General features: G+C 38.0%; 1 protein-coding gene and 1 long non-coding RNA gene across 2 annotated transcripts; both read left to right on the forward strand.

Moving 5' to 3' along the window:
• The first annotated feature begins 16,671 nt into the window (after window positions 1–16,671).
• LOC140108249 (uncharacterized) lies at window positions 16,672–23,597 on the forward strand. The gene is made up of 3 exons (XR_011851042.1): window positions 16,672–16,730; window positions 18,998–19,057; window positions 23,437–23,597. It is a non-coding gene; the product is annotated as an uncharacterized lncRNA (long non-coding RNA).
• A 38,192-nt stretch (window positions 23,598–61,789) lies between these two features.
• On the forward strand, window positions 61,790–65,339 carry HAND2 (heart and neural crest derivatives expressed 2). Its single transcript, XM_072131713.1, has 2 exons — window positions 61,790–62,749; window positions 64,675–65,339. Exons 1-2 carry the CDS (start codon window positions 62,216–62,218, stop codon window positions 64,771–64,773), a joined length of 633 nt encoding a protein of 210 aa, XP_071987814.1. The 5' UTR covers window positions 61,790–62,215; the 3' UTR covers window positions 64,774–65,339.
• The last annotated feature ends 6,750 nt before the right edge of the window (window positions 65,340–72,089 follow it).

A 72,089-nucleotide genomic window follows, 5' to 3' on the forward strand; every position in this document is an offset into this window, starting at 1 on the left:
AGAGAAAGCTTCCTAGCGAGTATTCCTGCGTTCCAGTGTATTCCTGTGTGTTCCCGTTCCTGAGTCCTGTGTTGCCGTGTTACCTGCGTTCCTCCCTGTTGCTGTGTGCCTGTGTTCCCGTTCCCACCTGCCTGGACCTCCTGTTGCTGACCCCGGACTTGAACCTGACGTTGCATCTCTGCCGCCTGCCCTGACCCTGTGCCTGGACCCGACTACGAGTTGTCATCCGCTAAGGTACCTCGACCTCGGCTGCCACCGTGGGCTAGTCACACCTGGGAACGACCTAGTGGTATCCTGCCGCAGCAAGTCCAACCCGCTTTGCGGCGGGCTCTGGTGAAAACCAGGTGCCGCTAGGCTCCGGTTCCGGGTGTTGGCTAGTTACATCTCCTGCGGTGGTCCAGAGGATCCACTGATCCTAACAATACAATTACCTCCAACCATATACCTGCTGAAACACATTGATACTAAGTAGCAGGAAGTGTTGGCCTGTAGGACAGGTAAGTATAGCTTTATTTGTTATACAGATTGCCCCAGTTACTGAAGGCCTGAAAATATGAACCTCCAAGATTTATGAAAAATAGTTAGTTGAATTTATTCATAACCTGCCTTGTTCAATGAAAATCAGGAACTTTTCATAAAATGTGCTGAAAGTTTCCTCTGTTTGCAGTCAAGCATGTCTGAACCGACTGCTCCATTATGGTCTATGGCTATAAATCATTCTTGCTGAATGATTCTTTTTCATTTCTGAGTAGGTTCCTTTTTTCAGTAAACTTAGTCACTTAGTGTTTGCACATGAAAGAAAGTCCCCAAATCTTAATCCACTAAAGATCCTAACATTATAAAAAAAAGTTTTAACCACTTACAATTTTGTTCCGTTTTTCTGATGCTTTTGCTCCTATCACTTCATTTGCTACTCAGTGTAAGGGCTCATACAGACGGCCATCTGTGGGGATGTATATGCAGCCGCAAATTTGTTGCCGTATATACGGCCCCATAGACGGCAATGGCGGCCCGGCGCTGGTACGGGCAAGCTCTATCTTTTCCCGAGTCTGCGGCCGTGTGCCACTATTTCCTATGCAGGGGGGAGAGGTAACCTCCTCCTCCGCTCCAGCATACAGCTGATGGGCATATCACCGTGTGAATGTACCCTAAGATTCAGCTCTGTGGGTGGCTCTGGTGGAGATGTCACATGGTACAGAGCAGGAAGTTCCTGATTCCTCTATGCTGTGCTTGTGCACTAGAGGTCCCTGTCCCCTGTTGCTTTGATTCCCAAAAATGCTTGAATATCAAATATGTTTGCATTGTTGCATATGTTGCCGGTTGCCCCATTCTGTTGCCAATGGTTAGCGTTTATTTGTAGTAGTATTATTATTGTTATTAGTATTTATTATAGAATTGCCTGCACATTGAAAAAAAAACATTTTAAGGCTCAGTTCACACTACGGTTATGATTTCCGTTTCTAGTATCTGCCTAGAAAAGTAAAAAACTGAAATAGAACGGATCAGTTTTAAATCCCATTGAATTCAATGTAAATTTTTACATCATCGGTTGTCATCAGTTGTACAGTGATCCGTTATGCTTCAGTTTTTTCACAGATAAAAAGACGGAGCATGCAGTACTTTTTTTCAGTTTTAAAAAAAACTGATTCAAAACGGATGGTGCCAAACTGACCACAACGGATGACATTAAGGTTTTTTTACATTGAAGTCAATGGGACAGGTAGTAAGTGTCTGAAGAAATAGACAGATATAGACAGAAATAGTTAATCTATAGATATAAAGATAGAAAAAGAGATGATGGATAGATTATACTCTAGATAAATGAGAGGTAGAGAAAGAAAAAAGGATAGGTAGGCAAATAAAAATAAGAGATCAATAGGACGACAGGTAATTAGAAATGAGAGATTGATAAGTAGATAGGGAGATAAATAGATAGATAGATATGAAAGCAATCAGTACTCCAAGGAAAAAGTGGTCCTCTTTTATTGCATATGTTTAAAATACAGCATTCAGCCCAATGTGAGCCTTTTTCAAGCTTGGCCGAAATGTTGCTATATTTTAAACATATGGAATAAAAGAGGACCACTTTTTCACCCAGTTCTTGGATTCCTTTGAGTGCTGCTTGCTTTCATGTCTATGTGTTGGAAGACCTGAGGCCTGGTCTTTTTGATCTTGCACCCACCTTTACTAGATAGATAGATAGTTAGTGTCAGTTAGTATCTGTTTTTTTATTTAAAGAATTAGTTTTTTAATTACACTTTACTTTGACTTTCAATACATCGATCTATAGTTATATAACTATAGATCGATGTATTGAAAGTCCACGGTGAACTGCGTATTGTATTGAAAGTCCAAGTAAAGTGTAATTAAAAAACTAATTCTTTAAATAAAAAAACAGATACTAACTGACACTAACTGAAAGACAAGTGTCCATTTTATTAACAAGGAAACCTTAAGGTATCAGTTAAATAAACGGACACTGGGGGTCATTTACTAAGGGCCCAATTCGTGTTTTCCCGACGTGTTACCCGAATATTTCCGATTTGCGGCGATTCTCCCTGAAATGCCCCGGGATTTACCAACTGAAGAAGGATCCGTTCCGGATCCGAAACGCGTCTTGGTCTTAAAATATTTTTATTTATTTATCGAATAAACCACTTTTGAACGTAGTCTTTGTCCATAAAGATCAAAGGGATAGCCTACCAGGTTTCAAGCAACGGAAACCCTCGACTGCATACTTCTTCACCGGAACCTCCGCTGAATCTATACCCTGAAGGCTGCACCCGTTCCACCCGATACGTGACGATATGTGTTGTGCCATTAGCACAACATAAGAAGGTGAGTGCACATTTGGCTTTAGCACTAAACCACTATCTCTGAGAAGACTCTACACATCGAGCGCCCCCGCTCTCTCCTTTCCCCTTTTCTTCCTCTGCCCCGGGATTTTGGCACACGCAATCGGATTGTGGCGCATCGGCGCTGGCATGCACGCGACGGAAATCAGGGGGCGTGGCCGAACGAAAACCCGGCGGATTCGGAAAAAACGCCACCTGGTGGACGGCGGAGGAACTACCTTAATAAATCCCGGCCGGACCCGAATCCAGCGCAGAGAACGCGCCGCTGGATCGCGAATGAACCGGGTAAGTAAATCTGCCCCACTATGTCATCAGTTACTGTCAGTTTATCAGTTATTTCAAACGGATATTCCGACGTACGTGTGAACTTAGCCTATCCTGAACATCACCTTTCCATACACGTTACCACAGGCAAACAATTTTCTTATGTGTCAGGTGACACAAGTGTCAAGTATATTCCTTATCTACATGGCTACCCTTTATGCTCAAGGGACATAGCCCTCAAAAGAAATTTATGGAAGCAGAAAACAGGAAAGCCCTATAGAGCAGCCAGCAGTCACAGGGATCACAATAGCCAGCAGTCACAGGGATGCCCCCCACAGAGTATCCAGCAGTCACAGGGATGTCCCCCACAGAGTATCCAGCAGTCACAGGGATGTCCCCCACAGAGTATCCAGCAGTCACATGGATGCCCCCCCCCCCCCATATAGTATACACCAGTCACAGGGATGCCTCCCACAGAGTATCCAGCAGTCACAGGCATGCCACCCAGAGAGTATCCAGCAGTCACAGGGATGCCCCCCACAGAGTATCCAGCAGTCCCTGGGATATCCCCCCCCACACACAGAGTATCAAGCAGTCACATGGATGCCCTCCATAGAGTATCCAGCAGTCACATGGATGTCGTCCACACAGTATCCAGCAGTCACAGGGATGTCCCTCACAGAGTATTCAGTAGTCACAGGGATGCCCCCCACAGAGTATCCAGCAGTCACAGGGAAGGCCCCCACACACACACAGAGTATCCAGCAGTCACAGGGAAGGCCCCCACACACACACAGAGTATCGAGCAGTCACATGGATGTCCCCCACAGAGTATCCAGCATTCACAGGAATGCCTCCCCCCCCCCACAGAGTATCCAACATTCACAGGAATGCCCCCCACAAAGTACCCAGCAGTCACAGGGATGCCCCCCACAAAGTATCCAGCTGTCACAAGGAAGCCCCCCACAAAGTATCCAGCTGTCACAGGGATGCACCCCACAAAGTATCCAGCAGTCACAGGGATGCCATCCACAAAGTATTCAGCAGTCACAGGGATGCCCCCCACAGAGTATCCAGCAGTCACAGGGATGTTCCCCATAGAGCAGTGATGGCGAACCTATGGCACTGGTGCCAGAGATGGCACTCGGAGGCCTCTCTGTGGGCACTCGGGCTGTCTCCCAGCCACAGAGTTTACCAGACATGGCACTTTCCTGCAGTCTCAGGCAGTCCAAGTAGTGCCCTGATATATTAAAGTGACCCATCCTGTGCTGCCTGGTCCTGTCCGAAGAGTGAGAAGGTGTGGACAGGGTCGGATTGGAGCTCAAAGATTCTGGTAGCAATACGTTTGTTACTGCCTAAATTGCTGTGTTGGTACTTTGGGAAAAGCTAGTGTGTTTTGGGTCTCATTTTGGGCACTCGATCTCTAAAAGGTTCGCCATCACTGCCATAGAGTATTCAGCAGTCACAGGGATGTTCCCCATAGAGTATTCAGCAGTCACAGGGATGTCCCCCATAGAGTATCCAGCAGTCACAGGGATGCCTCCCACAAAGTATCCAGCAGTCACAGCAATGTTCCCCATAGAGTATTCAGCAATCACAGCGATGTTCCCCATAGAGTATTCAGCAGTTACAGCGATGTTCCCCATAGAGTATTCAGCAGTCACAGGGATGCCCCCCACAAAGTATCGAAAAATCACAGGGATGCCCCCACAGAGTATCCAGCAGTCACAGCAATGTTCCCCATAGAGTATTCAGCAGTCACAGCGATGTTCCCCATAGAGTATTCAGCAGTCACAGGGATGCCCCCCACAAAGTATCGAAAAATCAGAGGGATGCCCCCACAGAGTATCCAGCAGTCACAGGAATGCCTGCTCTAAAGTATTCTGACTACCACAAACCTACACAACAGTTCTAGTACAATTATATTTACTCCTTTGATTAAAGCCAAGAAGATATTTATTTTTCCTTGTTTTATTGGTATATCAATTATAATAAATGTCTTACAGTCACTTTTCTTAATGGGGTTTGGACGTCAGCCCTCACCAATCAGAGATTCATGGCCTTTCCAAAAACTTTAATGAACAGAAATATATCTATTGATATTATTACTCATCTATTAATTATCAGCCTCTTATCTCTCTACTATTTACACCTAGTGAGAGGTCATTTTGATGAGGTTTGACAAAACGTGTAAACCTCTACTGCCCTAATTTGCTTTCTCAACTGTCCAATTACATCTCAGTTTCAGATATAAATGGCTACAATTGTATCCGAATTCTACCCATGACATCTGTAACCTATGTGTTGGTTACATATAGAGTATTGCATACCTCACTCTGTCAATAAACATTGTTCAGTCATCTCACGGAAACAACCCCTAATGGAAAAGGAAGAACATTTATCAAACAAACCTATGTTAAGAAGAAAAAGGGAAGAAAGAAAGGAATTATAACAGATGAAACTCGCTTAGGTTTTAGGATGGGGGATTAAATGTACAGAAAATGTTGGACTACTGCCATGACCCCCATTATATATCCGAGTCTTTCTCTCCCTCACATTGCACTTACTGTAATTGTAATACATTTAGTAAATTGAAAGAAAAAATGATGTGTAATTTGTTTGCCTTAGATGTAATGCTATGTCAGTCAATGATAGGCAGAACGTATAGTAGGACAATTAGAACTGCCCTACCCACTTAAGCAAATGGACAGCATTCATCATGGTCAAAACAAAAGAGAAAGACGGAAAAGAAAGAGCATTATGGGCAATGAATCCTACACTTCATTCCAGTGCTTTGCCAAATATAGGAAAGCAAGCACCCGCTGACACGTCTAGCAGCGAAGACATTTTAGATTGCATTAAATATTGCAGTGAAAAATGATTTGGCAACATTCCAACAATAAGGAGTGTTAATGTTGGCACTTCCAGTGTGTACTTTAATGGTAAATTGTTGTAGCGTTTATTTGACATGGAATACCCATAGAATTGATGAGCATAAACGGAAGACGTTTTTATTGTGCCATGTTACCTTTTTCAGCTATACTTACTGAGCTTTTAAATCTGTAAAGTTTACACAAACAGCCACCTGCGCTCAATCGGTGAGGGATTTTCTTATAGATCGCTGGTCATAGGACAAATGTTCTGTAAACAGACGCAAGTTGTTTTGAGTATTTTGGGACATAGAAGAAGGAACTTAGATGACCAGCAATGTTCTAGTCATCCACGTTGAAAGTAACAAGAGGCACAAAGAATATGAACGGTAACTCCAACTATGGCTAAACAAACTTTTTTTAGGTAAGACAGTAGAGTAACTTTTTAGTTTACTTATTTTGATCTAAAAATAAAGGGCCACATTTATCGCTTGTTTTTTCTGTTGTTTTTGCGCCTTTTCATTCAGGCGCACCGTTTTTGCGCCATTTTTGCGATTAAACGCCAAACTAGCCGCGCAGCAAAAATAAGCAGCTTTCCCTCATCTATCTTACCAATCCGGATGTTTTGCTGCGCCTAATGATATTCATCACTTGCAACGTTTTCATTTAGGCGCAAAAACGGGCGCAAAAACACTCCAGCCTGAAGGTGGCATTATCTGAGAAGAAAGCACTGAGACCCTTTGCAGAAGAGCTCATTTCTAGCAGCAAAGCTCAGCCAGACACTGGAACATATAATAGATACATTAGATACATTGCAGACAGGAGCTGCAGACTCTATTTACAGGTCATCACCTTCTATTTACAAAATATTCTGCAAACTCCTGAGCTCACAGTAAGAGAGAAGAGAACTTTGCACAAGTTTGCAGAAGTTTGCAGATAAGTGTCCCCCATGTAATTCTGCACAGTGTCTGAGGGGGATATTGTGCAGAATTACAGGGGTGCAGCAGGAGACCAGCACTGGGGGATCCCCTCCAGGAGAAGCCACTGCTGAGGAGGTCACTGGGTGCTGGGTGTCACACACCTGGGTGCTGCTGTGAGTGTTATCTTCATTCTGGGATGTGGGAGAAGCAGAGAGGAGCTTGTAGCAGGATGACATGTAAGTGCCCGAATCTAACATTGCGCCTAAACTGCGCCAAAATTGCGCCTAAACTGTGTTAAAGTAAAGTGATTAATAAGAGGCAGAAAATATACTTATCACAGATGGTTATAGCTTGTGATAATTCTGGCAAAACAGTGCGCCAGAATTTAGGCGCAACTACTACACTTAGGCGCACAAAAGTGATAAATGTGGCCCAAAGAGTTTTGAAGCTACAACATTGACAGTAATTCACTTAAGTTTAGTTGCTGGTCAATCAAAACATTTTGGTTGAAAATGAAAGTAAAGTATATAGAATAATGTGCCTCCGTTGCTATCTTAAATAAAACAACTCCCTTGTCTGACTTTCTAGAAGTCTGGGCGTATCATGTGGGATAATAGCCAAACAAGTAAGTATTTTGCAAAATGAATCGACACTCAACTGTACAGTGGACACCACATTTTCAATGTCACTGCTATTGTTAGTAAAGTTATTGGAAGTGGCTTGGCAAGATGATATACTATAGATGTACTGATAACATAAACAGAGCTGGGTGCAATGTCCTGATGTGACTTTCGTGGCCATGTCATGTCCCTAGTCAGACATAGAAGTAGGAGGAGCTGCCTGGGACTTGAACAGGACTTTGCTTCAGTCCCAGCTTCCATGTTGCATGAGTACTTCTGATCTTTACTCCTTGTGCCTGGCAGGAAGTGTAGGGGTCAGTGACATCCTGTAGTCTGAGGAGGCACAGATTGGCTGAAGAAGATCCCATGACCCTCTGGCACTTATGGCTGGACGCAGGTGCCTGAGACTAGGATTGCAGGAACCAAGGGCTTGAGCAGGGTAATAAAACTTAAAGTTTTAGGGTCAATAGATTGACCCTTCCTTTATATATAAATCGGTATAACACTGCCTACACTATGATATTACTATGTAGAATACCGTCTACTTTTCTTCCCCCCCCTGTCCAGGTACATTTGCTACCTATTGTTTAAAATAAAAATTATTTGAAAACATTCATTTTTTATTTGCCATCACTGGCTCGGTCCCAAGACTCGAATGAAATTTTGTTTCTATGTGTTTATCAGATCCCTGATGAATTTATAAATGAAACATGTCTGATCTAATCTAATGTGAGGAGAGGTAGCAGTAGTTAGTGTAATTGAGAGATAGTATAGATAGAGTCTAGTGCTTTTCTATGAAGACTATACACCAGCTTTAAATATGCTTCTCATACTACTGTTCAATTCACATATAATAATAATAATCTTTGTTTATATAGCCCCATCAAATTCCGTAGCGCTTTACAAATCATAGGGAACATATACAAATGTAATATTACATTACAAAGAACAAACAGTCATATGACAAAAGAGCTTCCATCCTCATACAGTGTTGATCGGCAGTGGGTTTCCGAATCGCCAAATGCTTCAAAAACTTTTTAGCGGTGGACTGTTACACTTAGTGAATTACCCAGCTCTTAAAAGTATCTTTAATAAAGTTATGCTCAAAAGTTTGCATACCCCTGCAGAATTTTGGCTATTATTATTTTATTTTTTTTCCACTCATTTAACTCTTTTTTGACTTATGGCTAGGTTGGGTGAAACCATTTATTGTCAAACTACTGTGTTTTTATGTTATCATTTTGATTGAGTGTAAAATTGATGTTAATTTGTCACATTATTGGCAGCGTGTAGATGCTTTCTGTCAGGTTCGCTGGGGAGAATGCTGGGACTTCTGGTGGTGCTAGTAGCGTTCTCCGACCTCTGGCGGGTATCCGCGCAAACTCCACCTCTCGTCCACTACCAGCGGTCTCTGGCGTGCGCGCCGGGCAGCGGCTGCTAAGACCTCGCGCTGTCTAGGAGTTGTGTTCTGAACTGCTGGGACTTATTGTACCCCTGCATGGTGCCTGCTATTGTGCTTGGTTATTCTGCACCATGAGGGGTTAATTCCCAGAAGTTGTCCAGCTCCTATCAGGTTCTGGAGGTGGGGTTCTGGCTGCATAAATTGCAGCCTCACTAGTCACCTGTGCCAGTGTTTGAATTCCCTTCATCACTCGCTCGCTGCATTAGGTTTGACTTGCTCTGTGTCTGAATTGTTGTGATCTCGGCCAGTTTTTTGACATTGACTCTTTGCTTACTGATTTTGCTCTTGACGTACCCTCTCGCTGTGACTCCGGCTAGTTTACCATTCTTTTGTGTGTTATTTTTGTCAGTCTGTTCGTGTTTTCCCTTCCCACACTTATCCAGTGTATTTCGAGTCTTCAAGTAGTTGCCCCACAGTTTAGCATGGGGGGGCTATAGGAAGGGACAGAGTTTGGGGCCAGCTCAGGGCACACTATCCCCTGTCTTCTGTGTTACCCAACCCTAACACTTTCAGATCAAGTAGAAAATAGAACTTTGTGTATGGTGAATGTTACAATAGGGAGGTCAAATAATAGAGGAAGTATTATGGGTTCTTTGTTTTGTCTTTTATCTTAAAATCTAAAAGAACAGAGCGATTCCTGGATTTGATGGTGAATGATTATAAATTATTACTCACATAACAGAATTGCATGAGTAATCATTTATAATTATTCACTGTAAAATCCAGGAATTGGACTGTTCTTTAAGATAACAGGCAAAACAAAGAACCCATAATATTCACTGAAAAAAAGCCAAGAAAGACAAAATTCTGCATGGGTATGTAAACTTTTGGGCGCAACTGTATTTTATCACTAGTGTTGAGAGGACTTGAACCACAAAGTTCAGGTTCGTACCAAAGTTTTTGTGTTCGTGTGCCCCGAGGCCCAACCCCAAACTTCATTTGAAAATCTGGTTGGGCTCTGAGTTTATGGCCCTGATCAGTACTGGTCCCAATAGTGGGCATTAACTCTTTAAATGCCATTGGTAGAATCACCAGCAGCACTTAAATAGTTGCAGCCGTGTGTGACAGCACTTACATTTTGGATCATCAATCCCCAACATAGATTGCTTGTGTTACTCTTTTTTGTTTTTCAATTCACTGGGTCCATTCATCACTACTAATCACATATCCCTTCCTTGAATATGAACCAATAAAATAGCCCTAAGAATTTTTCCAGATTTCCTGGAAAACCAATTTAAGCTATTACTGGAGGTAACTGTGATAATTCTTTTATATCTCAAAGTAAATAGATCCATAGCTTCGATTTACACTAAAGAAGTACTTCTTTAAGTACTTCCGCAGAGGTAACAGTGGATATCAACACATTGAAAGTTGTGTTAAACTTCAATCCAACAGAATATAAAGTTACAACGATCCATTTGTCCTTTGATGATAGCTCAGTACTAAGACTCAATCCTACAACAGCTTAAGAGATCAAGCATGTTACCATAAATTAATAATGGAAATCTCTCTTAGAAGTAACCTGGGGAAATGTGCTTAACATGTGAAAAATGGGCCCCTGGTGATAGAAAATGGGAATATTAAGTGAGATACTAGATCCATGTACAACTCCTCAATTTTAGTAACACAAAGCAATGTAGCAAAAGACAAAGTGTCAAGTGGAAAAAAAAAAACTAAAATAGATCTGACATCATTTATGACACAACCATCACAAGCTCAGTCCATAACAATCTGAATAAACAATCTTGTCTTTTCCAGTACAAGGTAAATCTGCTTTGATAAATGTCTTCACCTTCTCCAGCTGAATCATGTCAGAAGATTGCTTTTTTAGGGAAATGACTCTTGATTGAGTGTAAAAATTCTGTTAATATGTCACATTATTGGCAGCTTGAAGATGTTTTCAGATCCAGTAGAGAATGGAACATTGCGTATGGTGTATGTAACAATAGGGAGGTCAAATAATAGAGGAAGTATTATGGGATCTTTGTCTTGCCTTTTATCTTAAAGAACAGTCTGAATCCTGGATCTGACGGTGAATATTATAAATTATTACTCACACAATTCTGTTATGATAGACCAGTTCCGTATCATTTGAAGTTCAAAGCAGGTACATTTTTAGGTTGCTGTACAGCATATTGCTGAGGGCTTTACAAAGCTGACAGACACTGCGATCAGTTACAGAAAATTGTTCACCGAAAATCTACAATAATTAAAAAATGTTATTTGTTTCTGGATTGAATATTAAATGGTGACACATTCCGTTTAAAGAATCCAAGCTTTATGATAGTGCCATATAATATCTTCTCCCCTCTCTAAATATTGAAAATAAAGGGTTGTTAGGGATCAGAGGCCTAGAACTGCTACAGGTTAGCTCCTGGAAACTTTGACTCATGTCCTCCTGTCCCAGATTCACATGAAGGACTTCTCTTTAGAATAAAGGGTCCAGAGTCCCCATACAAAAAGGGTCACTTTTCAATCAACACACAAAAGGCACCTCCTCCAATAGGTGGAGCCTAAATGTTAATGTTTCTCTTCTCTGTTGTACAGGAACTATCTTCCTCCATGACTCTATTTTCTCTTCTGGAAAGCCTGACCCTTATCCATTCTTTCTTATCTAACTGCTGCCTTCTCCAAACCCAGATCCACTTTGACTATTCTTTATCTTACATCTAGTTCTTTGTATCAGCATCCCCTGACCCACCAGGACAAGCTGTCACCCTCTCTCGGCGAGGTAGTGGTTTTATGTCCTCATTCAAGTGAAGTCTGGGATGGTTGATTACATATTTGAGTTTTGCCTTAAATCAAACTGGACAGATGGCACAGTGGTTACAAACCTACTATGTGTTTTATCTTTGTTTGCTTTGTTTCATGGTCAATTAAAACAATACAATGTTAAACTAGTCTATGTAGAGATGCATGCACTGTCCTTTCAAGATAAGAGATGAAATGGACTGCATTAGTTCCAGGAGGGAAGCCCCTATTTAGAATTTTCTTCCACAGAGTTTTTATTAACTTAAAGGAAATCTACCATCAAAATCAAGCATACTAAACCAGGGACACTTACTCATAGATCTAGGCACTGTGACTGTGGTCATATTTGTTATCTATGAAGAGCCACCGGGATGTTACCAGAGCTGCTCCATGCAATAGCTTCACAAACTGTCTCATTCTCCCCCCTGCCAACTCAGCACTTTCCCCCTATCCTCTGCCTGACAGTGGGAAGGCCTGTGAATCTGCAACCCAGAAGGACTCTAGTAACCCAATAGGAGCCCTTCAGGTTCTTTACCATTATTTTAAAAGTTAGTTTTTTAAGGAAGGTGCCATGGATAAAAAATTATGAGAAGATTACCACAATCACTGAGCTTGGATCTATGAATAAGTGCTTCTGTTATTTTAGGATGGATTTTCATGGTCGATTACTTTTTACTAGTAATTAACTCAACTAAGTTGGTAAAACTGACTTGATCTGGTTATTTATATTATATGTAACTTATTTTCTATATATAACACAATTAATTATTGAAATACAAGCATAGGTGATCATGTTGGATTAGTGCTACACAATCTATTATCAAAATTCTGAAGGAGGATACTTTCAGCACAGTTTCCTGCAACGATCCTAGACTAAAAATTCCAACAAAAATGGAGAGCGATGGACATATAGGGGCACATTTACTTACCCAACAAAGTTCACCTAAAGTGCATTGTCCGTCGTCTACGGACTGTGCCGCGATTCACAAAGATCGTGCACCTGATTTCCTGCATCTGTTGCTTCCCCGCTCAGGTCCGACGGAGTTCCCCTTCTTCTTCCCGGTGTATGTAAGTGCATTGGTTGTGACACAATTTGAATATTAAATCCCGCACTCAGTCCGAATCAGTCGGATTGTCCGACGGCCCACCCCCCCAATTTTGGTTGCATGAAAGCCAGAGCAATTGCGCCACAATCCATGCATGTGACACAATCCCCTTCTAAATGCCTGTCACAGCGGCTCTAAAATCCAACGATAGTGCGATCCGCGGGTCCCTTAGTAAATAGCCTCATAGTATTATATCATGTTATCATGAGATGGATTTGTATTCAGCATCAATTCTATTATTCTGTCCTTTCAACACAAGAGTAAACTGAGATTAATGCCACAAATGTGAACTAGCCTTAAAGGAACAGTACAATCTGCTAGCAGCATGTTATAGAGCAGGGTGAGTTAAATAGATGATATACAGTTTTACATCATTCCTGTTTAACAGATTTACATCATTCCTTGTCACTTATTTATAGGAAATGTTTTCTCATTCTGACCTTATAAATAATGGGGCAAGACCTTCTCAGTGATTGTGAGTTATCTGTATCCACTCAGCCAAACCAGTTCCCTACACTGTACTGGGGAGACCCAATCAGGTTGAAAAAGTGTGGTCTACAGCTGGGAATCTGTTCCTTCTGGAATAGATATATACTGGTTGATTTTAATCTTGCATCATGTCATTAGGCTTCCTGAAGGCCATGCTTGATGTCAAGGGAGCTGCCTTACAAGGTAGCTAAAAGAGGCATGGGTTTCCTTATGCCATCCTGGAAAACATTGCATATTTGTGCAAAGTCCCAGTCACAGTACCGTGCAAAATTTTAGGTTGGTGTACAGAAAATGCTGCAGAGGATGATTGCTTTAAAAATAGAAGTGTAAGAGGAATTGTTAAAAATCTTCAACAGGCAATCCAATCCATACATGTACCCCATGTAAAACTATCTTCAATGTAAAGGAAAGCAAATGGACACATATAGCAGTGCTTGTGCACCAGTTTTCTGGCTTAAAAATAGGCTCTCAGCATGCGTCCAGGAATTGCACCTATTCCCCTACTTTCACCACTTCCACGCCAATTGAGTGTGGAGAGATGTGAAAGGGGGCTGCCCAGGGTATCAGTGGTCCAGCTCAGGGTGTTCTTGGCATCAGACCTGGGGTAGAAGTGCTCCAATGGAGCAACGCTGCTACCCAGCGAATTTATCAGGAGGCCGGAGCCTCCTGATAAATCCGTTTGATGCAAGGGTACGGGGCATTACGGGGCATCATCACAGCTGGCACACTTATGGGCCGCAGAGTCCTGAAGGTGATGAAATTGTCAAGTGTGTCTGGGATTACATGAACAGACACAAGCCTGCATCCACAGAAGCTCTGAGATCAATTCTCCAAGATGTATGGAACAACTTCCCTGCAAATGTCCTCCAAAAACAGTGGTTAGTTCTCCAAGATGTATGGAGCAACCTACCTACCAAGGTCATTTAAAAACAAGCAAATTTGCAAGTGCATCTAGAACAAATGACTCAGTTTGAAAGGTAAAGCATAGTGGCCTCAAGTATTTTATTTACATTTCTTTTGTTCATTGGCCTTGTTCGTACTTCGACGGAATTTTACTTTACTGCCTAAGACTATTGTAAAATACTATCCAGTGAAACTTTTAACTACACTCATAACAATAGAAGGATAAGGGTAATAGATATAGAACAGGGTAAACTAATAACATTTAAGTTATGCTGAATTGTTTCCTACAAAACTATCAATCTGTTCAGCTTCTTCTGGTCTATACCTTCTGCCTGGAGCTTGGACGCATTTGCAATGTGACAGATTTACTTTTACTTTTATGTGAACCATATGCCATAGGTTTTGGATCTGGCCAACAAAGACACCAATGCTGCCATAGGGCACTTTCACATTGGTGTTGGTTCTCAGCTTCAGTTGTGCATCCATTGAGTTTGTTTTCCACGGATTACAGATCAATGAAAATTCAAGCCAATGTGAAAACAACCATAGAAATCAATGGCTGTGTAAATCCATGAACACTTATGGGATTGGGGTACAGGACAATTGTGTATAAGGGTCACACATTAAAAAAGTTTCCCTCACCTTCCTCCTTGTCTCTCCTTTTTTGCCCATATCTATCGATATATGATCTATTTTATATTTCTGCATCTATAAATCTACCATCTTTCATATTTATCTTCTATCATCAATCTACCTATCATCTGTCTCTCCTATACAAGTCTCCTACAGTCCCATATTACACATTCCTTACCATACTACTGTTTGTAATCTACAAAGTGTTATTATTGTGCTGGACTAAAGGAGCATCTTACTTACTGTAAATGTTCATAAAATAGTTTTATATTGGGGCCACACTTTAAATTTTTCCCAGGGCCTCATGCCGGTCTGGCACCAGCAGCGCGTTTTCCTGGGCAAGTGCCAGGGCCCAGAGCTTCTGGGGACCCACATACTGAATCGTTGGGGCTTTATATATAATAACTAGAGATGAGCGAGTATACTCGTCCGAGTATACTGCTCGGTCGAGTATTAGCATACTCGGACCGGCTCGTTACTCGGACAAGTATCTCGCCGGCTCGAAATCGAGCATTAAATTAATAAAATAAAGTGAAGAAAAGTATTTTTATTGCAAAATAAAATATTCCACATGTTTCCAGATGTTTTAATTGTTAGAATACATTGAAAAAACACTATTCTTCACTTTGCAGGTGTTCTCGCTTGCCTCCCGCTAGGTTCGGAGATGTTCGGAACATCTGGAATGTGAAGAATATTGTTCTTTCAATGTGTTCTGCACTTAAATGGTCCTGTGTTCACTGTTTTCACTGTTTTTATTCTATTCTTCACATTGCAGGTGTTCGCGCGTGTCTTCCGATAATGTCGGAGATGTGCGCGCACATCAGCAATGTGAAGAATGGAATAAAAACATTAAAAACTGTGAAAACACGAACATTTAAGTGCAGAACACATTCAAATAACACTATTCTTCACATTGCTGATGTGCGCACACATCTTCGACATTATCGGAAGACACGCGCTAACATCTGCAAAGTGAAGAATAGTTAAAACAGTGAACACAGGACCATTTAAGTGCAGAACACATTGAAAGAACACATTGAAAGAACACTATTATTCACATTCCAGGTGTTCCGAACATCTCCGAACTTAGCGGGAGACACGCGCGAACACCTGGAAAGTGAAGAATAGTGTTTTTTCAATGTATTCTAATAATTAAAACATCTGGAAACATGTGTAATATTTTATTATGCACTGTTCTTTTATTGTTCTATTTTATTTAAAAAAATGCTCGGGTCTCCCATTGACTTTAATGGGGCTCGTTATTCGGTACGAGCACTCGAGCATCGGGAAAAGTTCGTACCAAATAACGAGCACCCGAGCATTTTAGTGCTCGCTCATCTCTAATAATAACCATGATGGGGCTGTATGAGGTAATAACCTAGGGAATATTTTTTGGAACAGAAGACTATTTTAGCTTCAGAATTTTTCACGTTGCCACGTGAGTTCACTGCAATGAGGCTTACTGAGGCTATGTCGCCCAGGGGCCTACTGATACCTGGGGTCGACCCTTGCCCCACTTGTCTAAAACTAGCCCTGGCTCTTACCATTCATCTTGGACACCTATTACTGCGGTAGTGGCTTTTCTATTAGTAACTGGGAACTTGTAGGAGAACTTGAGGTTTCCAGACCCGAGTATGATCCTGAGGGTCATTTACAAGATGTGTGCTTTTAATGGCAATTTGTATTCTAATGACATTTTTTGAATTGCATATTTTGATCTTTTTGCACAACCCTTTGCCTTGGTGGTTACATTAACATTGTACTGTGTGTTATCCCTGTACTATCATCTCACAGGTGGGGGAAGCGTGGCCTATAGGTCTGTGTGGGGGATGGAATAAAGTGAAGAAATGCATCGTGGTGAGTGCTGCCTTCTTTGTACAATCATTTGAAGCCAAATATTTACTAAATATTTAAAAGTATTAAATACAAATGTATATATTTTAATAAGACTTCGGTAATATTAGAACCTGAATAGAAATAATGAATCATTGCATGTCTATGACATTAGATGTAGGTTATATCTTAACTTGCCTAAGATTCATATTGTAACAAGATCCAATCAATTTCTCCTACAGGGAATGGAAACTTGTCATCTTTGTGAGAATATTCACCTCATCACCGACTTTTAGACATGCCTAAATTCTTATTGCTATTGCCACAAAATAACCTTCATGACAGGTCCAGGCTTTCAGACTGTAAAACAAGTGCAGAGTCACTTCTCCGACACTTTCTACAATCTGTATGAACACAAACACCTGTGTGATTCTTTTAGCAGATGTTAATCCCCAACTTCTAACAATGGGTTTATTGCATGCCTCCATTTTTGGTTCCAGAAGACAGTTATCCAGCCAATTACCAATTATACTTGCTACATTTTATCATGAAAAAATCCAAAAGAAGTATTGGCGAAAAAGAAAAGATGATTGTGCTGACTTATAACATTCACTGGAGATCAACATTACAGAATAATAGACAATCAGTTTATTTTTCCAAAAATAATGTAATTTCCATGGATCAACATTTGATGGATTTATGTAAGGGGCATAGAACAGTGTTCTACAAAATTTTCTAGCTATATCAACATAAAACCTTTATTTTGAAAAAAAAACTTGATAATTATTATTAGAGAACAGAGAAAGATTATAATTACATTTTTTGAAGGTTACAACATTAACCAATCAGTAGGAAGTGCACAGGCCTTTGCTTTGACTGACTTCAGCACATATGCATCCACAGAACATCACTTTTCTCTCACACTGCTATGGTGGGATTCTCAACCACTTCTCTTCCAGTCTCTTCATGGTTCTGTGACTATTGTGGGTTTCTTGGCCCTACCTTTGTCACTATGGATTTTCAATAAGTTTTCCATTGGGTTGAGATCAGGACCCAATGTTGGCCATTTCATTTCTTCAATATGACATCGTGCATGAAAATTGTTGTCTGATTGGGTGAAGAACGCAAAGAAAGAACCATGTGTAGTTACACTTGCATTCACTCTGCCATGTAGATATGTGAGAGGTCCAACTCCTGCTGCAGAAAACATTCCCCAAACAATGGCACCTCCTCCACCACCTTTCACTGACTTCTTTACACACCTAAAGTACAACTGTAAATTGCAACAGTTGCAATGTGAAGTATATAGGTAGCACTATAAATAAACTGAAGACCCGAATTGATGAGCATTTGTCCGATATAGAAAATAAGAATACAGGAGTTTCAGAAGCAGCATGTCATTTTATTGAATTTCACGAATGGAATACTTCCACCTTCTGCTTCTCTGGGATAGCAAGGTTGTTTAACCCCATGAGGGGAGCCAATTGTAAAAACTAGTAAGAAAAAAGGAATCCCTCTGGATTTTGGGACTGAAAAATAAATTTCCACATCGTATTGATTTATTTTTAAAAATTAATGTATTAAAATGTGTATAGGTGTTATTGTTCAAAACTGGTAAAAATAGAAAATAGAATTTAGTGATTGGTTCTGACTTGTTTTAAATTGGGTGGATTTAAGAAATTTTATTACAATGTGCTGGATTCAAAAACATTTTTGAAGCATATAAAAACTCGGCACTAAGCAAAAATAGGCTATTCTCTGTTTTACTCTAATTACCTATCTGCATGCATTGGGCTGCTAGCAGAGGTTTTACCTTGTCCCCTGAAGCTTGTGTCCTTTTGTCATGCTTCCTGCTAACCGCTAGAACCCAATTTTTATCAGTTACTTTACAGTTAATAATATATACTACTGTTGTATTCTTTAGTTTGTACTTGTCTGAGTCCCTGATCCCATCTAATATTTTATCATGCAGAAGGCAAAGGCATCATCAGATATATTTATATACAGATACTATGTTATTCATTTAAATTAATTGGTATAAAAATACATATTTTCGTGCCATACTCCTATACGTCCAGTAGGCAGCATCTTACACAATATGCTTCCTTCACTTTTAGGCTGCCTGGTGAATAAAATATTCAACTTTCAAATTACAAAATTAAGGGGTTGGGAATTTTAATAGTAAACTTCTTGTAGTAGTAAAAAGCAATGATACTTATCATACAGTTATGTATAGAACAGTTTATATAGAATCAATCACCTAATAATAACGCGACTTATAATCTCTGCAGGTCTCCGTGTTGGTTTTTGTCTCGGATCGTCAGAAGATTGGGAATCGGTCTGGATAATAGGTAATTACTACTGTACATGCGTTTGTTAGTATTGGCTAAACAAGAAGGAAACATGTCCCTTCTATGCGTAGAGCCCAGCGTGCAGTCAGGCCTTCTGTGCACGGCAGTCTATGTTCGCTCTAGATTAGTAAACAGCCTGAAATAACATATTTGCCAGGATCACATAAATCATGCTATAAACTGTTTGTTGCTGAAACTGTCCAGATTGATGAAGTGACCTATCCTCCACAAGTAAATCATTTCTGCAGAAAGCAACACTTCAGAGCATGTGTAGTTCCCCACACTACTTTCCAACATGACTTGTTCTTCATCAGAAGCTGTTTACCCTTTGCTGTCCAGACAAAGCAAACTTTGAAGATTCATTGGAGCTGGGAGCACCGAGAGGGGATGACACCTTGTAAGTTATGTCCCTCTGCTTCCAATACATCCCACTTTTCCTTACTCGGAGCATTTCCATTGATGTGTAGTACACACTTATCCATTGTTTATGCCCCTTTACCATTTTGTGTTTCAATTTTTTGCTCCCCCTACTTTCAAAAACCATAACTTCTTTATTTTCCATGTACAGAGCTGTATGAGGGCTTGTTTTCTATGTAACCTATTGTACTTTCCAGTGTCACTATGTAATATCTCATGTAACGAACAAATGCAGTAAAAGTTGCCGAAAAAATGCATGTGAAACATTTCTTAATACTTTTTAAAAAAATACCAACTGTCAGTCTATTATTAGGTTAAGGGCCCAGAGTGCAAATTGCAGGATACTGAAATTTTTATAACATATAGAAAAAAAGAAAAGCAAAATGTGGTCAACAAAATTAGTTATTTTCTGGTTATGCATTAGGGGAAATGTGTTGCAGTGCAGGTCATTCCATTTGTAACATTGTCTCTGCTTTTATGTCTGTGCACTCCAAATGACACCTCCCCTTTATACTTCAGGTCAGTACAATTACGAGGATACCACATTTATATATAAGGTTGATTATGTATTAATACTTTTTTTTTTACTTATCTTATGTCAGAAAAATTTATTAATTTTGTTTTTTTCAAATTTTTTTATGGGATATGCTGATATTTTTATTGCTAGCATTTTGGGGATTTGTAGGACCGTATGAGCAATTTTGTGACATGTTTTATGTGTTGCAAAATGGCAAAAAAAAGTGGCAATTCGGACATTTTGAGGTTATTTTTCCATTACAGGTTTCACTGTTTTGAATAATTATTTTTATATTTTGACAGATCGGGCAGTTTGGAAAGTGAGGATACCTAACATGTTTATGTTTGTTTGTCTATTTTTATTTCTGTTATAGCGAAAGGGTGTGATTTTAGGGGATTTTTGTCAACTTTTTTATTTTTACTTTGAGCCCTCTTCATACATCCTTCACAACAACATTGTGGCGTATAGATCCGTGATACATAGACATGTGTCGTTAAGATGTTATATGTTAAAACTAGATAAAGAAATGCTTTTTTCTTTCCTTTTCTGTTTTATTTATCTGTGGATGTTTTAGTTTTCTGCCCTTGATCACAGAGGCAGCCATCTTGCCTCTGCTTTAATAACAGGATTTAGTGAGCAGCTTTAGTCACATAAACTGTGAAATACTGGAGCAGACTCCATAAGGTCTATGGAAGAGCTTTGTTAATTGGTCTTCCACTTACTAAACTCTCTCCTCTACAATCCATTCTCAATACAAGTATTTCTCTAAACTGTGCCAGTCACTGCACTGGCTGCCTGTATCCCTCTGAATACAGTTTAAATTAATCACCCTCATCCACAAAGCTCTTCATAAGGCTGCTCTACTCAATATCTACTCTCTTATCTCACTCTATTGTCCAATCCACGCTCTTTGATCCACCAGTGATCTTAGATTAATCTCTTCCTTAATTCAAACCTCCCACTCACGACTCCAGGACTTCTCCTGGGCTGCACCAAATCTCTGGAATGCCCTTCCCGGTCTATTAGTCTAACAACCCACCCACAAGGCTTCAAACATGCTCTTAAAACCCATTTATTTAGACCAGCCTATGATACTCGCTAACTGTATGCAACTTTAACTCTTTATTGACCAATTCTGGGTACTCCCCCTGTCTGTTATCCAGAAAATGCTTCTCTGCAGTCCCACTGACCTTGGACTTTGTATATAAGATGGCGGCTGAGGGCTGGTTCAAGCAGCAGCATTTTTATTTATAAATTATTTTTAATCCATTCCCTTATATAAATGGCTGGACCATTATACAAGCCATTATACCTCTTTTCTCACCCCCTCATACTCATAGACTGTAAGCTCTTGTGTCACCCCTCATCCTCATAGACTGTAAGCTCTTGTGTCACCCCCTCATCCTCATAGACTGTAAGCTCTTGTGTCACCCCCTCATCCTCATAGACTGTAAGCTCTTGTGTCACCCCCTCATCCTCATAGACTGTAAGTTCTTGTGTCACCTCCTCATCCTCATAGACTGTAAGCTCTTGTGTCACCCCCTCATCCTCATAGACTGTAAGCTCTTGTGTCACCCCCTCATCCTCATAGACTGTAAGCTCTTGTATCACCCTCTCATCCTCATAGACTGTAAGCTCTTGTGTCACCCCCTCATCCTCATAGACTGTAAGCTCTTGTGTCACCCCCTCATCCTCATAGACTGTAAGCTTTTGTGTCACCCCCTCATCTTCATAGACTGTAAGCTCTTGTGTCACCTCCTTATCCTGATAGACTGTAAGCTCTTTTCTCAGATCCCTCATCCTCATAGACTGTAAGCTCTTGTGTCACCCCCTCATCCTCATAGACTGTAAGCTCTTGCGACCAGGGCCCTCACTCCTATTGTTTCATATGACTGTTATTACTCTGTAATGTATTGTTTTATTTGTAAATGTTCCCCAGAATCTGTAAAGCTCTATGGAATTTGATAGCACTATATAATGATTATTACTATTATTATTATTATTATTTGTAGATGGGTTCTATGTAGGGAGGAAGGATAGATAAGATGTAGGATCTGGGGTTGTTAACTTTTGTTATAATCCTGTATGTGAGGTAAATGAAGTGACTGCTGCAAAGGAGAACCCTTCAGAATTAGCAATAGTCAGTCTATTATTAGGCTTAGAGTTAAAATTGCAGGTTACTGAATTTTTTTAAATATATAGAAAAAAATTAAAGAAAAATTTGGTTACCAAGAGTCAGACAAGACTAGTCTTCTGCTGTGCAAGACGGTGGAGTCTTACTTTGCACTATCTACTAGTGTTTGGGCCAAAATGTGTAAAGTGATTAAAGTTGTTTACATTTCTATTCCTAGGTTTCCATTGGGCAGCACTAAATATTTTTGTATGGACACTACTGATCATGTCATCATCACTTAGTGATTATGCCAGCAGGTACCACCATAGGAGTTGAATAATGATTCATTTTTGTTTTATACTTGATTTTTTCAAGGTGCATAATTCCATTATATAAGAACATTAACTTATTACCACACACTGAATAGGTGCTTGATTTTGATGGTACATACTAAAATCAACATTGATTACAAATAAAACTAGATTAAAAATCTAAACACATTAGATAAGCCAAGCATGGTATCATAGTAAAAAAGGTTAGAAAAAGACTTCAGTCCATCAACTCCAACCTATTCATTATATTGCATTGATCCAGAAGAAGACAAAAACCTTGCAAGGCTGATGCCAATTGGCCCAAAGCAGGGAAAAATATCTTCCAGACTCCTAATATGGTTGTCAGAATAACTCACTGGATCAACAGAAACTACTAACAAAGTTCTATTCCCATAAAATGGGATGTTATTGCTATATGAAAATAGTATACAGGCAGTCCCCGAGTTACTTACAAGATAGGTTCTGTAGGTTTGTTCCAAAAAAGACACATAAAACAATTATTACTATTACATATCCAAAATAGTATGTCCGGAGCACAAAACATAATACAGCACATATTGCAAATATTCACTTACTATAGCATGGAAAACAACCAATCCAGTAATAGAACATTATTTCTTCATGTTCCCCATTTATACCACATATTTTTTAATCAATCATATTTACATTTATAACATCATTTTGCTGTATATCCTAAATACTCTTAAATAATAACCTAAAACCTACCCACTCTGCCGGGGGGGGGGGGGGGACACTAGAGTTTTGTTGTTCAGTTTTTAATCTGACCCTGCCCGCCACCCATCTCCCATGTTTTCTCCCAAACGACGGGGAGCCTATTTTCCTCATAGCTCTTAATTTCAACCAGGGCTGTCCATTGCCTGAAAGTTGGTGAATCAGACTTCATCCAAGACCTTGCAATCAGTACTTTTGCAACCAATGATAGCTTACAGATCATTATCTTTTGAAATTTTGATATCTTATACATTTCTTCATTCGTAAGGTCATTTATCACTAGAACCACGAGAGAGCACGGCAAAGCAACACCCAGGATATCAACCATCGCGGCATGTACCTTGAACAAAAAATTTCAAGAGCTGGACACCCCCAACTCAGTCGGCTTGCCCCCTGGCACACTTGGGACAGGCAGAACTCCATCCCATTCCCCAGTGAAGGTGTATAATAAAGTCTGTGAACATAATTAAATCGTATCAATCTGAGATTCATATTTAAAGAAGACCACACAATGTTACGATATACTTCTGACCAGTGAATTGTAACATTAAAAGAAGCATCTCTTTCCATGTGTTTCTCCACATTAAATACCACATTCCGTGAATTTTCAACATTAAAAATTTTAAATATTTTAGAGATAGTGAGTTTCCCCTCACACTTAAATAAAAGCTTATCAAAAATAGTATTGTAATAAACAATAAAACAAGTTTTGTCTTGAGTTTTAACATAAGCATTCTGTATTTGCATATAGTGAAAAACAAACCTATTCCCCATGGGATATCTACTTTGAAGTTCCTGAAAGGGAATCAATGTCCCGTTATCAAATAAGTGTTGTACCTTTGTGATACCCATTGTCTCCCATATCTGTGTATCTATCATTCTAAAAAATTACTCAAAATTAATATGATATATTATATATACATATATATAGAAAAATTAAAACAATGCATCTGCACCTTTTAAGAAAAAACAGTATTTTCCTTCTGGTCTAATGTAGTTACCTTATTTTTTAATAGTATGGGCATTTTCACATACTTAAACACACAAAAAAAGAAGATATGTATATATGCAAAAATATAAACTTTATTATTAGTCAAAGTTAAAATCATTTAAAAATGTCCCAGCAAAGGGGAAACCACAAACCTCCCTCAGAATTGCCTAAACATTTTTTTTTTATTTTAAACTATTGTATGTTACTAAATATATCTCAAATATATATATATATATATATATATATATATATATATATATATATATATATATATATATATATATTTCTTGCCATATGTTAACCAATTCTAACAGGAAAAATAAAATAAAATAGAATGTAAAAAAAGATTAGCTGCCTGCTCAAGGTTTATTACGATGTGAATATGGAAATACACCTATATTTGTTCTGTAGTTTGGTTCTTGAGTTGAATAGGAACTGCTCTTTCTTTTGCGGTGCGAGTATTCGTCACATTCACGGCATGGTAATGCACATGCTCAAAAGAAAGCAACAAACCTGCCTGATATAGGCCAATGGGGCCGGGAGTTAGCCACAGTTTGCTCAGCTAGCTCATGTCCAAAATGCATGGTCATGTGCATGAGGCATAAATCCAGTAAAAACGTTTTTTGTCCCTGTTACAATTAGATTTTCAAAATTTTGGGGTGTCATGGGATCAAGGAGTAATAATAAAGTTCTACAGCTCTACAGTTGATCATTGCAGCCAGATGGTAAAGTCTAGTAAATTAACAGCATCCACCGAGCTTCACCAGAGTGGGCAGAGAGATCCGTCTGTAACTAGAAGTCATCTGTAATTTGGGTGTTCTTAAGTCAGGACTGTCTGTATTTCTATTTGCTCAACATGGATTTCTAATAGTTTTATTATACAAGGAAGAGGGAGCATACAAACACAAAAAATATTACCAAAGCTAAAATAATTAAAACCATTTTAAGTCTTCTGAATTTTAATATGATATTAAATACTGTGCAATGTCTTGAAAAATATGAAAGGATGAATTTCCCAGTATAAAAGATTTACTATTTGCTATGCTTTAAATAAATTCCTCCAACACCTCTGGGCCATAGTTTTACTGCAGTATACACAAAAGGGCATAAATCTTGTTGCAAAAAAATCTATAAATACAACTTGCCCTTCAACATTTTATGGAATTGTTTTGTAGGAAAATGAATGATGGGCAAGATAGTTATAATGATTTACCTTTGTCTTCTGGTAATTGTAGATGATAATAAGTCTTTGGGTTATTGTACGCTATGGCAGGACATACACTTGGCATTCAAAAATGACTAGATGGTAACATCTAATCTGTCCTGGAAGTCAAGTTAAATTTATGAATTGTCTTCAAAGAAATACACGAGAGTGGACTATAGTTCCATTGTAGCACACAAGTAATTATCTACACTTATTTCAATTTTACAATGATCTATCCAAGGAACATAAAACCTTTTATGGGAAAAAGTGGATAGTGTTTATTTTTAGTGTTTATTCTTTATTTTTACTGTGGGTCATGTGCAATATCAACTACTAGTAGTTGATCAAATTTGTTCTGTAAAAAGTTTTACGAAAAGCCAACCCACACACATGGCCCTTTGGAGAATATTCCATTTTGTTATCAGTTATTGCTATCCATGAGTGAATACCCACTAAGCAGAGTGTTTTTTTCAAAATACAGTCTTAGAATTGGGTCCAGGGAGTAAATCTGGATATTACAACTGTTTGTTGTGGCCAATGTGCACTAGGAAACACCATTATTATTTGTACATTGATCTATACATTGGTTGCAAACTGTTTATTGAACAATTGAGGCTTAAATACAATCAGTATATTTTACATATAAATATGGAAAGCTATAAAAATGTAACTTCTTATAATAGGAGCCCATCAAGAAATATTAAAAACCCAACATAAACTGTATTTATTGCCTATTTCTCATAGTTCAAAGTTAGGGTATGCATGCAGCCAAAAATCTAGACTGGAGAAAGAAGAATCTAAATTGACAATGGCCCCTGTCATTGGTGTCCATTGTCAAGATGCTGATCTAGAATGCCATTCGATTTATTCTAGCACAAAAGAAACTGGAAGCTATTTTCTTGTACTATAAAATAAATTTGCCATAATTTCCAAGGAAATTATCATGATAGTTACACTTTATTTTTCTGTCAACGTGCGTTTCTTTTATTCACCATACTCTGCAATGGTTAACTGTTCCTTGTTCTTGATAATTCTTCCCTACTTCACCCAATACAAAGTTGCTCCGGGGACCACAACCGAGGGGGTGTAAGGGTGAATATAAGCAAATTAATTCAATTATCTGCCTCAGTTCAGTTAGAATCAATTGGAATGATTCTCAGGCGGTCTGCAATGCTTGAATGTTGCTGCATGTTCCATGTCATAAAGAGTACTGATTAGTGATCCAGTTGGGTTTGGAGAGTAGAGCACCTTAACGTGAACACCCCACCATTTTTGCTGCTACCCATGATGTAATCAGCTTTGTCGGTAGCATTTAAAGGGTTAAAAACCCCAATCAGCAGTCCATCAACCACCTTTTCCTGGTGAACCTGAATGCTGAACCCAAACTTCTGGCTTAAGTCCTGGTTCAGGGACCCAAACCTGCAAAGTTCGTAATGGTCCCTAACATTGTGGTTTGGGTCCCCTTATCAGTAATAAAGAGTTCCTCTCTATTAAGCACCTACATAACATTAATGCCTTTCATGAAGTCAAGCTCTGACAGTGGATTAGGACACATGCCTTTCCAATGCTCCAGTTCTCTAATACATGTACCAAATATGAATGGCTTGCCAACTAGGTATTTTAAGGGATCTGTTTATCTACACTTTTACTTTAATATATACAGGCAAAAATATATGGTTTACTCATGAGCAGACCTGTTCAGGTTTGGGTTAGCTGAGTTCAGCCGAGCCTTGAACAGAAGTTCACTTTGGGTACCCGAATCAGAACATTCCCCAGCATTACCCGTGATCAGTGTGACTTTGCGGACACCATTTAAAGGAATGGGTTTGCTCTTCACTAGTTAACACCTGTGATCAATGCCGGCACTGATTGTGGATGTGAAGCCTTTAAAATCCCCACCGCCATTTCCTTTGAAACCTCCTCATAATGTTATCAGGGAACAATGATCACATGGAAAATGGCGATGCACCTTTGGCAGTCAAAATGCAGCTGCCCGCTCAAATGTGGCATTTAATGGGTTAATTCCACTGGCACCATTGTGGGTGGTAGCAGTGTGAACCTGAATGCGAACCCAAACCCCAATGTTTGGGTCCATGTCAAACATTGCAAGTTAAGGTCCCCGAGCCTACAATGTTCAGCATGAACAAGAAATATTACATATCGGTCTGATCATCACTAATACAGTTATTTCCAGCAGATAAGCTACAATCAGAAAAACATTCATCCCTTACTTATGCTCATGTATTACATTTGTCACGCTCCTCTGCATGGTGTAAGTTAATGGATAACATGATTGAATTAAATACTATAGTAAACATCATTGTCTTTCCAGTAGTTTTACAGTATCTACTGTAGTGAAATGTTATTCTAATCAAGTCAACAATAGATCATAGCTTCATTACTGTATGTGGCAACTATATTTACTCTTACAACTCTGACAAAACACAGACTGACCTAAGGTAATGAATCATGGAGAGAGAATCTCAACCTGCGTATTTGCGCATTGCTATATATCTAGTCACTTAACTATTGCATTTATTCCCTTTCCCTTACTAGATCAGATTAGGAGCAGACTCTACGGCATTACTCTTTTAGTGTTTTACGTGCCTCGATCTTGCTAAAGACAAATGGGATGTGTTTTCCCCTTTCCTTCCAAGACCTCATTCCAATCATATTTTTCAGAAGTAGAAAAAAAAATCAATATATCCATACTTGGAAAGAGAATTACATGATCTCATAGCTATGACTTCTTTTCCTGTTAAAAGTGTAGGCTAGACTAAGGACAGCTGAAACACAAACACGTGAGGCTAGAGAGGCAATGGAATACACAATACTTCTTCCTGAGTTATTAATGTTGACTGAAGAAAGATAGTGCATGTGGGGTTTTATTTCGGTTTTATCAATTATATATAACATAAAGAGAATTTTAGTGATTACTTGACCTTGAGAAACAGAGACTGCACATAACTTAGTTGTGATGCAGTCATGGGTGCTCCCGCGACCCATACCGTGGGTCGTGCGCTCACCCATGCTTCTTACCTGTCCCGGCTCCTGTCTTGCCTCCCCCAGCTGTGTGCGCGTATTCCCAACTCCTAGGGGGCACGCACGCCAACTTCAGTAAATTTAAAGGGCCAATTTTTAGAAAACTATTTAAGCCTGCCTCTTCCTGCACACCCTGCTGGATCTTTGTGCTAATGCCATTGAGAAAACTGTTTCCTGTGAGTAATTCCCGTGTATTGACCTCTCTTTGTGACCTCGGACATGACCCTGACCTTGCTCTTTCGCTGCCAGCCTTGACCCTCTGCTCTGTCCCTAACTTTGCATCTTTGCCACCTGCCTTGACCATCTGCCTGTCCCTGACTACGAGATTGCCTGCCATTCCTGTACCTCAACCTTGGTTGCCAGCCCTGTGGAACGACCTGGTGGCACCTCGCCTCAGCAAGACCATCCTGCTTTGCGGCGGCTCTGGTGAAGACTGGGTGCCACTTAGATACCGGTCATAAGCGTTGGCTTGTGTCATTGTCCGCGGTGGTCCAGGGGGTTCACTAACCACAAGCCTTCACAGATGCTTTTTTATTGTAACACAATTTTTAGAAAAATCTTTAGGACTCAAAATTTGTGTTACAATAAAAAAGCATCATAAATAAGCTGTGCATAGTCCCTGAAATTATTATCCCTTGACTGTAGAACACATTTTTCCATGGAAGTGCCTATTATTATAATGACCTTGAAATAGTTCATATTAGAGATATGATAGTTCATGAATGGAAATCAGGTTTCTTGCAGTAAATGTTCCATAATTAGGTTAGGCCCAGGTTGTATGGTGCCTTGTAAAATAAAATATAAAAATAATAAGTCACCGCAGTGGAGAATATTCCATTCCTAGTGTCATCCAGCCAGTCTAAATGTGTTGGCGACACTGGTAGAACATCACAGACAATGTCATCCCACTTTCAGCATCATGGAGAAGGTTCCTAGTAAGACTTCACTAAGAACACTAGAAGCTAGAGATGAGTAAAATGTCCAAGGTTTACTTTTCTTAAACTTAACAGAATTTTCAAAAATGTTGAATCTATTCGGTCCAACCTGTTTCTCCAATTGGACATTGGTATGTAACACCCTCTAGTCCTCTAAGACACATATTTGTCATTAAAAGCACCTATCTTGTTATGTTTTTAAAAAAAATTCCCTCTCTAGGCTTTGGGATGAATGATGGCAGCGGTGGTTGAAAGGAATCTGAAAAGATTTGGCTGATCTCTACCAGAAGCACAATACTATTTAACTATATCTGCATAAGTATAACCTCACATGGAATCATATGAGGCTCCTTGCCATTGTCGAAAAGGCTGGCTATGTTCCATGCACACTGTTGCACTGGGTGCCAGTCTGAATTGGGGGACAACTTCTGGGCGGCCTGGCACGCCCACCTTTCCGCTGTACCAGTATCATATCAGGCACGGGTACAGGAGGAGCTGAGCTTCCAAGTCCCTACAAACAAACAGGGGCATGGATCTGATATACCGTGGTGCAGGACACCAGGAGCACCATAGCAGGTGAGTACAGCTTAATTTTTTTAAATGCCCTCCCCAGCCCAAATGCTGCATTTGGGACAACCCCTTTTACTATCTGCCTGATCATTTATTAATAATTTATTATTGCTGTCTTGAAGATTAAAAAACTGATGAGAAAAGGTTTCCATAAAGGGAATCATTTACCTTGATACCTTTGATACCTGGATAGGGAGCCTGCATTTTTTGTTTATTTGCTTTATGGCATTAAAATATTTTTTCAGTTTTTTTTATTCATAAACATTTGTTTAATTAGTGAATTACTTTATGAAATCATTATTTACATTTGTATTGATCCAGTATGTGCATATGTAACCTTCTTATTTTCAAGTACAATAGGGAGAAGGCTTATGTAACTAATAGACTAACAATCTCAAGACTACCTTTAAAGGGGTTAGCCATGAACAATTGCCCTGCCAGGACCTTATCATAGTATTCATAAATATAAGATCAGGGTCCTTGCAGGGAGAGTGTTCATGGACAGGTAGAGATCACATGACCCTCGATCTGCAGCCATAGCAAAGCCGAACTTTCTCATTGATGTTTATTGGTAAATAACCTAACATCCTACCCCTTGTAGTTACATACACATTACATAACACGAGGTATAGTGGCCAAACCCATTAAATATTTATAAATGAAGCCAAGCGGGAAAAGATCCATGAATACTAACGTATGTGCGACCAATAATCTTTTAATGTCACATTCTTTTGTTGTCACATTAATTGTTACTAATTGGTAGAGAAACATATTGTTTTATCATTTCAGATCTATTGGATGGTCACATGATCATAAACTATAAGGCCTAGCCACGTCACCACTTAAGAATGTGCAAATCTTGCTTTACAAACCATGTCCAGGATAACCCTGTTTCATGTTCATTTTGTATATATAATAAGAGTAAGTTTCATAAATAACATTAATTTGTAAAGAAATGACGAGGACTTCCAGGGCTAGAGTTATAGGACATTTTTGTTTCAGAAAAATGATCTTCTTACAAGCTCATGGACAGTATTATTTCCTGCATGTGGCTATATAAATATTTGTGGATATCATTTGTTTTCAAATTTCCCCTTTAGATCCTTTAAGCCTTAGTATTTTACAACCTGCTTTAACTTATACTACTACCCTCTTAGCCCTCTGACCTATCTTCTCTCTTATTTCTGCACTTTTCTGCTTGCTCTTATAGCTTCCTGATATTCCTCCCAATATACATTTATTTTACATATTTTATTGTATAAATTTGCTGAATAAGCTCCACAGAACAACTGAAAGAGGTTACAGGTACTTACAAGCAGACCCCTTTAAATTAAAAGTAGCTGTATTTAAATGACCACCCACGTGCCACCATTTTGGGTAGGGTCATCACTGTGATTACTTCATTGGGGAGCAGCAATTGACCCTAAAAGGGCTAGTGCCGGCAAGCCGAACCTGGACCCTAACTTCAGATGCAGCTTTGCAGTTCGGGTCGGCTCAGCACTAGTTCCAGGTGTTTTTAGTTGTCCTATATTATGTTCTTTATTTCTTATAGATTTCTTTTGGGGCAGAGCCCAAAAAATGTGTAAATGCAAATGTTAGACTGTAGAGTTGAGTGAAAATTGAGATAATTGAGTAATAAAAACTCCATGGGAGTGATTTATCTTAATTTTTTTTAAATGTTTTCTTTTATATAAATGGCAAAACCCAGTGTCAGGCATGGATGTTTGTGACAATTGTTTGATTTTGTACAAAGTGCTGTTATACTTTTAACCTTTGTGAGTTATAGAAATATTTTTACACCAAATATTATGGTTCCGTTTTTCTTTACATAGCTTCTCCTAGGGAGCTGAAAATTGCAGAGTGGAAAAATGCATAAGGATTTCTGCTACTATGTGAATAGTTCCCTAGGAGACTTTGGGCCTTCAAAAATTAATAGCACTTGGGATGTAGAACTGCTTTACCTATATCTAGCAGTTTATTTGCTATCCTCTTCAGTTTAACCTGGCTCTTAAGGGTCAATGTGGCGGGATATCTTTCATCTCCTTTCCCGATGCTGAGAGGTACAAGGCAGGGATGCCCCTTATCCCCCATACTCTTTATTCTCGCAATAGAACCTTTAGCTCACCTGATCAGGTCAAATGAGAAGGTGAAGGGGATAGTGGTTGACGGTGTGTCACATAAATGTGCTCTCTTCGCAGATGATATCCTATTGACGTTATCTTCCCCACTCACCTCGCTCCCCAACTTATTTCAGATACTAAATAAGTTTTCGGCTATGTCGGGCTTGAAAGTCAATCATGATAAATCTATGGCTCTAAACATTTCTGTTCCCCCTCCAATGGCTAAATTGTTGCAGATAAATTTCAAGTTTCAATGGAGAGAGGATAAGCTTCCATATTTAGATATGTTTTTGACCACTTCCATTGATACTTTATTTTCAGCCAACTTTAAGCCACTGTTCCATATGCTGAGAAGGGACATGAATAGGTGGGCAAATTTGAATCTTTCATGGGTAGGCCGTATTTTGGCCATAAAGATGACTCTACTACCGAAAATGCTTCATTGTTTTCAGACGGTCCCGATAGACATACCTATTGCTAGTCTAAAAGCGTTACAAAGAGATATAAATAAATTTATATGGGGACCAAGGAGAAGTAGAATATCGGCAAACACATTATACACCTCCAAGACACAAGGAGGTCTAGGGGCGGTTAACATAATTAAATATTATTATGCGTCTAGTTTGTCCTTCCTGGTGACCTTACATAAGAAAGAAAATTTACCTCACTGGACGCAAATTGAACAGTCCGCTTGCCCGCAGCTGTTGATAGACGCTTTGCCTTGGCTGAGACCCAAGGAGAGACCTTTGATCATGAGCCCACTCCTCTCTTCTATGCTACCACTATGGGATAGAGTCAAATGTAGCTTTAGACTAAAATCACCTCACAGCCCGGTTGCTAGATTATTGAATAACCCCAGATTTATCCCTGGCCAACAATCCTGTCAATTCAAATGGTGGACAGATAAAGGTTTTTACCGTATAGGGGACTTTTATGATAGATTAGGCCTCAGATTGCTGGAATATTACAAATCTAAATATGACATGCCAGAAAGGGAGGTGTTCAGGTTTCAATAGATACATCATTTCCTTCAGATCCCAAAAGACTCATGCCCTGATATCATAGTACACAGGGGGGGATATTTATCAGGACCTCTGCGCACCACTAGTGTCGCAGAGGCCCTGAAATAATCGCAAATGCTAGCTTATTGCTAGCTTTTGCGATTATTTTCCCCAATCCGCCACCTTTACGCTAGTGGGGCGTGAAGGGCGGGGAGCGGCCGGCCGAGCGGGGGGCACGGCCGGACGGGAGTGGGCCGGCGCGGGGCGTTACTGTCCCCGCGCCTGCGCACTCGCTGCTGCCGGCGACTTTTCATACGTGAAAAGTCGCCGGATGCGTTTTTTTCTACGCCTGGCGTAGGATAAATGCTGCGCAACTGGCAGCCAGATACATGAAGAGGCAGAAGCCTCTTCATGTATTGGGCTGCGAATTTGCAGCGGCGGCACGAGCACCAGCGTATGATAAATATCCCCCAGGGTGTTTGAAGGTTTATGTCTGACAAAGGCTGGACTTCCTCATATCCTTTCTGCCATTTATCAAATTCTTAATGACCAATCTGAGAAATTGGGATATATGTTAGCATGGGAAAAAGACTTAAATATGACTTTTTCTCTAAGAGAATGGCAAGACATGGCAGAAAACACAGCAAAAATTTCTATAAATATGACACTAGTGGAAGCTAACTATAAAGTACTACTCCGCTGGTATATGGTCCCAGCTCGTATAGCGCAAGCAGTTCCTACCTATTCTCCGTTGTGTTTTAGAGGCTGTGGTATTGGGGGAGACTTTATAATATGTTATATTCTACAACAATGATAAATCTGACATTATCCCCTAGCCAAGCATTATTGAATGAAAAAATTCCGGGAATTTCAGCTTCAGCAAGGAGGTTTTTATCTTTTTTTTCTAGCAGCAAAAATTGCAATTGCTACCTCTTGGAAGAAGGCCATGGTCCCCATGGACTTGATTAAACACAAACTAATGTGGATAATGGTGAATGATAAGCTTTATTGTTCAGTACAGGACAAAATGACATTATTTAATGAAACATGGCAGATGTGGATTGCATACCAATCAAGAGTTTGACCCCAATGATGACATCTTGGTTCTCGATAGGATCTCCCCCCCCTGACCTTCCTATTTCCCTTCTCTCCCTTGTGTTCTTTCCCCTTCCCTTCTGTCTTATAATGAAAATAGCTGTTTACATGGAGTTATAATGTATCCGGCAGGTCCTTTTGTTTCTATATGGTAGCCTTGTCAGACTAGCCGTGGTGTGACTATTGAAATGTACGATGCTTGCATATGATACCCCCTCCCCTTCTTTTTCATTTCTGTACCCCTTCCAGAAATTCATGAAAAACTTAATAAAAATATTGTGAAACAGTTTAACCTGGCTCTTTCACTAGGTGCTCTGCTGGCTTTGCTGGTCTCTCTCATGAACTGTACATTTCTAAACAACATATGGAGTGAAAGAGAGGAGGGCAGCTGCTCCCTGCTAACAGAGGAGGAAGAAGGGGGAGATCATGTGACAGAGCTTTCTCTCTCTCTGTGTAGCAGAGTTGAATGTGTTCAGTGATGTGGATATAAATGTCTCATACACATAATAGTGAACTACAGGATCTACGCTGTTCCTTATCAGTCCCTTCATCCCAGTCTGTGATTCTACCGCACTTTCTCTATCACTCTTTTCACCTCATGCTGCACCCCCTGCACCACCTTGTACTCTGCACTATAAGATCTGTGCAGAGAAGCTATTACTCCTTAGTGCTCACACTGCACAGACTTGATTGATTTCTGTCAATTATTACATGTTCCATGCTCCTCCATGTGATGGAATCTGCCAGACTAGTTGCTACACATCCTGAAAGTACACTATGCAGTGTTAATTGGATTTACTTGTTGGAATCGAAGTGGATTTAATGCTAAATTACTAAATAAGAGAAAACAGCATCATGGGATCTGTAGGCAGATTGTATTGGAATCAACTTCCGGGCTAGTACAGGAAGAAGTTAGTCTCCCCCACTTCACCTCTGGTGAGAAAGATTTTTGTCAAACACTTTCAGAAAAGAAAATGCAATAACTTTGGAACAAAAACGACGAACATCAAAAAATGGGCATTGTACTGTTTGTTTTGAAAGGGGGAAGCACATAAGAGAATTTGGTCAAATCATTATAACTAGGGAGTTACACTTTAAATATCTTTTGACTATTTACTTACTTGATTTTACCAAAACTCATAAGTGCAGATGGATACGTACCATTGATGAAGATCAAAACTTTCTGGTCCCTGGCGATAGCAGCGTGACTTTTATTTCTCATTAATGTTGTTTCAATGAAAGGTTCTTCAACTAATCAAGCAAAGCCTATGAAGATGAAACTGCCAGTACATGTGTCAATAAATCGTTGATAAACATTCTAGACCGAGTAAAACCTTATTTGGCAATTACTATAATCTTCAATTGTCTTATTCTACCAAACGCTAATATATTTCAAATATTTTTACTATAAAAGCAAATCTTTTACCTTAGCTTCCACTAGCAATTAGTTAGCTCCAAGGTTGAAGTCAATGCAATAAAAATGTTTAGATTTCACTGTGGCTCATTTTTATTTAAACATCTTTACAGCTATTTACATAGTTGAGTAGAATGGCATCTGCATCACGGAACATAGTGCTACTTCTACATAAATATTTATTTCAATGAAATACAAGTTCAATTTAGTTGTCAAAGAGCAGCTCAGGATAAAATATGTTATGATTGAGGGTTAATAAAATGCATTTAAAGACAATGTTCCACTTAGTAACAAGACCTGCACCTGTAAATAAGACAAAAACAGACTTTTTAAAAGAAATTTTAACAAGAAAAAAAAAGTTTACCTTATTAAAGAACTTGACACTTTGGGGGGGGGGGATCAATCATGGCTTCTACGCCAGTTTTCTTGCATACAAGCCATGAAAAAGTCACAGCTCTAGGTGCTCCGACAGGAACTGCTGCACCCCCCCCCCCCAACGCCACCTCCTCACCAAGGGGGTGGGAAATGAGAGAGGAGGAACAATAGTGGGCCAAAACAGGGAGGGGCATTGGCTATAGTTTGTGTCAAATTTCATTCGGGTGAATAAATGTGCAACCGGTTTATCACAAGACCAGCACCTCTTAGTATATTTGCCACTTTATGTGCCAGCTGGGGGTATCAACACTGGCTCCTGATTCTCCCAGTTATGACAAATTATAGTATATATAAGAAATATAGTATATATATATGAGAAATATGAAGGAACTATGCATTGTAGAAGTACTATAGTCTATATACGGTGGTAGGATACATCTTACAAAAATGACATCACATAGAGAATATTGTTTTAATGTTTATTGTACAGTAAATGACTGTGTATTCATAAGACATCAGTTTCTAAAGTGGCTTGCAAAGGTAAATGATGTTACACAATCCATTGATGAATTGTTAAATTATCCGTTGGGTGAATGTTTTTTACTTACTAAACTCATACATGCCCCCATTTACTGCTTTAAAACATCTCAAATAGAAAATAAACCAACTTTTGGACAAGTCCTCGATCAATTTGCTGTACACAACACCCATGTAGTCTTATGTTTTTCCAAGGTTACAGACTACAAATATAAAAAAGTGCAGTCAGACTGTGCAGCCTTCCTTATATATTTCTTGAACACAAACAAAAGAAAACAAACCTGAAAGGTGTAAAATAGGCTCTTATAAGGGGACCTGTGACATTAAACATGGTGTCTGATATCCAGGCAGGGGATCATATACTGTACATCCATGAACTTACGAGGCATAGGAGTCCAAGCACAAGAATATACATATATAAAATACAAGTCATACTCAACCTTTTCCAATTAATCTATAAATCAGTTCTCTGAGCTCCTACTGCAGTTTATCCTTGAATGTAGGATGTATGCATGTAAGGGATGATAGGTTCCCCTTTAAGAGGTTTATTTGATGCATGTTTTGTATTTTCTCCATCACTGACTTTACATGCTTAATAAGTGTAGCAGGACAGGTCTGTTTGTCACTTATCTACAGTATGTGATATACATGAATTAGAGTCTGCTAATAGTGTTATTTAACCAATTGGCTGGCATGTGTAACTCCTACTTCGAGACCTGCTATGAATATATTGTGTGACCGATGGATTTGTCCAATTCAATATTGTTATGGCCAGTTAGTCATTCTGGGAAGCTCCACCATATTACTATTTTCACTAACTGACCTTGCAGTCTAGGAGGTCCCTCCTCACGTCACAAAGATTTGATATAAAGACTCAACATACATTCTTATGAGTAGTCTTAGCCGGAACAGAAGACATCTGCATCCATAAGAAACTGCTAATTCAACATCTGGGCCACCAGAAATGGTGAATTAGGCTCCTAAGACTGAAACTGAAGTCATCTCATCATTACTGCAGCAAAGTACAATAAAGCATTCTGTTTTTGAATCAATTGTGTTAGTCTATCATTACAAAGCGTCAACCCCTTTTATTTGTATCACAAAATACCCATTTGCCTACATTAAGGAACTAAAAAAAACTTTGACAAAACACGTGGCTGTGGTGGGGAAAGGCAGAGCTGGGATGCTGTTTTTCTGTATCCATCTGCTTGTTTCCCCACCAGATTTATTGTTAATTACCAAATGAAAACAAAAACAAAAGGATACATGCCAATTCACACAATAAAAAATAATTTTATTATAGTTAGAAAGTAGCAAAAAGGATGAGTACACAAGAAAATGGTGCTGGCAGCAAACAAAGTCTTGTATCTAGATCTAAAGTATAGTACAATTCAACATAAAACAATGAATATGAATAGCAAAAAGTTACCAACAAACAGAAGCAGCCATTGAATAGACACAATTTGAATTGCCAGCACCAGCCCCAACACATGTTTTGGTCGAAAGACCTTTGTCAAGGGGTGGTACTGGAGAATGTTGTCTTCTTATATAAAGGAACTGTGGACCAATGAAAGCTCAAATTAAGACCACAATGCCCACTTGTTGCTCACCACATCTTAGGGCATCTAGCATTGCTTATGGCAGGCAAAACAGGCCAGAGCAGCAGACGCGATCCCAGGGAGTATGAAATGCTGATGATTGTGAGAGGTGAAAAACAAATGTTAGATGAATACCACAAGTAATAATGCCAGAGCCCTCAATGGCAAAGACCATGATGCCTATATTAAGATCGGTCTTCAATCTCTATAAATAAAAACTGTAACCACCAGGAAGCATTCAGCGTCTTCTGATAAATGATGAATCAAAAAGGAGCAGAATAACCAGATATAGAGTTATATTGGTTCTGCATATCATTTATTATATACCCTGTAGTTCATCTACTCTCGACCTCTTATTGTTGCTATTGGGGAACCTATATATTCTTTTGACATATTTCAGAATTTTTGTTCTCTTAATGAACTTTTTTTAAATTTGGGGGAGGGATCGCAGCTTGTATGTCTGGAAACTTGTCAGGTTTTGAACCACCGTCCTGTGGCCTTTCTAGTCGGTTCTCTACCACTGTGCTATGTAGCATGATTGTTTATACCTGTCTTTTTGTTGATGGTGTTTCTTCATTACCTGCTGGGGTTTTTTAGTCTCAGCTGTGGTGATCTGTATTATCTTATCAGGAGTAGTCAGGCTCTATTTAATGCTGTTTTTTTTCATAGCTATTGTTGTATCTGCAGCTTATACCTGGCTCTGTTCTGTAGATATATCTGTACAGGCAGTCCCCGGGTTACGTACAAGATCGGGTCCATAGGTTTGTTCTTTAGTTGAACTTGTATGTAAGTTGAAACTGTATATTTTATAATTGTAGTTCCCCAGTGATAATTGGAGTTTCAAAATTTTTTGCTGTAATGGGACCAAGGTTTATCAATTAAGCTTCATTACAGAAACTTTGCAGCTGATTATTGCTGTCTGGTACTATAGTAAAGCATCCAGAGAGCTTCACCAGAGGTCACAGGGGGCAGAGGGGTTCGTCTTTAACTACGGGTTGTCTGTAAGTCCGGTCTCCTTAAGTAGGGGACCGCCTGTACTTACTAAGTAGCTTGTTTCTTTGACTGTGGTGAGAGATTCTGTGAAGTTTGTCTGTTCTCTTGCATGCACTCAGCACTTTCCTGTCTGTTCCCCTATGTTTGTGTTTATGTAATCGTATGTGCCTTGTGGACCTGTCTGGTTGTCACCCATTATTTATTTCCGCTCTATTGCCCTTCTTCCTGCTTTCAGTCTCGGTTGTGTGTTTGTCTACATGCTCATTTTCCCTACTAACTGGAAAGGTCTTTGTGTTCAGAGAGAGAGAAGTTGTCGAGTCCGGAGCTAGTCCGGGTAAGCTGACTAACACCCGTAGGCAGGGACTAGTTTAGCCTTAAAGTAAGGTAGTTTTCCCTTCCCTGTTTCCCTTGTTCTTGCTGCTCTCTTTATATGTTTTCCTGCTTCCTTGCAAACCGTGACAATACTGATGTACCAGCCATGACCTAAATCCCTTTGATTTAATCTGTACACTAGGCTAAGGCGCCGGAGCCTTTGGCTATATCCAGCATGGCTTAGGATCAGGGTCAATATCAAGTTTGATAAACCTGTCCTACTGTATTTTATTTTTTCAGTATTGGTGTTGGTCTCATTATTTGGGCTTATTCACATGGCCATCCCCATAGACAGCAATAGCAGCACGGCTGGGATACGGATATCAATCCGGGCCGTACACCGCAAAAAGATAGAGCATGCTCTATCTTTCAGCGTGTGTGCGGCCGTGTCCCGCTATTCTCTATGGAGGGGGGAGGGGTCACCTCCTCCTCCACTCCAGCACACGGCGGTATGCCGACACGGCGGGCATACCGCGTGTGAATGTACCCTTTAGTGTCAATATTTTGTATTCTTTGAGAGTCTCCAGACAACTAAGTTTTAATTATTATTGTTTGTACTTGGAATTATGTCTTTTATTCCTCATGTCTATCTCTATTTTCTGTTTATACTTAAGAACAGATAAAAAAATTAAAATAGGTGTTAAAGTATTAATTCATAACTATTTATTTATGAATATGCAAATTTATTATTTGATTAATAATCTTTTTTTTAATTTAATTATATTGTACTAGCTGTAGCTCCCGGCATTGCCCAGGATAATATATAACTGCTCTTACACAAAAAAAACATAAAACATAACATAAAATATTTTATATCTGTCTATTTCTAGATCTATCTATGTCTCTCTAGATCTATCTATCTATATCTATCTGTCTGTCTGCCTCTCTCTGTCTCTCTCTCTATGTCTGTCTGTGTCTCTGCCTATCCATATTACCTCACACATGAGCTGTCTTATACTCATTGCCTATAGTAACCAATCAAAGCTCAGAGCTCATATTACAGACCTATGGCAAAATAGAAGCTGAGCTGTATTTGGTTGCAAATTTGGTTGCAAATTTAGACTCAAATCTTAGTCTATGACGTTCCCTGAGTAACAGGGCAAAATTTGGTGAAGGTAAATGTGACACACATAGACTCCGCTTTACATATTAGATAAAATAAATCAATTCCTGAATTTAAACTTAACTTTTATAACCCTTAGTGAAAAAAATAGTGTATTAGTCCAATGCACCTGCATTTACCAAAAAAGTATATATATATATATTTCAATCAGTCATTGCTATTAAATACACAAGAACGGCAGATAATTCCCCCACAGCTTTGAAGTCAAAACTTCCTACTATGATAAGTAGATATGTGTAATGAAATTAAAACCTTGATAAATGTCCTCTTAAAAAATCTTTATCAGTCTACGGTTTTTCAGTTGTGTGTTATAATTAAAATACATATATCACCACCTATCATCTACGTTTTAGGTCACTGCTTTGTACTAAGAGAGAAACTTGAAATTTCAGCAAGGAACGTTAGAGAGGCTTTGCCTAATAATCCTGTCCATCTTGATTTTATATGAAGTCATTGTAGTGGAATTCCCAGAAAATGATGTTGATATTATAATATCTCAAAATGTCTACTAACTATACTTAATGTTAAAGAATGTTTATTTCATATATGGGAAAAAGATTACATATTATACTGGTTCTATAATTTTTGGCTTTATTCCTCAAAATATTTAAATCATTCTAAAATGTCTTAATGAAATGCAGTCTACCAGGTCACAACTCACCTACAAGTAAACACTCAGTTTTGTAGGGCGCTTTATAAGATGTTCAGACATATCTTTTCAGTTTCACAGTGAACTGTCATTTTAGAGAAAATTCAATATTTATTATTATGCAAATTACCTTCTCAATGGTATTGCGAGTAGTGATGTAATGATCGGTCAGTGTTATCTATATAGAGATCATTGGACAGGGAGGGGGAGGAGATAAGCTGTGACATCATCTATTGTCAGTAGTGATGTAATGATGGGTCAGTGTTATCGATACAGAGGACATTGTACAGGGAGGGGGAGGAGATAAGCTGTGACATCATCCATTGTCAGTGGTGATGAAATGATGGGTCAGTGTTATCTATATAGAGGTCATTGTACAGGGAGGAGGAGGAGGAGATAAGATGTGACATCATCTATTGTCAGTAGTGATGTAATGATGGGTCAGTGTTATCTATATAGAGGTCATTGTACAGGGATAGGGAGGAGATAAGCTGTGACATCATCTATTGTCAGTAGTGATGTTATGATGGGTCAGTGTTATCAATACAGAGGACATTGTACAGGGAGGGGGAGGAGATAAGCTGTGACATCATCTATTGTCAGTAGTGATGTAATGATGGGTCAGTGTTATCTATATAGAGGTCATTGTACAGGGAGGGGGAGGAGATAATCTGTGACATCATCTATTGTCAGTAGTGATGTAATGATGTGTCACTGTTATCTGTATAGAGATCATTGTACAGAGATGGGGAGGAAGTAAGCTGTGACATCATCTATTGTCAGTAGTGATGTAAGGATTGGTCAGTGTTATCTATATAGATAGGGAGGAGGAGATAAGCTGTGACATCATCTATTGTCAGTAGTGATGTAATGATGGGTCAGTTTTATCTATATAGAGGTTATTGTACAGGGAGGGGGAGGAGATTAGCTGTGACATCATCTATTGTCAGTAGTGATGTAATGATGGGTCAGTGTTATCTATATAGAGGTTATTGTACAGGGAGGGGGAGGAGATAAGCTGTGACATCATCTATTGTCAGTAGTGATGTAATGATGGGTCAGTGTTATCTATATAGAGGTCATTGTACAGGGAGGGGGAGGAGATAAGCTGTGACATCATCTATTGTCAGTAGTGATGTAATGATGGGTCAGTGTTATCTATATTGAGGACATTGTACAGGGAGGAGGAGGAGATAAGCTGTGACATCATCTATTGTCAGTAGTGATGTAATGATGGGTCAGTGTTATCTATATGCCAGTATTAGCTTCTTTTGTAATCCAGTCAATGTTATCTGCAATGTAAATTAGGTGAATGTTGCAAAGTAAATTCCTACAAATTAGGCTCAGTCTAAAAGTTAAAACATTGCTGTATTTTAAGAAGTTCAATAAAAAAAATATTCAAAGGAAATGTTTATAAAATTATCATTATATTGTAACATATAAAACTTCATTTAATAATTAGCCAATTTTCTGGTGACAGAAGTGTACCCCCAGATTTCACTGCACCAGTGTAATAGCGTTAGCTGGGACCTTTACCAATGAGGCTCCATCACCATTGTACCAAACATTGTGCAGTCTACGCTTAGCTTCAAGTGTCAGAATGCATAATAAGTCTATTAGTTGTACTGTTTGTGACATCTATAAAAATGGTTTTATAATGTAAATAGTCTGTGAGATCTGGGTTATTCCTGGCATTTCAGAGCTTGCAACTCTTTATGACTTATTTAGTTTTTCTATGGTTTAAGTTTCTCTAGTCTATTAATTCATGACAAATTGCATAACTCCCTGTTCAGCTAAGGTAAACTTTATTGTTCCTGTTTATACCTTATCTTTTATATAGTCAATGCCTGGGACTTAATTATAAACCCTGACTGCGGCTGCTGAGCTAAGGTATTTTAAAATCAATTATAAGGTAAGTCGATATTATGCTACCATATCAACTTCATTGGATAGATACAAGTTGAAACCAGAAGTTTATTTACAATATATAAATAAGACACATATGCATGTTTTTCTCATTATCTGAAACTAAATCTTTCCCGTTTTAGGTTAGGATCATCAAAATTTATATTTGCGGGTTGAACTTGCTGCGGCGTGGTATGACCAGGTTAATACACAGGCGCAACTTTGTCCACGATGGTGGCCAAGGATTAGTATAAAGTCATAAGGCAAGATCGTGGTCAGGGACAGGCAGAAGGTTGAGACAGGCAGCACAGGATCAGAGTCGGAACATAGCGAAAAGTCAGGACAGGCAGCACAGGATCAGAGTCAATAACGAACCAGGGTCACAAGGGGAATTCCCAATACAAGCATAGGACATCAGACAAAGCTTTCTCTAAGGCTGTGAGTCACAAAGATTCGGCAGGGGACACAAGAAGGGGCTGAATATTTAACAGAATTGGCAGCCGGCTAGCGGCAATTATCGGCATGCTGGCCCTTTAAATCTCCAGAAGCCAGCACATGCGCACCCTAGGAGGCGGAGACAAGTGCTGGAACTAGGGAAGGTGAGACAATACAGCGATTTACCACATCGGTTATTGGCATACTCGGATGAGATTGGGTATCAAACTTCATGGGGAATTTAGGTATTTTATCCACTGAGAATGTGCACATCTTTTGAAAAATTCCTTTATTTAGCCAAAAAAATGTAAATTTCAAAATTGCACCTGATTTTGTTTTAATCCCTATGAAACCCTTTATGAAGAGTTAATAAATGTCATAAAAGTTGTTTTACATACATTGAGGGGTGTAATTTCTAAAGTGGGTTATTTTATACTGTTTTACTATTATTTAGGCCTCTAAAAGTGACTTGAAAGCTGGGCAGGTCCCTCAAAAGTATGATTTTCCATTTTTTCATAATTTCACAATATTCATAATATTCTTTGAAAATGAGAGGCCACATAAAAAAAGCCATGTCAACATAAAGCAGACATTTGTTAAATGTTAGTTATCAAGTTATTTTGGTGTTTTGTCAGAAAAGTAGAAACTTTGAAAGTTTTTGATAGGTTAAAAGGTAATATCCGAGTTAAATAGAGACACATCTGTGGGTGTATTTTAAGGCAAATCAAAAACACACTGCTTCATTATGTTACAACATGTGAAAGTCTAAAAAAATCGACATAGGAGGAAGAGAATTGTGGACTTCCACAAGTCAGGTTCATCCTTGGGTACAATTTTCAGAAACCTGAGGGTGCCTCGTTGATATGTACAGACAATTATTTGAAAATAAAAAGATGGGAATATCCAGCCATCATATTCTTCAGGAAGTAGATAGATTCCCAGAGATGATCGTGCTTTGGTCAGAAATGTGCATGTCAACTGAAAAACAAAAAGCCTTGTGAGGTGCTGCTGAAGTTGATAAGAGTTATCCACAGTGAAATGACTACTGTATCGACATGGAGTAAAGGCCACTCTGCCAAGAAGGAGCCATTACTCCAAAAGAAACATAAAAAAAGACTAATGTTTTTAAATGCACACAGTAACATAGACCTTAATTTTCAATGTGGTCTGATGTAACTGTCATTGAACTTTTAAGGATAAAAAAGTCAATTGGGGATATTTATCAGAAGTGTCTGAGAGCAGAACTGCTCTAGTTGCCCATGGCAACCAATCACAGCTCAGCTTTCATTTTCTCACAGCTGTTTATATAATTAAAGCGGGGCTCTGATTGGTTTCCATGGGAAACTTGAACAGTTTTACCTCAGACACTTCTGATAAATTTCCCCCAATGTTTTGGAGGGGCCATCAAAAAGCTCTGATCTCAATCTTTTTGAAAATGTATGGGCAAAGCTGAAAAGGCCGATGCAAGGAAGGCGACCTACAAACATGGCGCAGTTACACCAATTCTGTCAGGAGGAATGGGTCTAAATGTTGTAGTATTGGTGCTGCTTCCCTCTATCTGGAAAACACTCTCTGCCAGGAGTCATATGATACACATAAGGGAAACACAGTTGTGCCAGTTTTTAAATTACTTTATTTTTACCCATCACATATTTACCAAACTTATATTGGTTTGTTTTAATAGCTTTTTGGAGAAAATTGCTTTCTATTTGACAATAATATCTGGAATGTTGGGATGGGGTGTTTATAATGTATTTATGATATTTTTAATGATATGTGTATTTTATGGAAAGGGAGGTGATTTTTTAAAGTTTTTTTTCCCACGTTTCTGTTTTTGGACCCTAGGGGGGTGGGCACATTTAATGTACTGCAATACAATTTAAGAGTAGGCTATTGTCAATTTGCTGGCTCCCATTTTTCTTTCCCTTTGGGATCTTAACATGACAGGAGCTTGTAAGAGGCTGTAAAAGGACACCTGTCATCAGGTCTGTGTCACTAGTCCTGTCACTACTACCTGTTGGAGCAATTCACAAGGATCCATCCCAGCCTTTATCTAGTCAATTCATACATTAATCATTCTAAAATCATCTTTTCTTTATTATGTAAATGAGGCTGGTCACATGGCCAGAGGCAGTGATGTCACCCCTGTTACCCCTCCCCTCTCCTCCCCCTGCACATGTCTGTGTGTAATGTATAGTAAAGCATTGCTAGTGTCTGTGCTTTATCTGCTGAGATATAGACATCTGCTAAACAAGCACCTGACATGTTCTGCTATAACATGGCTGCCTGGAGCTGCTGTATCTCTCCTATACACACACAGGCTACAGGGCTCGCCAGCACCAGGAAGCACATGTAGGAGCCATTACACCATTATACCTCACACCATTATACAGGCTGTCAGTCATGTGTATAGGAGTATCTTATACACACACAGGCTCCAGGGGGCGCCAGCACCAGGAAGCACATGGAGGAGCCATTACACCATTATACCTCACACCATTATACAGACTGTCAGTCAAGCATTGGAGGTGTGGCTGTGCCTCCCACTCATGAATAAGCTGGACAACGTGAATATGATAATGACTCATTGGACACCTCACAGGTTTAGGACCTCATTGCTTAAGTTTACAGGCATGTAAAGGGACAATGAAGGGACAAGGCAATGCTTTCTAAAGGCAGTTTATGAAAATATATTTAGTTTAGGGAGTTATTTTGCCTGATGGGTTCTCTTTAAGGCAACCAATCATCTCCCTATGATGACAGCTCAGAGGGCAGGTGATCAGATGGCTGTGGCACTTAAATGGTTAACCCCTGCGATCCTTGCAGGTGTAAAAGGCTAGTGTCTGCTGTATAAGTAGCAAACCCACCCTTAATGAAAAAAACCTTCAGTCCTTTCAATATAGGTTAAAAGTTTTTTTTTTTAAGTCTAAAATTCTTGGGATACCCCTTTTAGTAACTCTTTTTACTACAGTACATCTAAATGCTTAGAAAATACAAAACGATATCTCAGGGCTGAATGTATTCCCCCAAATCATCTAAGGTTTAGAAATGTATTTCTACATTTGAATATTTACAATTGTGATTGTGGCAGCATGGGGTTAATTCCTTTTGGAAATCCTGCTATTCCCAGATCTAGGCACCTCTAATGCTGTTAATTCAGTGCATGTGACGGGTACCAATTCCTGGTAAAAGGTATTAGGCAAGGGCTCACAGCTGAAAGCATTTATCCAATTCCAATTATTATTTGCGAAGGTAAACATTAATAGCAACGTTGTTCTGGTCGCTACTGTTTCCAATAATGATCCTGCTTTTAAGTGTAATTTCTTGAATTAAAAACGGAATTTATTACTGAAGCGTAATAGCAATGCTGACGTGTTTGCCATTAACTGAGGCTAAGAGCAAATGCCACAATTATTTCTTGTTTGGCATAACTTTTGTTTAGAACGTTATTTTCACAGATTAGTAAAAGCGCATACTGGGCATATTTCTAGCTTGTAATAACCTGAACAATTCATATAACAAAAAGCAGAAAAATTTTTAGTTTACATTTTAAATGGTGTGTTGTGATATATTCTGAGGTGAAATCTATTCAGTTCTCCTGACCCCTTTGTAAATGTAACAGTATAGGGATCCAGGGAGAAGAAGCCCCTTGATCCATTTCTCCTAAATGTTTGTTGGATCAGCATCTGAAAAAGCAAATACAATATCACAGTGAGGTGCTGGTGAGTAGCACAATGCCTACTGCTCCCCTTCCTACCATTCAGAGCCTCCTCTGTGATACATGGGGCTCCCTTTCTTTAATATTCAACAAGTTTTTAATAAGTCAGTGGTCCATTGTTTGTACATCAGAAATGATGCATTATGGGACTTGAAATGTTCATTTTCCAGTAGGTTTAATGTTTCCTGATTGTAGTGGTGCTCAGAATGGTAGGAGAAGGTTAAATACCTGCTGCTCTTAATCATTTTATTGGCCAGCTATAAAGCTTCATTGGGGCTGGACTTCTTTGACATTTATTGGTTACCTACTGCTTTGGTTTTCTTGACCAATATTTGCCTCATGACTTTGTTTTATATATCTGACTATTCCCTGGACTATACATCTTTTACATGCCGGTCTTGTAACCCAGGGGATCATCATCTAAAGTAGTTGTCAAGTAGTCAGAGAGATTGGGGGCTCACTATTCCCCTCCTGACTGAGGAGTACTCTTTTGATTTTGCATATATTCTCATTGCAAGCTGTTTCAGAGCTTGTGAGTGGAGACGAAGCTGATGTAACTTACATAACCCTCTCCGCTCTGCATAAAGTTTTAATGTAATCTGACATCTCAGTGGCCTTCTGTCTATCTGGAATTCAGCAACTGATGTAACTATTTCTCATTAAATACACCATTTCAGAAGCTAGTCAGACCTGGTCAGAAAGAGTGTTTCCTGCAAAGCCTAATCCTCATTGGCAGGGGCATAACTACAGGGGTAGCAGCCATAGCAGCCGCTATGGGGCTTGCAGTGTCAGGGTGCCCCATCATCTGACCTGACATTAAAGAAAGGAAGATGTACACCATGCAAATTGTACAGCATATACATAACATATTTGTGATGTATATAGGCTGTATACTGTATGTGATGTGTATATTCTGTATGTGTATATGGTGTATGGTGTATATACTGTATATTGTATGTGTGTACATATGTTAAATGTCTGTTTGTACCTAGACACCCATCCGATTCATAGCAACAAGGACAAGTTTGATTATAAGGTAGTTTTGATAAATGTTTTTTTTACAATACTGACAAGCCGGTTTGTGTAATTTGGGATTTTTAGCGGTTTTATTATCAGAAAAGCAAAACTAGCCACTGAGTTATCCTATATTGTCAGTGCATTGGTTCATATTTCACAGCATTTGAAAAGATAAATAGACGCATTCACATTCCTCTTTCCCATAATTGGTCAACTATCTCAAGTCTTCAAATGCTAAAACATGTTGCTTTAGGGAAAAAGTTGAGATAAGTTTTGACCTCAAGGACCTCTTCTTAGTTCACATTTTAAGTTTTCACATAACAAAACATTTAAAAACATTTTGTATAAAATAATTTCCTTTTGATTAAACCATTTCCTTTTGTATTGATTATAATATTAACCCCTTACCGACATGTGACATACTATTACACAACAAGTCAGCTACCTACGGGTGTTTGGAGAGGGCTCAGCATATTGCATATTAACACCCAACGGTGCTGGCACCGTACCTGGGTGTTAACCATGTAAACACCTCCAGCAAAGTTGCCAGAGGCATTTAAATCCTGGCGGCACGTGGGGGCATCATCAAGTATAAGAACGCTGCCCCCTGTGAGGTCAACGGAGGGCAGCAATCAGTTGCCATGAGAGCTTTGGGTGTTACGAAGACCCAAAGCTGTCCGGTTTTAACCTTTTGTTACAATCTGCGATTTGCACATTGCAATGAATGATGAGGAAAATCCCCATAGACTGCCATAAGTAGAATGGCAGTATATGGTAGGATCAATTAGACAACCTAGGGTTAAAGTACCCTAGGGGTCTGAAAAATAGTAAAAAAAAATTGTAAAAAGTTTTTAAAAAATTATATTAAAAAAAATAAAATTTCAAATCACCCCCTTTCCCTAGAACTGTTCTAAATATAAATAACCAGACAAAATCATAAACATGTTAGGTATTGCCGAGTCCAAAAATGTCCAATCTATCAAAATACAATAACGGTTATTCCCAGTGTTTAAATAGCGTCCAAAGTCAAAAATGCTACTTTTTCGCCATTTTGAAAAATATACACATTCAATTAAAAGTGATCAATAGGCTGTACAGTCCTAAATGTGGTAGCATTGAAAACATCAGCAAAAAATGACACCAGACAGTGCTCCGTACACCTAAGTATGAAAAAGTTCTTAGCGCCAGAAGATGGCAAAAATGAAGAATTTTTTTGTACAGAAGGTTTTATCACACCAACACAAAGAATAAAGTAGACATGTCATTTGAGGCGCTCAGTGAAAGCCATAAAATCCAAGCCCACAAGAAAATGGTGCAAATGCGTTTTTTCACCATTTTCACTGTATTTGGAATTTCTTTCCCGCTTCCTGTACACGTCATGGAATATTAAATACTGTCACTATGAAGTGCAAGTATACTAGTCAGTATCTCCGATTCTCACCTGTTTAGGTGTTTTTTAAGAAACATGTATGTTAAGAATACAGACAACTTAATTTTCCCGGAATGTCAAAAAACTAAAATTAAAAAATACCCCAACATTTCCTCTCTTCAACTTGTTTTTCTTTGTTCATATATTATTGTACTGGAAATAAGAAATATACGGTACAAAGAGATCTCTTCCACTGGATCCACCATGACCTTTCTTCTCCTCCATGTTCTCCAATGTCTTCCAAGCCCTAGCAGATGCCTTCCTCCAATGTCTTGTCTTCCAATGTCTTATACAGTATGCTGTAGGACTAAACCATGTATAGTCCATATATCAGATGCAAAGATGGAACAAATCTGCAGGAGAATAACACCATTGTTCTCCATATGATTTCAACATGGCGGTGTCAGGACCCTACAAAAAATACTGCAGAGTGAAACTGTTTTTGGCTGGTATTAAAGTAAGTACCAGCAGTGTACCAGCACAGCACTTTACAAAGGACTGTTTCTTTTTTCAGGATTAGTAGATTCAGTAGATTTCAGTAGAGTTTCAGGAGTCCAATGTACATGCATTTAGCTGTCAACCACAAGCAGTTCAGTAGCTGGAGGAAGACCCCGTTGGTTACCCTTTATGTAACAAATGGTGTCAAAAGAATTCAAATTGTATACTATGTTTAAAATCATGCCGTTTACAGGCAGTCCCTGGGTTACGTATGAGATCGGTTCTGTAGGTCTGTTCTTTAGTTGAATTTGTATGTAAGTCGGAACTGAATATTTTATAGTTGTAACCCCAACCAGAATTATTTTGGTCTCTGTGACAATTGGATTTAAAAAATGTTGGACTGTCATAAAAACCAGGATTAATAATAAAGCTTTATTACAGGCACCTGTGATAACTGTTATAGTTGCTTATTGTAGCCTAAGGCTAAAGTACAGTAAATTACCAACACCCAGAGGTCTGTTTGTAACTAGGGGTTGTCTGTAAGTCAGGTGTTCTTAAGTAGGGGACTGCCTGTATATACCTGTTTGAGTTATAAAAGGGAAGCTTTAAAGATTGTTTTAGAAGAAAAAATATTTTATACATGCATATATTTATCTTGATTTTACTACAAAGGATCACTTATCTCTTGTGCTGACAGACACAACTGGTTAGGAGTATGGGATTTTACCCTCCCCCTGGAGTCTGCAGTGACTGCTCTCTTCTTTACTCACACAGATACAAAGCCAGTCCATCCCATTCCGGCTGTTTGTGGGTGACAGCTAGTGGCGTAACAAGACACCAGTGGGTCCCAGTGCGGAATTTGGATGGGTACTCCCGTATACCTAAACTCTTGCTGATACATCCCGACCCACGCATTACATTGGAGAATACACATATATGGTACATAGACATACACACATACTTTTCAGCAGCAGCCTCATAAAATGTCCAGCACCTCATCCATGGAATATCCAGAATGCTTCTTTATTAATTACATGTCCAGCAGCCTGCCCTCGCTAATTAAGAGTTCAGCAGCAGCCTCCCTTCAGTAATTAAATGTCCCGCTGCAGCCTACCCTAACTAATTGCTCTCCTTGTTTGTGTGGGTTTCCTCCGAGTCCTCCGGTTTCCTCCCACACTCCAAAACATACTGGTAGGTTGACTAGATTGTGATCCCCATGGGGACAGGGACTGATTTGGCAAGCTTTGTGCAGCGCTGTGGAATCTGTGTGCACTATATAAATAAAGGAATTATTACTTATTATTAATTGCATGTTCAGCGGCCTCCCTCCAATCATGAAATGTGCAGCAACCTCCCCTCACTAATTAAATGTCCAGCAGCGTTCCCTCACTAACTAAATGCCTAGTAGCCTCCCCTCATTCATGAAATGTCTTGCATCCTCCCCTTACTAATAAAATGTCTAGCAGCCTCCCATCACTAATCAAATACCCAGTGGCCTCCCCTCACTTATTAAATGTCCAGCAGCCTCCACTCATTCTTGAAAGGCCCAGCAGCCTTATTCCCTCACTAATAAATGTCCAGCAGCCTCCCCTCAATTGGGAAATGTTCACCAGCCTCCCCTTTCTAATTAAATGTTCACAAGCCTCCAATTTGGAACAACCCCTTTAAGGAACAAGATACGAAATCAAACAATTTGGGCACAACAATATTCAACAACAACAAACATGTAAAACAACAATATTTCTGGCACATCGAGGCAGCATCGTGCTGGTGTACAAATCCTTCTTTAGTGATAAATATGGTGAAAACAACACATCATATACAGAGATGCATAGACTGAGAAGGGAATAATGATTATTTCTCTTACTCCTTGTGACTTCCAGAAAGATATTTTCATTTTAGCTTGTATGACATGGACTACTACCACAATTAAGACAAGGTGAGTCAAAACATGTGGGTCACTGGATATGATGTGCTGTTTTTACTATGTTGAGCAATATAGAAGGACTGGTACACCAGCATAATTCTGCCTTTATATGCCATAAGTATTATTGTTTTACAAGTGTTGGTCTCTTGTGCTTTCTGACCACAACCAAGCACCAAGGATTATACCAAGGTGTCTCTACTCTATGGAAAATTTTATTTGCCCAGATGCAACTTAGACAAGTAAGTATTTACATAATACTGGATACTGCACTCTTTGGGTTCTCTTCCAATATATAACTGAATTTGACAATATAATGCTTTCCAGTAGACCCACTGAACACTGCATTGTGTACAAACAAGATGAATATAGTGCGTAGCCTGGCAGCTTTCATCACATGGATGAGCATGCAGCATGTAATAAATAGTAGAAACCAGCATTGAAATAGTTACAGGAAGTTTATAGTATGTATGTGCGAGCACTGAGGGTTAATAGCTTTTCTGTTCTAATAAGTCAATGACCTATTTTTCATTTATCATTGGATTTATTGAAAATAAAACTTAAAACATGAAGCTTTTGTAAATGAAATCTGCCATCAAAATCCATCATGATAAACCAGGGACACTCAATCATAGATCCAGGCACTGTGATTGTGGTAATCTTCTTATATGTGTTATCCATGGCCTCCTTCCTTATAACACCAAGGAGCCACATTTGTGTTAGGGCACCTTTGTGCTCTCGCTTCATATATTGTTACACTGTGCAGGAGCACTTCCACTGTGTGCTAAAATAGTGAGATTACAGAAGACAGAGGGAGTAAGGAAATGCAAGGGAGCTGGGGGCAGAGAGCTGCCAGAGCATGGAGGGATTATGGTAATGCTCCCAGAACCCTTTTTGACTCATTAGAATAATTTTAAAAGGTGATTTTAAAAGGGAGGAGGCCATGGATAACAAATATAAGAATATTACCACAGTCACAGTGCTTAGATCTGTGGGTAAGTGCCCTGGTTTATCATGATGGATTTTGATGGTTAATTTCATTTACAATTTATTTTCCAATAAATCCAATGATAAAAGAAAAATAGATCATTGACATATTAAAACAGAAAAGTTATTAACCGTTAGTGCTCGCACATACAGACTATAATGATTTTGGATGCAATATAAAGAATGTCGTATATAAGTATATGTTAACTCTTCTTATAGTAACACCAAAAGTTATAAATTCTATTGGCGAAAGTGTTGAAAAGAAAAGAACTAAAAAATAGAAAGAATGAGAAAACTTCATAGAACAAGACAAGTTCTAAGCTCGTTTTGGTGAAGTATTTGTCTGCATTATGTAAATGGAGATGTTTTCTGCAGTGGTCATCCTGTGACATGCTCTGAGTAGTCCACCTTAAAGGTTATGATCATAAGATCCTTTATGCACCTATCTTCCCCTAGTGAGATTGCGCTGGGAGCAGTCTAAACAACATGCCACAGCGCCTTAGTGTTCTGTACTCCTAGTCCCATCTGATACTACTGAGTGATATATCACCAGGCACAGACATAAACTAAACATATATGACCAGGAAACTGAAGTGAACAGCAATGTGGTTCTGAATTTATTTTTTCTTCCTTAAACAGTTTTTAAGAGGATTTAAACAAGAGTGAAACAAGAAAAAGGCAGCTGTGGAAAAAGCAACAAATCACGGCCCTTAGACACATGCAGGGAAAATATGGCAGGGTACTTGGGCCTAATCATGCATTAAACTATGGTAATGGAGGTGCTTGAGCTGAAGTGTGTTAAAGTTAAGTCTCTAACTGCAGCTAATACTGGGGATGAGGTAAATAAGAACCATGACTGCACTCCTATACATCACTTTATAAAAATGTCGGATTTTCCCAAGCCCGTGCCATAGCTTGGCCATAATGCTCAGGAGGAAAACAGCCCAGGCACTGTACAAGTGGGGGACTTGCCCCCATGACTCCGCAGCCACAAGCCAACCTGTAATTACAAAGCAAACACGGATGAAATATTGGATCGGTTTCACTAGTGACAAGATCTACGGTTTTTGCCGCCAATTTGTTTGTGCAGCACTATTTAAGGGCACTTGATTGAGGAAATGTTGAAAATAGCAGTTAGGGTTTCCCTAATGAGACCTCTAGAGGAAACTAAGAAACATTGAAGGCTCAAGGAAGATGAAGAGCCAAAGGAGGGGGGTATTAACCCCTTCAAGCCTTCAAGACTGCGGCAGGAGGACTACAGCTTACACACATACATACCCATACATGTATGCCAACATTTTGCTCTGTTGTATGTGTACAATAATGTATGGAAAACACAAATATAATGCATTGATGTGCAACACAAATGGTGCAAGTCATGCAAATATAAAAAAAGCTAATAATGTGGAAATTAAAAAAATGAAAAGAAATGTATTTTTTTATTGTGATCTTCTATGGCGATAAGCATAATATGCGCTTATATAAAACAGCGTAACATTAAATAGTAGTATACAATAAATATACAGCCGAGGCCTTGTATATAGAAGTTTACAATCAAATTCTAAATACAAAAGTAGATAAATTCACAGTTTGAATAATGAAGTGAGGTTTGGATTTAAGGTTAAACAGATTTACAAAGTTCAACCAAGATTTCAAATTTAAGGTAAAATCATTAAAATTACAAAAATGGGGGGATATATCAGCGTATGCTGCAAACCCCTGACACCCACTGGATCTATTAGAAGGCTCCGGTGGAGAGGACGGAGTAGATGCGTATTGCGACTAAATCACAGGTTTAACAGCAATATTTAGACCTACAAGCTGTGATAAATCCCCCCCCCCCCCCCCCATTGAATGGTCAACAGATATATGCTGGATAAATAATTAGAAAGAAAGATAGATAGAAATTAGAATGTAGATGAATAGATAGATGGATAGATAAATTTATAGAAGGATAGATATTAGGCTCATTTCACACTGCAGGCAGTCCCCGGGTTACGTACAAGATAGGGTCTGTAGGTTTGTTCTTAAGTTGAATTTCTATGTAAGTCGGAACTGTATATTTTATCATTGTAACCCCAGACAAATATTTTTTGGTCTCTGTGACAATTGGATTTTAAAAATGTTGGGTTGTCATCAGAACCAGGATTAACAATAAATCTTCATTGCAGACACCTGTGATAACTGTTACAGCTGTTTATTGTAGCCAAGGGCTAAAGTACAGTAAATTACAAACATCCAGAGGTCCGTTTGTAACTAGGGGTCGTCTGTAAGTCGGGTGTTCTTAAGTAGGGGACCATCTGTATCTCCATTAAAAAAGGAAAGAACAGAGGTTTAACGGAGCTTTAATGTAAGAATTAAAAATGCCATTGACATCAATGCAAATGTTGTGTCATCTGTTATGTTCCGTTTAGGCAAGTATCCGTAATCTATGCGTTTTTTGGACTTAAAAAACTACAGAAGCTGCAGTCCTTTTCTTCTGTTTGAAAAAAACGCATGAATAAGGTATACCTGCCAAAGTGACCATAACGGATTACATACCCGTATATACTCGAGTATAAGCCGACCCAAGTATAAGCCGAGGCCCCTCATTTTACCACAAAAATCTGGTAAAACCTATATTTTTTTACTCAAATATAAGCCGAGTCTGGGTTTTCAGCACATTTTTTTGTGCTGAAAAACTAGGCTTATAATTTAGTATATATGGTATATTAAACCTTCGTTAAAACTCTGTTATTATGGGACAATAGTGTGGAATTAGCATGAGATAGATAGATTTGAGAAAAGTAGATCGATAAATTTATAGATATATGTAAGATAGAGATAGATATATAGATAGATATGAAATTTGCATAACATATCTTTGTTTTTCATGCCTGTATGTACATTTTACAATTCTATATTCTATTGATATCTTACATTTACATTCATTTTGCTGACCATGTTTTTGTGTTTCTGAATTAATTTTCTGCATTGTCTATAGAGATTTATATGAGATTTTTTTTTTGTTTATACTTGTATATTGTATTTATATTGTTTTTATATATTTAGCAGTAAATATACCTGGATGTCTACTAAATATAAAGTGCACCTTAGTGGGTAACAACAGACATGTTTCTAGAACACAAATATTACAGTACTGAATGTGGAATAATCAGAGATCCCCAGGGCAATAGGGGATTGGATATGTATTGCTGCCTTTTATTCATAGAAATGAAAAAAAAAACATTCAAGAACATTATATATTACACAGAGTTATAAAATATACAGCACAAAATGAGGCTTTTATCCTCTGAATTTTAGGTGAATTCACCTTTTGCCCAGATGCAGATAACTTACATAAAATGGATATATATTCCCAGATTTAGACAATCCCTGTCAGATACTGACTGCAGTCTGTCTACAATATTTCATATCACGTTTGATTACATATTTTATGATATCAGTCAATAAAACTGATATAAATTGATTTATATTATGCCAATTCTGGAATACTCTGGAATTGGATGTATCCTAGTGGGCATTATTGGTACTGCAATTTTCATAAATACACTAAGACTTTATAGTGCATTCTGTATACATTTTTCCATGGTTGGCACAATTTATATTTTGTGATTATTAGCAGTAGTAGTTTTAGTAGTAGTAACTCTAATTTACAGAAACATATTGCAGTATAGACACTTATCTATGGAAATATGGTTCTAAAATTTCTGCTGATAATTTCAGTATAGATAACAATGTACTGTAGGCATTGTAACAGAATACAAAATAAAGCAGGTGCATTATGAGTATTATAGTTAAAGCACCTGTGACAGTAGTGGGTGGGCGACTAGAACCAAAATTGATACATTATGTCATGGCACAAAAAGTCTATTAAAGACATAAATTACTCAAGATTCACCTTATTTTAATTCTTTTCATGGAAGAACAAATCAATAAACTGGAAACAAAAAATATGTAAACCCCAATGATGATGGATCTGATGCCAAAAGCTGAGGACTGCTCTTCTTCTTGTCTAATCAGATGCAAGGAATAGAATTAGGTTTGCAGAGAGTATATTGTGTGTACCCTGTTTATATTGTAGCAGCCCTGTCCTCAGTTGTTTTATGGCTATGCCTGGCATGTTACAATACCCAGAAGGTGCTTGTTTAGTACACAAAGATAACATGTATTTTTTTGTAAGATGTTTGGTCATTTATAACATCGTAGCTGTGGAGCTGGATGCCCCATTACCCCTGTCTTACCCCCTGCACTGCAGAGCTTAGCCCTGTCTTACTTTATTTGTATGGCTGAAATGCAGCTTGAAAGGAGATCAGAGGGTGCAGGAGGCTTGGTAACAGGGGGGTGACCAAATGACCTATTGGCTGATTATATGTCATTAACTGGAGACTCCACTGGAGTATCTAAATTACCAGGAGGACCTCACTCAGCCAGGTCAATTATCCTCCATACATTCACCACAACTCCTAAAAATACTGAGTTACCATGTGTCTCACCCTAGCCATCCCGACTGCCGGCTACTGGTACCAAAAAAAAGCAAATACATAAAATTGTAGAACCAACTCCCAAAAATCAAGAAGTGTCTAGCCAAAAAAATACCATGATCAGTTTATACCCCGGCGATTACAAGATTATTATGAAATATTTCTAACCCAACCTAATGAAGGATGAGAATGAGAGGAAAAACTGGATCGCTAGATGGGTGGAAAGAAATCGGGATAAAATAAACATATATATATATAATCAGAAATCAATAGCTGTAAAAAGAAAGAAAGATAACGATTGCCAGACTAGAAAACAGTATAGATAGATTAGATAATATATAAGATAATATAAATGGAAAGATAGATATATGATTGACTGCCTGTTTGATAGATATAATCAATAGAGCGATGTGTAGATACATGTATAAATGGTTGTAAATAGATCACATATATAGATGGATCGATAAGGAGATGATAGATAGATAGATAGATAGATAGATAGATAGATAGATAGATAGATAGAGAGATAGAAAGATAGAGATAGATAGATAGATAGATAGATAGATAGATAGATAGATAGATGATAGATAGATAGATAAAAGATAGATAGATAGATAGATAGATAGATAGATGGAGAGATAGATAGATAGATGGAGAGATAGATATGAGATATATACCACACAGTGACGGTAAATCTATTGTGATTTGTGCCTAAACTGTCAAATAAATACATGGTAACAATTTTATATTATTTGCCGCATTATATTTATTTCCGCATTCAATCTTTTAAAATATAGAAATGTTGCATGTGACATCCTCAATAATAATCAATGATAACAAGCGACCAAGTGATAGCTACAGTGGTGGAAGCAATAGGAATAGTAATGGTGGCAGTTACAGTGATAATAAGTAACAGCAGTAGTAACAGATAGTGTAATTCTAACAGTATACAGCAACAGTAGCAGTCACAATAATAGCAACAGAAGTAGTAGCAGTAGAAGTACCAGTTACAGTAGAAGTAGTAGTGGAGGTAGTAATAGGAGCAGAAGTAGTTATTGCAGTAGCATTAGTAGTACCTCTGTATTATATAACAGAGATTTAGAGCTGCACTATGGTCTTCTATTTTTCTTATTTGTTAAGCATATTGGGTATAGATAAATAGATATAGATAAAGTCAGATTAGATTAGGGAAGTATGAATGTCTACATCATGGGGCTGACGGGATGCACCTGATCTACACTGTAATTACTCTCTATATATAAAGATATATAAAAAAAACATGGGATATTATACAGTATATAACGATCTGGGATATGTGGCATTACACAAGGAAAAATAAGCTTAATATTTTAGACAAGGATGAATATAATTTATATGCGGAATATCTACATGGAATATATGAGATATACGGGACACATGAACCAATGTGAGTTTTTCGGCCTGTAAATGAATTAGCTGACCATATCCATTGACTGTACAATCTGTCAATATCGGTGTCGTATCGATTACGATTTGTCCTAGCATACAGAGGTGGAAATCTAAGGTTCACAGCTTCAGTTTGGGGCGTTTCATGTCACAAATATGTGTCTTTGATGTCTTCGCAGGGCGCAAACTACAAAGTGACACATTTATCATCCTGACTGACGAGCTGATCATCTCAACACTAATATCTCAGCCTCCAAACCATCACCTCAAAGAAGATTGTATCCTCAGATACAGACATTCACATGTTTGTGAGAGCCAGTGCCCCTAGCCTGGAACATGTCTGTGTGCAATGCGGAATAACTAGAAGTCTCAAATCAAATTGGAATTATTTAACTATCAACTAATATATATATATATATATATATATATGTAGATAGATAGATAGATAGTTCGATAGTATTTAAAATATATTTGAATCCATGTGTATCATTTTCACGTCTGATGCAATAATATTTAATATTCTGCAACAATGTATTTAGATGGAATGAGGAATAAAAAAAACAAATCTGCATATAAGAATAAGCACTAATGAACTATTCTGACTACCTATATACAATAGCATGAATGCATGTTATTTCTATCATTATTATTATTATTTGTTATTACATCTGACCATGGCTGCTCTCAGATTCCTAGTCATCACCAGTTCAGTCATTTGTGATGTTTTTCAAGTTCCAGGCTGAGGAATCAGTTCCCATTAGTTTATAGAGACTAATGCAGCATTACATAATGTGTCAGTAATATATAACATGTAATGATGATGACATTACACTAGTGGCTAATGGAGAAGTTCAGGTTTTATGGCTTCTTACTGTTTTCACTTCTCTCCTTTCTCTCCTTGCAGTAGATGTTATCTGGAGCTTGTGGTTTATTAGAAAGAAAAAGCTTCTTTGCAAAATGGAGAGAGAACAGGATTGTATCCTACACACAAAGGAAATGAACATTCGTCCTGCTGCCACCTATGGCAAAGCTGAGCTGTACCAGGGTTCACACTGCTCTTACTCAACACACAGTGCCCAGTCCTAAGGGTCCAGCACATCATTACATTACACTGTGTACAGTCACCAACTATAGCTCTATCTATCTATCTATCTATCTATCTATCTATCTATCTATCTATCTATCTATCTATCTATTATTTATCTATTATCTCGCTATATTTCTATTATCCATCCTCTATCCATTATTTGTCAATCTATGTATTTATTTATTTATTTATTTATCTATCCATCCATCCGTCCATCCATCTATACACATACTCATTAAAATATTGCAGACAGATAGACATAAAATATAAATACACATTTTAAGTTTTGTACTTAGGATTGATGCCTGATATGTCAATGCCACGTTCTCCTGTAATTGAATAATATTTTAGAACTTTTATAATTGTTAACATTGTATTATTAATTTATACTATCAACTGTGTTTCTAATAATTATATACTAAGCACATACCGTCATAATGCATTGTCGTAAATACAACCTGCTCTGATGTATTGACCTAATATTATTTACTTAGTGTTCTCCATTCCTTCAGGATTAATATAGGAGAATTGAGTTAGATAGGTTCCTAGTAATACACAGTATCTAAAACTTTGAAAATTAGCGGATTTGATATATACCACTTGATACATAGGTCCAAAAAAGTAGGACGCACTCCCTAAAAAAATGAAAAAAAAATAGGAGTTTATATCATCTTATATGCAACCTTTTTCAGGCTGACTGAAGCTGATTTTTGCACATGTGGTGAAAAAAACTCCTTAATCGTTTCACTTTATTGGTAGTGCTGCCTTCTCTTTTGGACTTTTAAATTCAATACTTGTTTTGGGTAAAGCTTAAGGTTAGCACCCTATCTGTTCTGCTGTTGCTTGTCAATTTTTTCCAATTCATAAATAGATATATACTTGATTAAAATAGATTTTGTAGTTATAAATATATATATATTCTGTAGATATGATATGAGATAGATAAGTAGATATATAAATGATAGATAGAAATATAGATTATGTACATAGATAGATGATAGATATAGATCGATAGATATATTCTGTAGATAGGTAGGTAAATATTCTGCAGATACATCTGATAGATGATATGAGATAGATAGATAATTGATATATAGATGATAGATAGGAGATATATAGTTATTAGATAGATAGATATGAGATAGATAGATATAGTACACAGTATACAGTGCATGTTATTATGACATTTACAGAACATTAAAACATAAATTATAAATATATCTATATAAACTAAAAAAACAACCTTTGTTTGCGAAAAAAATAAAAGAATAATAAATCCCTGGCTCCTGCACATGTTGCATAGAGAGATATTTCATATATCAGAAACGTACAATACATTGATACATTGATAGCAAATATCTCCAACTGCCCCTATCCAATCCCTTTGATTATTCATGCAATAATCCAGTATATTATATATGGTTGCTGCACCCCAGTTTATCCCCTCCATAAATACTGTACCTCTCCTGCAGTGCTGTACACACATTATACAGTATATGATAGGACAGTGTACAGCATGTGCTGCACTCCTGCATTAACCTCTGAGCCATGGTGGGTTTTTTTCTTGTTGTAATGATATTATGGATATGCTGGAGCAGCCAATCCTGGAGGAGCAGCCTCACAATTAGCAAAAGTCAACATCAAAAAGGTTCATTGCTGCAGATGAAAAACCCTCCCCCTCCCTCTGTCCTGATTGGCTGGAACAAGCTCTGACGACATATATTAACCCAAGCTGCTTCCCTAAAGATGTAGCTGTACATGGAGATCCTACATGGACACAGAGCCAGTGCATGCAGAGCTATGGGGTGCACACAGGAGCCTGGGAGGGAGCACTAAGCCACAGTCAGGCCCTGGCACTGGCACTGGCATGCTGATTGCCTCTGGATTGATGGTAGATCTGCAGCAGGAGATGGATGCCAGCTTACAGTGAGAAGCCCATAGGGGACTATGGACAAGATCTGCTGTAAGTAACACATGGGAGGATTGCCCTGACCCTGCACTGCACCCATGACTATCCCCATGCCCCTCAATACTTGAATGATCGTGCACCCTGCTTAGATCGTGCATATTTCTTCACTGTGTATTGTTCATTTATGGAGATCTGGAGCTAGACCAGACCTGCTAGCCCTATAAAGCCAGACCTGCTGTGGAGAAAGACTTGGACCAGGGTGCAGCTGCCATGAGCCTGGTTGGAGGTTTCCCTCACCACCCGGTGGTCCACCATGATGGTTACCCCTTTGCCGCTGCTGCAGCCGCCGCCGCCAGTCGCTGCCATGAAGAGAACCCATATTTCCACGGCTGGCTTATCAGTCACCCCGAAATGTCTCCCCCCGACTACAGCATGGCACCGTCCTATAGTCCGGAGTACGCCAATGGTGCGGCTGGCCTGGACCACTCCCATTACGGGGGTGTCCCGGGAAGCGGGGCCGGTGGTTTAATGCAAAGGCCTGTGAAACGGAGGGGAACAGCGAACCGAAAGGAGAGGCGCAGGACTCAGAGCATCAACAGCGCCTTCGCCGAGCTCCGGGAGTGCATCCCCAATGTGCCCGCAGACACCAAACTCTCCAAGATCAAGACATTGCGCCTGGCTACCAGCTACATCGCCTACCTCATGGACCTGCTGGCCAAGGACGACCAGAACGGGGAGACAGAGGCCTTCAAGGCGGAAATCAAGAAGACAGATGTCAAGGAGGAGAAGAGGAAGAAAGAACTGGTCAGTACATGGGAATAATAACATGGATATACAGATACATGTCATATAGAGAGATAGAACATAGATAGGTATTAGAGATAAACAGATAGATAGATAAGGAATAGATAGATGGGAAATAGATAGATCGATAGATAGGGAATAGATAGATATAAGGGATAGACAGATAGATAAATAAGGAAAATAGATCGATAGATAAGGAATATATAGAGAATAGATTAGATATACGCATGGATAGTAAGGTAGATAAATCGATAGATATGTAGGTAGATAAATTAATGGATAGATACATACTACATAAATAGAGGTCTAGATAAAGAGATAAAGAGATAGATAGATAGATAGATAGATAGATAGATAGATAGATAGATAGTTGATACATAAATAGAGGGCTAGAGAACGAGATAAGAAATACATAGATAGCTGGATAAACAATGAATACACATACAGACAGATATAAAGATAAATACGTATAGGATATTAACATGGGAAATAAATAGATAAAGGTATATGGATGGATAGTAACGTAAATAAATCGATAGATATGTAGGTAGATAAATTAATGGATAGATAGATACTATATAAATAGAGGTCTAGATAAAGAGATAATAAATAGCTGGTTAAATAATAAATAGATATATAGATAGATAGATAGATAGATAGATAGATAGACATGATGAGGTAGGTAGATAAATATATATGAAAAATAGGTAAATACAATTTTTTTTCTAGGCTAAGGGTGGATAAAATATACATTTACTACTTGGAATAATATCTAAACAGCTATAGAACAGTGTGGATATAATGATAACACAATATAATCACTAATAAATATATTACAATCTTGTCAACACCCTAAAGTAAACAGTAACATAACTAATGTAGCCAAGTACATGGTGTTTATTTATATATTACTAAACATAAAATACTGAGATACATTGTACAAATAAAATACAATGTTTAAATGTGAAAATATAGGAATGGGATTATAAATACAAATTTTTACAATGTATCTGAAACACTAAAGAAATTACTAAAATTAAGCAAAAATGCTTTTATGTTATGTTATTAAATAAATAGTACTACATAGATGTAGATAAACTAAAAATGACTGACACGAATATGTTTTAATAGATTTATATATCTGGTGACATATTATTTTTCTTGCTGGATATTTAAAGAATATTTACTACAATTATAGTTTTGTTCTACAAATATTATAGTAAGGAAATGAATGGGTTTATTAGTGGAGTTTATGGATTTATGTTCCAGCAATCTCCATATATACATGTGAGTAGATCATGTCCAACACAAACTGCTGCTGTCATCCATCAAATAGGAATATGAGAACTTTACTTATTGCATGTACATCTATCTGTATATTATACTGTGGCTCCAGTTCCTCGCAATGTTTACAGAATTTCATTTTACCCTGTCTGAAATTATTTAAATAGAATTAATCAAGTCTGCACAAAAGATAGATATGTTTTTATTAGGCATGTAGATAGATAGAATTACATTGTTTTTATTAGAAATATAAATAGCTGTTGTTTTATAAGATATGTTTGTGGATAGATAGATATTTGATGGATATATAGATGGATATATAGATAATTATTTATAGAATGCATAATACACTATTATTTTACTACTACTACTATTATTATTATTTAATATAGTTACTTTTATTATTATATTGTGCGGTAGTGTTCACATTTGACTGAAGTGAAGTATTCCAGGGTAATTTTGATCCAAGGCCCTGATGAGGTCCCAGAAAAATATACACAGCCCACGGTGTATCATGAGATCACACATTGATTTGTCCTAAACTTATATGACAACGTTTATTGTTTATTGTTTGAAGATACAAACTTAATATAATACATCTTTTTTTTTTCTTTTTCTTTTTCTTGCCTGTCCTGAAACAGAATGAACTCTTGAAAAGCACAGTTAGTAGCAATGATAAGAAAACTAAAGGAAGGACTGGCTGGCCCCAGCATGTATGGGCCCTGGAACTTAAACAATGATCCTATGAACTGCAGGACTGAACGAAGACTCTATAAATAGACAATAAACTATGTATGGAATGGTCCAGTTTATTTATGTGCAATCCCCCCTTCCCTCCTCAATGCAGCCCTCATTGTGGATGTGTGTAGAGAAGCATTCCATTATATGAAGAGGAATAATCTACAGGTTGGTCATGTATGACAGTATGTACATAGAAATCATGACTCCCTGGCAATGTTTTCCTATGTATGTTTGTCTGTGCAGTGTACTTGCCCCATGGGATTATTAGAAATGAATATACCTTGAGTATATTAACCATGTCAGTGCCAGGGTGGCCTGCGCCTGGCTGCAGTGCAGTGTGTGCTGTGGGCCCTCTGACAACAGGGAAGACACCATTGTAACGTTGTTGTCAGAGATGTTCTTGTTGTTGTTGTTGTTGTTGTTGTCCTTGTGCTTGTGTAACATTTGAAGGTGTTTCGGCTGTTTGTTATTGTGCACTTCTGTCCAGAAATGTGGAGTATAATTAATATTTGAAGGTGTAAAACATTGTAAGTGATCAATAAACCACTGAGTGTCTTTTTTTGTATATGATTTGTTAATTTATGTGAATTTCTCATAGGCCTGTGTGCACAGATTCACATACAGTATGGGAATAGCTGTATGGGCATAACATCATTAAGTGTAGCTGCATATATATAACAAAAACGTGTAAATAATTCTACATTTATTACAGGTACATGTGTAAATATTCATGGAGCTGCACACACATTAAACATACCTGTGTAAATACTAAACTGCAGGTCGCTGAATATTTTTCTGTGTGCAAGTGTAAACACTTGTTGATACTTTTGTAACTCATTCTACTGTATGTGTGTGCATACATTGCAGTACATGTACATTTAGAAATATGAATATACACGTAGTTGTGGAAATATAATACATGCTATATATATATATATATATATATATATATATATATATATATATATATGTGTAGTTGTACACAAATTATGTGTGCTAACCTATATATGTAAGTGGCATTCTGTAGGTGGCTGTACATATACTGCACGTATATGTGCAAATATGCACACTTATGTAGCTGTACATATATTTTATATACATATATATGTTAAAGTGTATGCTACTTTACATATATTACAGATTTGTTACAGTAAATGGCTGTAGAAACCTATGTGTCCATAATCATGTATATATATATATATATATATATATATATATATATATATATACATATATATATATTATGTATGAACCCTTCATATTTAGCTGTGGATATATTACATAATATTTAAATTTAGACGTAGCTGTAAATATATCACACATCCACTGTATGTGTTCATCAGCCACGAAAAATATTAATATAATTTATTTAGCTGTATGTATATAAGTATTTATGTAAATATTCTAATGAGGCTGCATATACTATTATATAAAGATATATATTTGTAGGTTCACAAAATGGTATGCACTTGCAATAGTCCCTGCAAATACATTCCAAATCAAGTTAAAAGAAGAGTAAACATTCTATATATATGTATATTTCTATCATTTTATTCTATGAATGTTCTTGACACGTTGGTTTGCTTGCTCTCCAGGATCTTGTAGTCTCTTCTAAAGCTCGTGTGTGGATTCGCAGCAAGCCATAAAAAGATAAGAGGGGCCTAGCTCCAGGTCCACATGTGTAGGTTGAGGGGTTAGAACAACTCAGTCAGTGTGCAGTGCCCTTTGCTGTCAGGGGTCAGGGGCCAGTGCTATGGACTTATGTGCAGGAATACACTTGCTTGTGTTTACCAATGTATTCTCTACAGTCACAGCTTTGTATCTTCTGCAGGGGGAGAGAACTGGTACACAAATCATATATATATATATATATATATATATATATATATATATATATATATATACTTCCAAACAGAGTCTATTGTATTTAATGTATATATATATATATATATATATATATATATATATATATATATATGTGTGTGTATATTATTCAAACCCGTGGTTTTTCATGCCCGCAGATAGAAACTCCTATATTATTTTAATAACTCCTATATTTATTTTAAGTGGAAATCCAAACATCTAATCTGTCTTTCCCGTGTATATAAATAAATATACATTCAGATAGATAGATATGGGATGGACATATAGATAAAGATCATAGCTAGATAGAAATGAAATTTATAGATGATAAGAATATATAGATGTATAAAGAAGATAATTATATAGATCGATATATGTCAGTTATTACTCTGTACATTATTTATATATTATTCCCTACATATCAGTGTCCATACATATATAATACTTATACACAATATTGGCATTGTATAGCTACTAGAGAATAATAATAATTGAAAGGCGATTTGTTTCGGCTTTGTATCAGTAAAATTAGCAATGATAATTATTCTGCTCCAATACTATAACAGGCCTCTATAGAGAAATTTCCTGTAATGATTAGAAGTGAAAAGCTGTGGATTGCTGTAGTAGTAGTTGTAGTAGAAGCAATAGTCGTAGTGATAATAGCATTAGTAGTAGTAATGGGAGTAGTAGTAAAAGTAGTAGTTGTAGTAGTTGCAGTGTATTTGGCAGCTGAGGAAATCTGTATAATTACTGGCTAAATGTGGATGTAGCCTGGTGCACAGAGTAATCACTCTCAGAGTAAAATCTCAAGAGCCCTAGACAGGCCGGAGCCAACAAAAATGCAGCGTTTGACGTTAAAAGCTAAATGGTGCAGCAGCTCCTGCATGGAGGGGAATTGATGGCTGGATGTGGTGTCAGTGCAGTGGCCTCCTAAAGCTGGTCCACAGCCTGATAAGAGGAAGCCCACTATCTCACACACTAATCCCTTCCTTCACATCCAGGAGTCATGTGCAACTTATACACTGCAATATAGTCATAATATAATATTAGTAATGTATACACTGTCCTGCCACCAATTGTTATAGATAAAAAGGACATTTTAAAGTTTTACCAAAGACAATTGAGCACTTGATTTTGTTGATTATAAAATTATTATTCATATCTCAATCATTATTATTGATTTTTTTTAAAATTTTATTAATATTATTGTTATAATGAATTTGTTATAATTATAATGGTTAGCTACTTATTTACACGTTCAATAACTGTGTAATGCATTACCGTGCATGTATTATCCATCTGACCAAATTAATCCAAATCAATTTAATTTACAACTATATTAAGGAAGTTTAACCATAACTTTATGGTAGAAATAGATATTGTATACAGTTTACTAAATGTATGTATGAATGTATGCATATAAAATATATAAACAATATACATATATATACATATATATACACATACATACATATGAATATTATTTAAGTATAATATGTATTTTTATATATATATATATATATACATACAGCAGCATATATACATATACACATTCAGGAAAAAACGATCTGGGAAAGAAGTTATTTGAGAAAATGAGTCAGGTCTGGCTGGGAAAGCATGATTTCATGGGTTTATTGTAGGGTGATAAGACTCTTTATCAGCTTCCCTAAACAGAGCCTGTAATGCTGTGAGCACCCAGCTCCAGCCACTGATAGCAGCACCAGGGTCACTGGAGGAGTGAGAAGAAGGCTGCACTCTCCTGAATGTGTCTTCTGGTAATAACTGAGGCTGTCACAGGCCTCTTGAGATGAAGTCTTCAGCATACAGCCTAAGAAATAAAGGAAGAACCGGTTTGTACATATTTCAGACTGCCCCATGCCCCCTGGAGTGGGTAATTATTGTTAATTTGTTATTATTGTCAAGATGGGGTCAAAGATAGATCTAATGAGTGTGTCCTATTGAAGAGGTACATAGGTAAAAGACTTTTTTGTCCTGCGGGCTAGAAAAAAAAATACTTAAATATAATTGCCAAAAATGCAAAGAAAATATGACTCTAATCATCATAAGACGCAGCTCAATGATGGGAGTAATAGATACTAATTGTGAGTGCAAAAGGAGCACTTGCACAATGCAGTATCCTTGTAGTGATAGCTATTATATGAAACTATTTATTATTTTCTCTGCAGTTGGATGCAGACTATTGCTCCCTTTTTCAGGTACTGAAGCTGAGTATAGTGTTATTCAACAAAGATTTATTTGGCACCAACATATTCAAAAGTGCTTTACAGATCATGCAGTAAATATACAAACAAAATAAGAAATTGTAGATAAATAACATGATCAGGAAATGCCAGGAAGGGTCCTGCTCCCAAGAGCTTACAATCTATAAATATTAAAAATTGTGTATACTCTAATTAATATTCAGTGCAAAAAACAATCTCCCACAATATTTACTTACATCTGTGTGAATGATAGGAGCAGCTCCATTGTAAACATTTGTATCATGTTTTACTATTAAAAAGCTACAGAACCTATCCCAACAGGATAGCTGACATAAAAAGAATAAAATGAAACAAAAAATTCTTATGTGATATTCATGTAGCAGAGATGAGTCTGCGGTTTGGATATTAACTGTGTGTTATCTGTGTTTTATTAGTGGAGTGTAAGCAGACCTACGCAAGGAGTCATTGCTATGCAAAAAAAATAAAAAAATCACTGTGTGGTTAGGAATACATTTTTCATCTGGTGTGTACAATTCATAAAATAATCCTGGAGCTTTCAGTACTAGATGCAGAGCAAATCAAGGATACCTAATAGTGAAGTAGTAATAATAATAATAGTCATCATAATAATGCACCACCTACACTACATATACAAAAAACAGCAGCCATACAAATGGATTTATTTCCTGTTAATTCTGTAGCCCTATAATATTCTACATGTATCCACTGACACCAGAGAACCAGAGAGAACATAGTATCCAAGTATTTATTATGGATTCTTTTCTCTATTTTTGGGTTTGGCCCATTTTTGATATGTATATAAAATTGTATATATATATATATATATATATATATATATATATATATATATATATAATGAGTGCCAATACATGTGGACGTACACTGATATATTGTGAGTGCCATCTGGGAGTGATTAGAGGCCACATCCCTCCTCCTCCTCCTCCTCCTGCGCCTGCTGTATCTGTACTCAGGGCCTATAGACAAGTTGACGTCAGATCAGACGCCCCGGAGCCATCCTGCTCTTGACTTGGGTGTAATCATCAGCTCTCTGCTCTTGTCCATCCTATTCCTCCAGCAGGAATGCGGATACAGTGCCACCATATGCAACGCAGGGTTTTTACTTTCACAGGTTTGCAGCCAACATATATACATTCCCCTCATCCCGGCATCAGTCCCAAGGGAATACATCATTCCTTACTGTAGTGAAAATAAACAGTCGGCCTTGTATCTTACAGGCCCCCTCTTTATATAGATCCCAATGAGTGGCTCAGGTCCAAGGTACACACAGGGCCCTCTAATAGCCAACAGCAAACTATTAAATAAAAGAGACTTTTATGATAATTCCTGTTTAGGGAAGATGTGTTTCTAATCATCACACAGCTGATCTCAGACGATAATTATGCTGCAAATTTCATGTGAAGCTTGATGAGAAATGTGAAGTTTATTAGGAAGTGTGGTTACTCCCGGGGTGCAGCACAGCTTAATGCACCTGTCCAGGTACAGGTTACCGGTCTGACGCCCACAATGCATTATTACTGACAATTAATCCATATATATATATAATATATATAAACCTTTAATAACATACAAAATATGTACAATTTTAAAAGAAGGTTCTAGATCGCATGATGCAACATAGTCAAGTCGATATATATCCAGGAGTGGGACAACGCATACTTTTCTAAAGTAAACTCAAAATAAATATAATGCATATCTATCCTAGATATATATAAAAAAAAAAGCCATAGCAATGGTTCCCACTGATGTTATGTTCAACATTTGAAGATATTGGATCCATTCTTTTTCCCTTTCATTAAAATAAACTGTTAATAAAATACTGGCGTTCATCATAATACACGGTCGGAAAGTAAGAGTTCTCCTTACGAAGACTTTGCCAATTAAGGCTGCCTTGCAGGCAGGTAGAGACTTAGAGCCATTGATGCTCCATTAGGGAATTTTTGGAAATATGCAAATACATTTTCCAGGATGGGATAAGAAAAACAATGCCTCTTTAGCGATTTGTAAGGCAGCTCCCTTACCATCAAGTATGACTTTCAGGGAGCCTAATGACATGATGTAAGATTAAAGCCAACCTGGATATTAATTCCATGCTGGATGATAAGGGAGCTGCTTTCAAAGGTAGCTAAAGAGGCTATGTTTTCCTTTTCCCATCCCAACTTATTTGGATATTCCTTATAATACAATATAAGGGAAATTGAATTCAGTTTTACCAGTTTTAGACTTTGTAGGAACACACATATGACAATATTCAGACTCAGCCCCCAGAACATCAGATAATCCTCCGGTGGACCCAGGCTCACTAACCCAATAGACGACCCTAGAGGTCCATCAGAAAACAGCACGATTTGGAGGCTACAAGGGTCTGTCTTATAAGATTAGATAAAGAATGAGCCCCCAGGAAATCTGGGGACCTCAATCCGAAAATGACAAGTGTGCAGTTGTCAGAAATTAAATGATAATTTTGTCATAGAATAAAAGAGGAACATCACAGCAGTGTGAAAAAATATAAATATTTCAGATAATACATTCCATGTATTCCATTGTATTAAGTAAATTTATATACAGAAACACAAATGACAATAGGAAGTGAAAAACAAGCTTTGGATGGTGCTTATTCTTTTTATATGTATGTCCACTTTTGGGTATTTAATTATGATTGTCTTTTCATTGGTAACTGTAATGCAGTCATGGAGATCTGTGTAACCATACCTGTATGTTGTTAGTAGCAGCAGAACTGTGAAAATGCATTTATATTCAAGGATTTTAATTGGTTTCTAACTTCTCCTTAATGTATTGCTGCTACTAACAACACATGAACAATAGCAAACACTGTCTGCAGCTTTGTATGGTTAAAAAATGCAGGCTTATTCCTTTAAATCTGCAGCAGATAATGTTCAAAGTTTAGTTGGTCATTATTTCAAATTTTGCTATGAAGTCCAATGGTTACTCGCTACATGCTCAATATACAGACGGTCCCCTACTTAAGAACACCCGATTTACAGACGACCCCTAGTTACAAATGGACCTCTGGATGTTGGTAATTTTCTGTACTTTAGCCCTGGGTTACAATGATCAGCTGTAACAGTCATCAAAGGTGCAATTAAGATTCATTATTAATACTGGTTCTCATGAAAACAAAACATTTTTAAAATACAACTGTCATAGAGAATAACATTTTTTTTACTGGG

Source organism: Engystomops pustulosus, chromosome 1, assembly GCF_040894005.1.
Source record: "Engystomops pustulosus chromosome 1, aEngPut4.maternal, whole genome shotgun sequence".
Classification (NCBI taxonomy): Eukaryota; Metazoa; Chordata; class Amphibia; order Anura; family Leptodactylidae; genus Engystomops; species Engystomops pustulosus.

Coding starts and splice junctions, on each gene's coding strand:
- HAND2 (XM_072131713.1), top strand. CDS start 62,216: ATGAGCCTGGTTGGAGGTTTCCCTCACCACCCGGTGGTCCACCATGAT. Junction 62,750..64,674: donor AGAAGAGGAAGAAAGAACTG/GTCAGTACATGG, acceptor GTCCTGAAACAG/AATGAACTCTTGAAAAGCAC.